At 37.5% G+C, this 72,089-nt stretch overlaps 1 pseudogene; it reads left to right on the top strand.

The window, feature by feature from the left end:
* Positions 1 to 40,248: 40,248 nt before the first annotated feature.
* On the top strand, positions 40,249 to 71,555 carry LOC109363777 (ATP-dependent (S)-NAD(P)H-hydrate dehydratase pseudogene; annotated as a pseudogene).
* Positions 71,556 to 72,089: the final 534 nt, after the last annotated feature.

Genomic DNA, 72,089 nt, shown 5'->3' with positions numbered 1-72,089 from the left:
CTGGGTCTCAAGCATGAGGAAGGAAGTGATGAGTAAGAAATATGTTTTTACTCAATAATGAGACTGAAAGACAGGTTTATATATCTTCTAATCCAAGCTGTGTAACCAGCTCCTTCTGTCACCTAGACCACTCAACTGCCTTGTCTCTCTACTGGGACAGTGGCTGCAGGATCATTAACATTTGCACAAGGCTTCTAAATGCAAATGTATATTTATATATAAATATATTCATAATGTATATATGTATACACACGCACACATATATATATACACAAGTAGTGAAAGTTTTGAGGGATTTGTTAGAAAAAAAGGAATTGGGTAGTAGCTGTGAAGGAAGGAAGTTACTCTTCTCTGACATCTGAGACTGGGTCCTCAACAAAGAAACAAATTATCTCAGAAGGCACATTTGAAGAAAAAGACCATTCATATTTTCTGAATCTCACAGAGTAGGAAGCCTATAACTATAACCTGACAAGGCAAGTGACTAGTAAAAAAATTCAGACCTAATGGACACACTTTGTGTTTTTTAAATGTCAGTGCTGTTGAAGATGCTGCAAAATCCCTTTTAGTAATAAAGAGTTAAGCTGAACAGCTGCTGAGTATCTTGTTGATTCTGAAATACTCTCCCTCCCTGTCGAACTCCCTCATTCCTTAGCTCAGCTTCTACTAGTTTCTTTTAGAAGGCATTTCTGAGCATCTTTCTAAATTCTTTATCAAAATATAGGCAATATGCTATTTTTGTAGTTCAGCATACTATTCAGTCTGCATTAAATTAATTAAAGAAATATTTAGTTTCTTTACTTGGAGCAAGAGAGTTTAAGAAAGCAGGAAATGATATTTACACATCAGTCTCTCCTAGGGAATAATTGAATGCCAAGACTGCTGACCAGGCTGTAGCTATAATGAGTTTTTATTAACTTTTCTACTAGTGTTTCCATTCTTTGTCTACCAAGATCTCCTCCCTACTCTGCATGGCAGCACTCCCAGGTGGATGACAGTGCAGTAAAAAGAGGATTCTGCTCATCTAGTAAGTGTGGAAATAAGAAAATGAGAATGTTTTCCCTAAAGCTTAGCAGCGTTGTCTGGTAATGTATCCTTTGTACATAGTAAATTCAAGTATCTGAGAACAATGCAGAATTCAAGTTTGTGTTACTCAAAGTTTAAGCATGTCTTAGAGATGCAGAAGGAGCTAGTCCATTACTATGGAATCACAGTTCACTATTAGTTTTGTTGCAGCACTGTTTGTCTTGGGTAACTGCATCCCCCTCTACATGTTGTGGGACTAATGGCTTAGTGAGATCTCATGCCAAAGTTACTCTGGTGCAATAATATTGCTAAACAGCTACTCCACATTTAGCTAGCAAAAACATAAGCATGACTGAACGAGGCCTCTAAGTATAACAACTTTCTCTTCCTCAATTTCCATGGAAAGTAATTCCACTGCTCTATATGATCTGAAAGGTTGAAGGCAGGAGATAAATTCTGTGGGGGTGAGGGTGGGGGTGGGGAAGAGCTGATTCATTCCTGAAAACATAATGAATATTATTTAAGGGTTATTCCAATCGAAGATATTTTGTCTTTTGTACAGCAAATTGCAGAGAAAAAATATGCACAAAAATCCTTGAATAGTACCTAGATATTCTCCCAGGAATAATTATGTAATCATACTTAATGAGAAGATAAGATGAACCAAAGGGGGTGTGCAGGCTACACAAGAGGAAGAGCACATGAAAATAGACGAGCCAGTTTAACTGAAAGAAGCTTTCCTTGTGAGATCTCAGCCACATCTCTGGCACTTTCTGAGCAGATAACCTAAGCTGACATTCACTTTGGCTGCGTTACAGAAGTAATATTTTCACCAGGACAAACTGTTATTGAACAACAGCCCCATTGAATTACTCATGCTTTCCTTTAACAGGAATGCATGTTTTCTTTTCCATAGCAGGATTTTATTTTTTTTTTTTTTCCCCTTCAGTGCATACTAAGAATTTACCAGTTCATTTCCACTTCTCCGAGTGGCTGGGTTTGCTTCCACAGAGTGTATGTGTGTCATCCTCTATCATTCTTTTCTGAAATCTGTTTTCAGGAATCAAAAATTGGCTTTGATAAATTTTGTAAAGCAGTTTTTAAGCATGTAGAAAGCATTTGCAGGGGAAGAGTTATTTCTCTTACTACCTTTGCTTTCTAATTTTTCAGCTTGTGTGAAAAATTGAGGCCTTCATGGCTGAAGATAGAACTCTGATGGACAAGATTCTGTCCATCATGGAAGACAAGAACCTAACAATAAAGAAGAACTACAGTTTTTTCGTACAGTGGGAACTTTACTTAGAATAGCATCAAAATGATTAAATTGGATAAACAATCATGCAGCTGCTCAGCTGTCTCTGGAAAAAAAGTTAAGTAGAAAGGGTGGGATGATTTACAGTAACACTTATCCTCCCAGGAAACTGTCAGTCAACTATATTTTTTCACTCTTCTCCTGAGAAACAGGATTTGTCAGACATCCTGAGACAGTGTTATTTAAAATATAAATCAATTAAAACCAAAAAACAATAGATGGTTTTTGTTTGTTTTTTTTTTCTTCAAAGGAGCTATTCATTTGTGCTTGGCTTTTCATAAGAACAAGTTTTTACAGAAAGACTAAGTACAAGCCTATCCTAAAAACACTTTTATGTAGGGGAACATCTTTTTTTTTTTTTTTTTTCCTTCTGGTCAACATTTATCTTTTTATTAGTGTGCTTCTCAGTAATGTTAATAACCAGAGATGTCTCGGCGGACTGGAGACTGGTAAATCTGATGCCCATCTTCAGAAAGAGCCAAAAAGATGATCCTGGTAGCTCAGACCTATCAGTCTTACCTTGGTGCAGGGGAAGGTTATGGAATGGATAATCTCAGGCGCCATCATGGACCAATTAAAGGTCAACCAAGGAATCAGGTCCAGTCAGCATGGGCTCATGAATGGTAGATCCTGTCTGACAAATCTGATTTCATTCTACAGCAAGGTGACCCACTTAGTGGATGAAGGCAAGTCTGTCCATGTGGTCTACCTGGACTTCAGTAAAGGCTTTGACTGTCCCCCACAACATTCTCATGGAGAAGCTGGCTGCCCACAATTTGGATGGGCATATGCTCCACTGGCTGAAACACTGGCTGGATGGCCGGGTCCAAAGAGTTGTGGTCAATGGAGTTAAATTCAGTTGGTGGCTGGTGAGCGGTGTTCCCCAGAGCTCGGTACTTGGACTGCTCCTATTCAACATCTTTATTAACAATCTTGATGAAGGGATTGAGTGCATTCTCAGTAAGTTTGCAGACAACATCAAGATGGAGGGTGTGTTGATCTGCCTGAGAGGAGAAAGGCACTAGAGAGGAACCTGGATAGACTGGATCGATGGGCCAAGGTTAACTGCATGCATTTCAATAGGGCTAAGTGTCAGGGCCTGCATTTTGGTCACAACAAGCCCAGGTAATCCTACAAGCTTGGGGAGGTGTGGCTGGAAAGCTGCCTGATGGAAAGGGACTTTGGTGTACTGATGGACAGTTGGCTGAATATGAGCCAGCAGTGTGCCCAGGTGGCCAAGAAGGCCAATGGCATCCTGGCTTGTATCAAGAATGGTGTGGTGAGCAGGACTAGGGAAGTCATCCTCCCCCTGTACTCAGCACTGGTGAAGCCTCACCTCGAGTACTATGTTCAGTTTTGGGGACCTAGATACAGAAAAGACATTGAGGAGCTGGAGCAGGTCCAAAGAAGAGCAACAAGGCTGGTGAAGGGCTTGGAGAATATGCCCTACGAGGAGAGACTGAAGGAACTGGGGTTGTTCAGTCTGGGGAAAAAAAGGCTGACAGGAGACCTTATTGCTCTCTTCACATTCCTGAAAGGTGATTGCAGCGAGAGCGGGGTTGGTCTCTTCTCACTGGTGACAAGACGAGGGGAAATGTCCTCAAGCTGCACCAGGGGAGGTTTAGGTTGGGTATCAGGAAAAACTTATTTACAGAAAGGGTTGTTAAAGCACTGGAATGGGCTCCCCAAGGAGGTGGATGAGTCACCATTCCTGAATGTGTTTAAAAACTGTTTGGATGTGGTTCTCAGGAACATGATTTAGCAAAATGTTGTTAGAGTTAGGGTAGTATGGTTGGACTGTGGTTGGACTTGATGATCTTTAAGGTGTTTTCCAACCTGAGCGATTCCATGATTCTATTCTATGATTCTAATCAGTAGAATAACATAAATCTGGCTACTTCATTGTACACTCTGTTTTCTGTGAGACTTTCTGCTTTTGATCAGCATCTTAACATAGGATTATCCTAAAACTGTGGGACCTACACGACTTGCTAAGATTTGTTCTATGTCAGTGCTGTCGGCTGCAGGCAAGCATTGGTTTAATAGTGAACGACTTATCTGAAACATCTTTCCCAAATACAACCATTTGATAAACAGAAACAGAATTGTAACAGTCTACACAGCTAATGAAGGGCAATACCAAGAAAGATATTGTTCTTGCAAACATAAGATTACGTTCACTTTCATCCCAAAAGAGCCCAGTTCTTGCAAACGTTGAAGAATAATGTAATACACTTCTATTTTCATGCATTAGGGATTATGTGATAGAGCATGTTCTAGGCTTTGTTTTGCTACTTCTGGTTTATGAGGTTACCTCTTGGTCATTTCAATGATAAATATCGATCATTCCTCCACTAGATCATAAATGTTAAAAAAAAAAAAAAAAAAAGAAAAGCCAAGAAACAAACTAGAGCTAGTCCATGCTTTTGGACCAATGCCTCGAATTTTCATACAGTTAGCAGAAAAAATCATAATATATTTTTCAGTTCTCTTCTTTCTAACAGGAAGCTTGAACCCTACCAATTTGCTGTATAGCTTCCGTTCCATGATGTGAGAGGCTGTTAACAGGGAGACAGACTGGTCTTGGTGTATTGCTCTGGGAACAGGGGAAATGTCCCCCTTGCTTCATATATCATGGACCCTGTCCCAGATGTATATTTGATCAGGGCTGTCTGTCTTGTCTTCCTACTGATTTCCGTTTCTAGACAAGGAGCTCTGTCTGTGTGTATGTGTGTGTCCCATTGTTGGCCATAGGAGTAGGACTGCTACTCACTGAAAGCATGTTGGGGTGCCAGTAACTGAAATGATGAGGGTGCCTATGTATTGTCTGGGTATGTATGTCAGTGTGTGCAATCACCAGAAAACTTCAAGCCAGAATAGTAGCAAGGAGGAAAAAGAATCTGAGTGCTACATATGGGAGTGGTCCTAAGTCTGGGCTAAACAATGTTGAGACCATAAGGTCTGAGAATTGGCTATTGTAGCAGCTGTAGGTCCAAAGCTGCTACTGCAGAGACTAAAGGTATGAGTTGGCTACGGGTAACTTCCATGCCTCTGGACCAGCTCCCAAATATTTGTTTGTATGTTTATGTGTGTAAAAGTTTGCACATGTAAAGGAACTGGGAAACAATGAAAAATATGTCTAACACCACATACCTGGGGGATACATACTGAACATATATACATGTGTTTTACACTAACTTTCTCCCTGATTAGCCAGAGAGAGAATAGGATGAGGGTATTGGTGCTGTCTGGGTTTACGTGCATGTCATTTCTTATGTCTGCATGGATCTATTCAGCTGGCTGTGTGTGCTTATATCCATATAGTGTCTCTACATCTCCATGTCTGCCTATTGGGTGATATACTCAGCCTTGGAACTTTATAGTCCTGAAGACATTAACCTACAGCAGCCTCATCACTGTTGGCCTGATGGAGTCAGCAGCAACAAGTATATGTAAATGAGACCTTCCATTGTTTAGAACAGTAACATCTGGACCTTGAAACATCATCCTTACTATCTTACCCTTACACTTGGGAAAGCTGAGTTACAGAAAAAAAGACACTACTGAATTTACTCAGAAGGCCAAAGACAGATCATCGGTGTTTTTTTTACCAGCTAGAAAAGTGAGGATCACTCCTCAAGGGCATTAAGCAAATCAGAGAAAAGGATAGGAACAAAAGCTCCCTAGTTCAAGTAGGAAAGTATCTGTGTCAGTGAAAAGTTGTCTCTCACACCTCACCTCAGCAGGCAGAGGTTATATCTTGAGAAATAATCGAAATGAAGACATTGCAAGTTTTATAATACTTGTCCTAAATCAAATCAAAGAAATAAAGAGAACTAGAATCATCATTTAAGGGAGTATCATATCTTAGACTGGAAGGTACACATGAAGTGTAGTAACTTCTAAAATAACATGTGCCTTATCATGCCTTGTTCTTTAAATAATTGTCACACTAGATAGTTTACAGTTCTGTTCTTTGTTTTGCTCCTAACCACACAGTAAGGAAAACATTTCTCACATTTAGCATTAAAGTCATTAAGACAGACCACAATGCAATTAAACTATTGTGCTGCTGGAGGTGCATAACATTTTGGCATGTGGTTTTCTTATGCTTCACACTTGGGTTGTGTCAAGTAACAGTGCCAAGCAACAACGTGTGAAGTCTGTAAATGGTGGCTAAATATATCTTACTGTGGCTAGTCAGCAGATCCCAACTTTTGCTTCAAGCACAGCAAAGAAAGCAGAGACAATGCAAAGGCAGGATGCCTGGCTTGGCTTCCTCTTGGCTGACAGTTCCAGAGAAATCTGCTCCCTGAGTTTCTTGTTGAAGGGAAAATTGTCAAGGCATTTTGAACGGGCACATATGGGGGGTCAACGGAAGAGAAAAAAGATGAAACCTGTAGTTGACCTCTTTGCTGTTAAAGAAAAATACTGGAAGTATTTGAAGAATACCCTGCTGGGCATGTCTGGATTGCTTTATTTTGTGTCAAAGCCACCTTGAAAATCTTCTTGATTCAGCTAGAGTATGAAAACAGCTTGCCAAAAGGTCAGCTCAAGCTCAGATAATTGGAGAACTCACTATTAAACTGCTACTGAGCTGAAGCATCTCTTAGAACCACAGATAAGTGAAGTGAATGTGTAAGGAACAGAAAGGCAGGGGAAGAAGATGCTGTCTTCCCTTCCTTTCATGTCAAAGAGGTAGTGTCATAACTTACAGTGTTGCAGCTCAGCATGTGTGTACTTGTATATACACAACAAGATTTCTTATATGTACATGTATATGACTACATACATAACAAAAGTGCATTCACCTACCTGCACACAAAGTTGTGTGTGTATGCTATTCATGTATCTGCATGAGAACTAGATCCTATGAACTGCTCAAAGTCCTTTTTGCAATTGCTTCCATTTTGGAATTGTTATGGCATTTAATCACAACAAAATGCTGTTTGATTTGTTTCTATCACCCATGCCTGCCTTAATTTGAGGGTACCAGCTGAAACAGGTATTCTCCGTGGAAGGAAATCTGGCCTATTCCATCTTATGTATCAATATCCAGTGATTTGAAGAAAGGACATTGATCTGATGGTAGCACACCAGTTTTCTAGTGGATATTTTTAATGATTAAATGGCCAAGGTCTCATTCTATATATTAGTGATGCCAAAACCAAGTCATCACTACAGGGAGAAAAAAGAAAAAAAAGCTGGACAAGGCCCTTAACTGGCAGTGCTGTATTGATCTTAAGTTTTTCTGGTGCTGGTTAGGCCGGTCTTTGACAAGCATCCAATAGCTTTCCCATGATTGTTTCAGAGCAAGTTAATTCTTCCTATCAGCCTATATTTCTTATTGCAGTTATTAAGATCTATGTGTGAAAGTATCTAGCATTCTCATAAAAGGCAGAGAAGTAATGATCTTCAACTATTAGCAAACAGAGTAAAAATTGTAATACTGAAAATATTACATCAAAAGGCTCTTCAGTATTTTGCGTTTATTTATGCATACATCTTTTTTTTTTTCCTTTTTTCTTTTAAGCTAGGAAAAAAAAAATGATAAAAAGAAATATGATTATGTTGACCTGGGCTATTTCTACCAGCTTATTTCATTTTAGAGTAATTTACTGTGATGTACTATATGCACATATAAATGCACATGCACACAGAGTAACTAATTCACTTAGGAAGCATATGCATTGCATTATAACTAAAATGAATTGCTTTCATATCACCTTAAAGTGTTAATCTACAACTTTATTAAAAAATGTGAAACATGGCATTTGAGAGATGGTCAATCAAGATTAATTTAGGATCTTTAAATAATAATGACAAGGAAAGAGTGTGAATTAAAAAGAACATCAGGTAAGGCGTGTAAGTAACAAATTGTATGAACTGTTTTTTGTTGTTGTTGTTGTTGTTTGTTTGTTTGTTTTGTTTTTGGGGAATTTGAGTCCAATTTCAAATTCCATCATAAACCCCATATAAGTTCTACTGCCTCTCTTAGAACTATTTGTACCTCCAATTCCAATGTTTGCATTGCCAACATCCTTGGGACATATAATTGCGTGAGTCTCTACCTGACTGAAGGGGAGTGAGCAAAAGGCAAGAAATGTCGTTCAGAAGCTGCTGGAATTATCAGAAAAACTGAGAGACAAGAAAGAGTTATACTGGCTGAAAAAGGGAGTGTTTCATCTACAGATGTTAAAGTTTTCTCTGCAATACCAACTACAGTAGTAGAGCAAACTTGGTAGTTCTTTTAGGACTTTATCTGTGGGTATATTTGAGATATGCACAAGAATAGGTAGGGTACTCCTTTGCCATGGGAAGAAGGAAATGAATTCTCTGTAGATGACTACCTTGAGAGATTTCTATAGTCTTGGATTCCTGTGCTGCCAAGAAATTTGTTAGAGTACCTGTTTTGTGGTACTTCAGGACCTCTGTTCTGAGGCTGGACCAGAGTGAAACTGTTCTTTGAATTTGCTCTAGAACAGGGAATTTGTAAGATGGAAGCAGCTGTGGCCATGCACCAGCTGGCTAATCCACAAATACTGTCAGTGGGAAAAACTACTAATGGCTTGCCTACTAGTAGGTCTTAGGGTATAAGAAACCAGAGTGAAGTTTTCCATGAATTGAGTTAAAACTCTTGATGATAACTGCATACAGAACAATGCAGATATGATGGACACTTTAAAGCATTCCTGTCCCACCGAGACTGCTATATACCATACTGTCTTCAGAAATAACCTTGAACCAGCTTCATGGTTCAGTGTTGTAGTAGGAAAGGAATCAGTGAGTCTTATTGACAACTTATAAAGCTCAATTGCTTACCAGAGGCCTTTTAATAAAAGTTGTTTTGTATATGCAACTGGCTCCTTTTTTCCTTGCTTCTCTTCTAACATCTGCTCAAAGAAGAATGATTTGTACATGCTCTGAATACAAACACTATCAAAATGCTGCAGGTCAGCATATTTACAAGCTTTGAAGTTCTGTTGCTGCATTATGAAGGAACAATTCTTATTTGGATAAAAATCCAAAAAACTAATAGAAAGGACAGTAACAAGCTTACTCAAAGTTTGCCATACATAGAAAATTAGATGTTGAAAATATTACTTCTTTTAAAGCAGGACAGTCATTGCACAATGAAGATACATTTTAAAAACAAAAACTGTTGCCAACGTTCAGGTAGCAGGTAGGGTATGATCATAGTAGCTTAGGAGACCGCTTGGGTTCAGCTATCATACAGTTTTGATACATAGAAGGGAATATGATCCTGCATTGGAAGCTTTAAATAAGAAGCAAATGTTTTCATTAAAGAAACCATGAAAACTGATTTATGGCACACTGTTTGCATCTCATACTGAAAAAGGAAACCCCATAAATGTAATTGCTTAGGGGGAGTACAATTTACATTCCAGCAGGCCATCTAAAAAGTTCTTTCTTTTAAAATAAATACTGAACAATAAAATATCTAGTCTAGTACTAGCTAGTCTAGTACTAGCTGCCATTCCATGTTTTAACTGTTTTGTGACTGTATTCCTTTAAGGTTCTCAGCGAACTTTCTGAAGATTCAAACCCACAAGAAAAGAACAGATCCTAAAAGTGATAGATCTATGAGGAAACACCTAGATGTACAAGGATTATTTGTATTCAAGTAATGCCTGAAGGCCTGTTCATCATGACTGAGATCCTGTTCTGTAATATTTAAACACTAAGAATATTTATCACAACCTTCTTAGGAAAAAAAAAAAAAAAAAAAAAAAAAGGAAAGGAAAGAAGGAAGAAAGGAAGGAAAAATTAAGAACATCAGTGAATCAGTGAATACACTGACATTGTCTTCACTGAGCAACACATCTACGTGGAAGAAAAAAGCTGCTACTATGCATAAATTACTTAAAATTCAGTTTTTATTACTGGTCTTTGTATAGATGTTATTGTATAATTATTATTGAATTATTTAGCTATCTTATAAGTAAATGTATTTAAAGATATCTGCTAAATGGCAGTGATTGGCAGAAGAAGTTGAAGTAGGAAAACCATTTATCATGTTCGTCTTTCAGGAAGAGGTCTATCATATTCAAAGACAGGCCATGATAAAGGAACAGATTATGTGTCTTTAGGGAAAGGTTTCTCTCACAAATAAACAAACAAAGTGAAATAGGTTTTACTTTACCTTTATATATTAAATTTGTAGAATTGTAGATTTGTAGAACCATAAAGTCATAGAACAATAAATTAATTGAATGGTTTGAGTTGGGTGGAACCCTAGAGCCCACTCATTTCCAACCCCCTTCCATGGGCAGGGGTGCCACCCATCAAATCAAGCTGCCCAGGGCCCCATCCACTATAGCCTTGAACACCTTCAGGGATGGGGCGTCCATAGCTTCTCAGAGCAGGCTGTCCCAGGGCCTCATCACGCTCTAAGTAAAACATTTACTCCTAATATCTGATCTAAGTTGAAGTTGATAATACAAATATTAAAGAATGAGAGAGTTGCTTGTGTCTATAAATCTGTCATTCAAAAATACAGATTAATTAGGCAAGGCCTGTAAACTGTGTTTTCACTTCCTGGGATAGAACAATCTGATATAAGCTCAGAAGCTTCCTTTAAATTGTAGATGAAGGAAGAGTGTTCAGTGAACAATGGACAGACGATTCCTTTTTTATCAAGGCAAACAATATGACATTAAACTTATAATTGTAAGGAAATCAAAACAATTTTCAAAGATTGCAATTTGAAAAGACATCATATGCAAAAACATGCTGCCAAATTCAGTGCATATCGAGGTATGCTTTATAAAGACAAAATAGTGGAACTGAAAAAAGTCTGTCATCTCAACAAATGTTTTTTTGAAAAGCTAAAACGCAGACTCTGCTATAAAAGCTACTTATGCAGTAGTAAATCTGATTGCAAAAAAAAATCAAAGCCGTTTACTGATGGTGAGTTTATTAAGCAATGTTTGGAAACCATGGCAGATAAAAATTGCCTTGATTAAAAAAAAAAAAAGGGGGGGGGGCTGTAAAATCATTTTTTTTCTCACCACACTGTAGCCAGGTGAACTGAAGAAACAGGAAGATCTCTTGAAAGAAATGTGGAGAGTAAAGCTGGTAATCTCAAACTTTATGCTTTGGCAGTAGATGAAAGTACTGAGGCTACAGATAGGTCTCAACTTGCCCTTTTTATTAGAGGTAGGGATAATGAATGTAATGTCACTGAAGACGTGGCTTCCTTTGGCGGTGCCATTAAAAGACGCAACTAAATCTCTTGATTTGTATGAAGCAGTAACAGTTACATGAAAGCAATGTTCTTTAACTCTTGTCAACATGTCTGGTATAGCTAGTGATGGTGCTGCGGTGACGGTTGGTTTAACAGAGGGACTTGCAAAATTAATCGAAGACGATGCAGTTGCCACCGGTGGCTCAAGTTTGATGACATATCACTGCATCGTACATCAAGAAAACTTACGTGCAAAAGCTTTAAAAATGGTTAATGTCATGCGACTCTTCATCAAAATGGTGAATTTCATAAAGTCCCATGGACTGAATCATCAGCATTTCCAGGAGTTCCTTCGAAGTATGGATGCTGACTGTGAGGATGACATTTATGCAACTGAAGGAATGTGCCTAAGTTGGGATAAAATGCTAAAAATATTTTATGATTTGTGAAACAAAATCAAGACATTAATAGAATCAGATGGAAAGCTTGTGCCAGACGATGAGGATGAGAAATGAAAAATGGCTCATAGATGTAATATTTTTGTTGGATTTGACCACCCATTTAAATGTATGTTACACATACATCTGTGAGGTGAAAATGAACTTGTGTACACTATGTTTGAGACTATAGCAACATTTGAAACAAAACTTAAGTTATGGCAAACTCAAGATATGGCAGATACTTTCATGCATTTTGATGTACTGACAGTACATTAGTGCATAGTGCACTGTAACCCATTCAGTTCGTTCTATGAACTGTGCCAGTTTATGTGCCAGTCACGTATTGTGTACAGCCCCAGAAAAATCTTCCAATGCATCTATAGAGAATCTGAATGCCGCAATGTCCATTTTAACCAAACAGCTTTAAAAGGTAAGCTATTGTCCTCTGGTTCCAATCCAGATATACTCACGATGTGATCTCTTCCTATCTTTACAAGCTCCGCAGCAGCATCTGTACTGGTGAGGACTGAGAAGTGTGGTTGCACAGACAGGAAAAGCCATTCCAAAAGAAAAAAATGCTGTGAATTATGGGACTTAGAGGGAGATAGGAATTTTGAAATCATACTCTGTTTTTCCTCATTTGTCAGTGGCATTCTGTGCGGGAGCCAATCAATTCCCTGTTCTCCCTCCCCCGTTTTCTTTTGCCACTGACAAATAAGGGCAAATGCATGCTGAGTTTGTACATACACAATTAAGGAGATGCCAAGATCCAAAGATCTCTGATAATTCACTGCCATGTGTATGTGGTTGCCAATTTCTTGTAATGCAATAACAGCTTCAGGTGTAAGGCTTATTCTTTGTTCTGCCTTGACCTCTGGCAACAGCTGGGTCAGAGGCTCCAGCTGTTCATTTGTAATACCCATCATAGGTCTAATCCACTGGACATGACCTATCAGTGTCTGAACATCCTTTACTGTCTCTATTTGATTCGGTATTTCCAGCTTCTGTAACTGGATTGTGGCATCTGACAGTTTCCATCCTAAATACAAATAGGGACTAACACATTTACCTTTTCTGGAGCTACCTTCAAATCATACAAGGAAAAATGAGTAGTGAAATTCTTTTCCCAATTTTGAGTAAATGGTTCCTTTTGACAGAATAAAATATCATCCACGTAATGATAAATAATTATGTTTGGCCATGCTTGATGTATTGGCCTTAACGCAGTTGCCACAAAAAGTTGGCACATCGTGGGTGAGTTTTTTATTTCCTGAGGCAACACCACCCATTCATATCTACTAGCTGGCTCAGCCTTGTTTATTGAGGGTACTGAAAAGGCAAAATGTTTACAATCCTGTTCAGCTATAGGAATAGTGAAAAAACAAGAGGTTGTAGTAGGACTTGATGATCCTTAAGGTCTCTTCCAAACTGAGCAATTTTATGATTCTATGATTCTATATTATATTTTATATATGGCCCAAGACAATTCCTCTTAACTCACTGTGGCCCAGGCAAGACAGCAGATTGGACACGCGTGTTGTAGATGATCTCCATATTTGAAGAATTTCAGAGACATTATACAAACTCCTCTGCTTTTTTCATCTTTATAACGGACTGAACCATAACATCAAGTGCAAACACTCCTGACTTCAATGTGAAGGAAAAATTGAATGTTCTCAGGGAATCAAATAGATATTTTTTGATGCAGCATTCCATAAAATACCATCTATGGCACATGTCCAGTTCCCAGTTAGTAACCACAGATCTAGCTTCAGCTGTTTATTGTGCCTGGTTGTACAGTTTGATAGTGTGTAATCATATTTGCATAAAGATAAAAATGAAGGTGTTATAGAATATAGTTTAGCCATGGTTTTACTATTATTAAATGTAATTTCAGAGTAATTAGGTGTAATTTTTCATAGAATTCTTCCCAGCTACTGATGAGTCTGATTTCATAATTACAGGACAAGGCCTACTCTGCCTTTCAAGGCAGAATAAAATATACTGTCCCACACTAGACAATATCTAATGATGCAATGAAAGACAGGTGTTTCATCAGATTTCAGCCACACACTTTCACACCTGTAGTTCATTAACCATAGCAGTGATGTTAATGAATACCAGGTGTTTCTTCCACACTCTGAAATGAGGAACTGGCATGTGTGCTATGTAGGAGTATCCCAATTATCTGTGCACACAGTCTGTGATGCCTACTAGAAAGTGTTCTTCAAAATTTTTGACACTGGAAGAAAGTGCAGTGGAGCAAACTGTCAGATAGAGCAAATACTGGATTTCCCCTTCTGAGCTTATGAGAAACAAACATGGTGACTATGCAAGAGGGATGCAAAAAACATGTAGGAAAAAAAAGATTACATGCTAAGAGTGTCTTGCCACATCTATAATTTTCAATTCAGGGTCCTGGGAAGAGGCTTAAGTGTTCAGAGAATAAGAACAAAATAGCTACAAAGGTGAGAAAGAAGATAATTACCAACAGCTGTCAGTTACAATGCAATCGAAGGGCTCTTATTCCTTTAAAATGTGAAAGTTTGCTGTTTAATCTGGAAATGAGTAATGGATATCTTGTTAGGGTTTCTTTTCAATAAAACACAGAAATTTTAATTGTGATTGAGCCTACACAGTCTACCTTAATGTTCTGTCATTGAATATTTAAAATTTTTAAAGAAGAGTTCGTCTTTATAGGGTAATCTTTCCACCTTCAGTTTGCATTTTCATGTGTTAGATTTGAGATTGTGCGCTCCCTGCAATTTACAGCAGTTAAGGAAAAATTAATAATGGCCCCATGACGTGGGGGAAAGAAACCTACTGAAAGGGAAACAAAGGGAAGAAGGTCTGCATTCTCAGCAGGCACCTAGAATTATCTCACCACTTCCCAGAGACTTCTGGCACATGACAGTACCTCAGTCAAACAATTAGCTTGTTCATGGTGATGGCTAAAACAGGAATATCAGAATGTGTGACCCATTAAAATTCTAATTATGTTAGAACATACCTACAACACTGCTGTTGAAAGGGTTTTTTTCTCTTTGCTTTTCAGTATGACATCCTTTAATAGAAAATATAAAGAGAGATGAGGTAGGAAAACTGTAGATAAGGTAGTATTTTAAAAGGCTAAATGGTGGTACAGCATAGGTAATGAAACCAATTATACTGTCCAGTTAATAAACCCTGCTGTCTTGAACCCCTGTACAGCAAATAAGTGGAATCACCTGATATGCTTTCTTTCTGTTACCTGGTTCACTCAGAGACTGGGATATCTTTGGAATCTTTTCAAAAAATTATTTGGACAACAATTCATTTCCACAATCTTAAGCCAAAATACCAATTTGTATAAATAATTTGGCCCTACTGCATAACTACCTGATTTCTATCTCATACAAACCTCATACAGAAGCTGTCCTCCCAACTGCAGAAAAAAAATGAATGCAAGATTAGATACTGGCCATGTAATTGAACTTACAGACAACAGAACTTCAGAATCTTAGGTCTACACAATGGTATGTCCATTTGCTTCAGTGGTTTCTCAGTCAAATAGTTTAGCCTTTGCAACACTTTAAGCACTCACCTGCATTGTAGCTAATTTCTGTGCAAGTAAAAAAGCAAATTATTAAAGTAATTAATATTAACATTTGTATTATTCACCAATATTTGTATCCCCTAGCTCATGTTCTCATAAAGTTATAGTTCAACTGCTGTCTTTTCTAAAAAAGAGTTTTCTTTTCAAGTCCATGAGTAAAATCGATGTTTTCAGAAGAGATTCAAGAACACACATATATCCTAACTTCTGTTTCTAAAAAAAATTACAACTTTGGGATGAGTCTGTCTTTCTGGAAAAACATGAAAGTGGCCAAGTACTGAAAATCAAATATTTGTCCATATTAACATTAAATAACTGGCATCAAGCTGATTATTGTAAGAAATAAATCAGACAATCACACTGACAAGAGTCTGCTTTATTCTATGGTATATATCAGTTACAAGAAGAGTGAGCTATATATCTACAAATGGGACAGCTTAGTGAAATCAGTTATGCTTTGCTGATGACTTCATCTTTTTCTGAATTTCCGAGGTATTTTATGATAACAAACTGAAATGTTGTGGTATAGACACTGTTTGGACACAATTTGAAATTAAGAAAATAGTTTATTAATGGGAAAATTGGGACGTAGAAATGTTTAAGACTATGTTTTTTCTTGATATTATGGTGTTTTTCTGAAATATCTCTGGTTGTCCTAACATTTATTATTGGCATTTACTTATCTTTAAGAACTGATCCATAAGTATCTACCCAGAAGATTACATGACAGACAAGTTCCTGATCTGGGAAGAAGACTGCATAACACTTCATGCAGTTTCTGCTCTCATGTTGCCCCTCAAACTGCCTGTTTGCACTGCTGCCTCAACAAAGTTCTTTCACAAATCTTTGCAGAAAGCATATGACTTAACTACAACGGTGATGACAGTGAAACAAGATCTATAAAGGTCCATCTTCCCTGTATCATAATTTCTAAGACCTTCAGTGGATGGCTTTCATTACAAGGCACAACATCATGGATCAATTTAATCAGTCTTTTCCTAATATCAACTGATCATTAGAGTTTTTCCTCAGTCAGAAAGTCTGCTTATTCCAGGTACTGACTGAGGGAGTGTCTTGCCAACACTTATTCAGTGTTTGGTGCCTGTGGGACATCTGTTTTATTCTCCACTGGCTGCTAACAGCCCCGGTTTTCTGTCCTGGAGAAGCAGTTTCTGTTACACACCTTTCTCCTTCAGCCAAAGCTTAACTCTCCAACATATATAAACAGCATAAAATGTGATTACAGATATTCATGCTGAGCCTAATAGTTGACTTTCATAAGAATCCCAGTTAGGCCTTGAGGTATCCTATGTAATTGCCTGGGTCTTCAAGGATTTCCTTCTAAAACTCAGGGTGCTGTTTTTAAGAATAAATTCCAGTTGTTCTGAGTGAATTGCATCTTGGAGCTATCTCTCCTTACTACATCATATATTTCTTAACTGCCTGTGATCTGTTTGGAAGAAGGGATATATGTGTGAAGACCCTTTACTTTTGGGTCTCTGGAATGAAGTGAAGAGGAATACAGCACATTGCATTGCATCTTTGTCTCTCAGTTTTAATCTCCTTGACTAACAGTGAAAATATTTCAGTTTGCAATTAGTACTACTCATAAAAGAGATGAGAATTATTATTTTTTTTTGTGATAGATTTTTTTTTCTTTGTGTAGCACTGAAATCTCTATGTATAACATTTATTCTATCTCCTGTGTTTTACTACAAGTTTGGTGACTACATCTAACAATCTAGTTAGCATTCCTTTCCTCACATTCTGTCTCTAACATGTGGTTTTCCTTTGATTACTAACGCCATTATTTTGCACTATTGGTTTTGTATGTCTATCCAGCTTAAATCAATGCACAGCATCTGCATTTTAAGTGACATTTCAAATGATAATTCCTACTACAGTTTCCATTACTCTTCTGAAAAAAATTATGTTAACTACTGGTGCTTTCATTAACTTGGTCTACTTTGGCAGTTCTCACAAAATTGTGTAAGGTTTTGCATTTCTTCCCACGTACTAGTTATGGTGTTAACTTGTTTCCAATAGTGTGTGAAGCTCTATTTCATTAATATGTGGAGTATATAATATCATATATATCCTATGATGTGGAGTTCCTAAAGCCATTCTCTCTTACAATATTGTTCATTTCCTAAGATGTATTCAGTGCCAGAACACTGTTGGCCTTTGCTGAGCTTTGGCCTCAGACAGCTGATTACTTGCAGGGGTTAACTCCAGCTATTCCAGGAGTTATTTCAGATCTACTTCTCCCCACAATGCACTATTTAATCCTTCAGCTTCATCTACTGCTGCCAAATAGGTTTTTCTCTTTATATCCTCTGGTTGACAGCATCTCTCAAAAACTTCGTATAATACTTCTGATATACTTATTTGTTAGTTTCAATGCTTTATCTTCTCGTGCTTAGTTCTAGCTAAGTCAAATAAAGTTGTAGGCAAAAAATCAGATTAAGAACCTCAAATATGTACATCAGCTCAAGTTAGCTCTGAATGGATATTGTCAGAAGAGAGATCATGTTGCAACCATTCTTCCTTTTACTGGGACTCTCATTTCAGATATAGACCGGAGTGCTATTTATGTTTATATAAACCTGGCAATTCTGGTCCCTTGTAGAATGAAGATAGAGCTTTTCTGATCTAGATCTTTTCTGAGATACTTGCATGTGATAAATTTTGTTCTGTGATTGACTTCAACTGTCTGTGAATAACAAAAAGTGCCTTGCAGTGCCTTGATTCTACTTTTTCTGTGAGAAACCTAATTGTTAGGCTGCATTGCCATTTTGGAAGAGATAAAAACAATTTCCAGTCAGAAAAAAAACTTTATGCAAGAGGGCTTAGCCTGTAAGATCAGAATCCTTGATGTGTGACAGGAACTGATTTAAACAGAGATTTGAGATGAATATGCTTAGATTATTTCCCATGTGAGAATAAAAGACTTTCAAAGTGAAAAAAAAAGTCAGATTTTATAAAAATAAACAGTAGGGCATTTAGCATTTGAAAGAGAAACACAAAATATCAGAATGAGACAGAATAGACTTTTTCTTAAGTAATGTTTATACATAGCTTTCCTACTTCCCACTGTGGCCTATTAGGCAGGACTCATTCTTGTTTTCAACTGGTTTCCATAACCTTCAGAGTTTTGGCGGCATTGCAGCCTCATCCAGGCGCCAAGACATTCTTTCTGTCACATCTGGCTTATGTGGCTGCTCACTCAGACTGTTGCAGGGCAGCTTCTTTCCTCCATAGCCCGCAGCTCTCTCCCTTCTCCCCATCTCTGGGAGAGCTCACCTTAATACTTTTGAAAGGAACATAATGCAAACCAAGAGCTAAGCAAAACCAACCTAATATCCACCAGAAGACCACTGCCTGTACTTGAGTGAGGAGAGGTGTGAAATCCACAGACACGGTAAATTCCAGCAATGTTTCATTGTGGAATGGCCATCTAGAAACCTGGTGTTGTTTAATCTGCTTTCTGCCTATGATACTATATTTTATAAATGATTCACTATAGATTTGGTGCGCCCTTCAAGCCACATGCTGGATTAAAATTGTTATCTTTCCCAGTGTACAACAGTTTTTAATTACCTTGCCAGTGAAGCTGAACAACTGACAGTCAGGACACATCCTCCAACACAGCCCATAAGTTTTATGAGTCACATTGCATAGCACAACAATGTGCAACCACCTCTCACAAAACAGCACACTGTAATTCATCCAGATACTACTTTTACATTAGGTTGTCCCAACTACTTGATATCTTTCATGCCTGTGCATATACCTTCAATATCTGGTACTCAAATTGTTGAGAACAAACTTACACTCCCGTTACCATGGCTTTGGCTTGAATTTCAAAGAGTTTCTGACGCTTTTTACCTTGAGCATACATGCACTGTGTCGTTCTGAATGACTTAACACTGTCCGTGAAAGCAGTAGTCCAATCAACAAACTGAGGAACTGAGGAAGCATCCCTTCCATCTGTCTTTACTCTGAAGGCAATACAGACTTAGGACCTCATATTTTGTTCTCAGTCCTGAGACAGATATTTCACTAGGATGAGTCTCCGAGGCTCTTGAAGTTCTCTTTCCTACACAAAATATTTTCTCCACTTATGTATTTCCATTTTGTCAGTTAAGTTCACAGGATTTGTTCAGCGCAAACAGCACAGGAGGCGTGTGCTTCCTTGGGTCCCCCAGGCATAATTGATAGTTGAGCTGTCCACAGAAATATATAACTCTCATGAGGAGTGTTTAACCACTACAGGCAAGAAGTGTTGCCAAAAGTCATTACTTTCCTATCCAGATTTCTGTTAGAAAAGTGGTTTTCAAAGTGTTTATCTGTTTTTCATGTAAGAATTTGTAATAGTGAAATTACTGTTCCATAGCAAACATCCAGCCAGTTAGATCTGGGGAGGAGGGGGAAAGAAATTTTCCAGTTCTGCTTACTTGAAAAAAAAAAGAAAAAAAAAAAAAAAGCAGAAAAGAGCAAAAAATGGAAAAGAAAGGAGTTTCATTTCCTGCTAATTCTCACAACAAGTCTGAATATTATTTAATAGTATGATGACAGTGTGCAGGGAGTCCACTGGGGGTCTGCTGCTGGGCCTGTCCAAAGAGTGCAACCATGGCAGTGCCACTGCCAGTCTTCTACGGGGCTCTAGTCTCTCAGTTTAGAAACCAGGCTGCTCTGAGCTCTAATTCAGCTGTCCTAGTTCATACCTTGAGGTGCTGGGAGTCAGCCGGAGTGCACAGCCGCGTCAAGGGGTGAATGATATCACATCAGCCTCAATCCCAGAGAGCTGGTAAAAATAAAAACAGCATTTCTATTCATGAAACTGATGGGGGAGAAAGGTGCAGAGCGTACAGGGAAGAGAGGTGCATTGAATTAATTTGCTTGTGGGAGCTTTGCCCAATGTTTATAGAAAAGGTAAGGAAGTTAGGGAAAACATGCTGTAGAGATCAGCTCAACAGTGAAATCCAGGGGAGTGTAAGTAGAAAGGAATAGGGAAGACAGTCTGAAGCCATTTTCCAAATCAGTAAATGCAGAGGGCAGCAGGATGCTGACCTTCTACTGTAACCAATGTCTGCAAGTTGTAACTTCATGCTATTAATTACAGCTGAGCATACTTCTGGAATGTTTTTGGTGTGCTTCGACTGTTGGCATTGAAATTCCCCTCTTTCCTCTCTCTGCTCCCCACCTCCTGAAACAAGATCAAGTTTCAAACTACACCCTGAGATTGAAAAAAAAAAAAAAAAAAAAGAAAGATAGAAAGAAAGAAAGAAGAAAGAAAGGGCCCTGTAAGGGAAAAAGTAGTTTGTACATTTTGTGGGTTTTAGGGCCTCTTAAGGAATTCCTAGTGCAGGCCGCCTCCAACTGCAAATACTTTATCTGTGAATGCAAACTTTGTAGTATCAGTACTCAGACTTTTTATGTCTTTGCAGAAAGCACTAAATCACTAATGAGTTGACAAAATACTGGACAATTCCTGCTTGAATAATTTGTACCTCAAAGCAGTAACGAGCCAAAAGACTTGGATACAATAAGAAGCAACCTGTAGTTTTAACATACTGAATCAAAACCAAAGTTCAGTCTGAGGTTTGGGTTAGAATTGTACCCAAACCACCTCCTTCATTATAAATAACTGCACATTTTAGAGATGTTTGATGTAGGTTTGGATCTGACTTTGGGGTTTGGACTCATTCCAGGTTTGGATATTTGTCACGTTAAACATGTTGGTTTGCTAGAAAAGTAGGGAACATTACTTCTGTGAGTGGGCAGGTTTACTTACACCTGCAAGTATATAAATTAGCAGCAGGCGTATTTTTTTCTCTGATTCATTCCCAGAGTCACACCGTTGTGATTCCGAGGAGGAGAGGAAGGACGTTTGATTGTATTAATGGGAGAACTTCAGAATAAATAACATTCACACATCAATATAGCATCTTCCAATTAACTCCTACATTCACTAGTTACTTTACAGGAATAGGATGTAAGTCAGTCTGTTCTACATCCTGCTGAAGTAAAGGAATTCTGAGTTTAATGAATGTGAAGACTACATATCTGTCAACATAGTTTTACAAGAAATAGGGGAATGTAAATTTGCATTAATGGAGAGCTAAATCATGGGGAACATACAGCCCTTCATTTTAATATTCAGGTAGAAGAAAAACCCAGGCTGGGGAGTCCTTTGCCATGTCATGTTTCCACCTCAGCTTTGATTCTTATTGATTCTGATACACTCAGTTGAAACATCAAATATCTTTTGATTTTGCACTTTTAGGCAGAAAATTAAGATCATTTTGTGAGGCTTGAAGATATAACTCTTTTAAAGTGCTTGGTCCTTGCATTTTTATTTGGTCTTACGCTCCTTAAGATAAGAGTCTGTCCCCATCTATCCTAAGGGGAGCACTCTCAGGACATGCCAATCTTTCAAACACTTTGTGTTAGAAGAAGTGCGTATTGTGGAGATGCATTTATTTATAAGGCATTTCCTCAGGTAGCTTGTTTTTTATTATAGGAAAAGAACCTCTTGAGACTAAAATCCACCACACAGTTTTGTATCTCTGTCTTTCTAGCCACAAGTTGCTACTGTAACAGCTAACAACACAAAAAGTGAAAAAAGTAATATACATATTTTTTGTCTTTGTGTGAGGCGACCCTAGGAACTGTTTGCACAATCTAAATGACAAGAGAACCCCACTAAGTGTAATATACCTTCTAAACACTTAACATCTGTTCATTCTGTTTGCTTATTCGTTTAAAAAAGAAAAACCAATCTCTTTTTGCATATAAAATATCTCTATCAGAAGCTAGCATATAGAAAAGCAGTAGCTTCTGAGCTCGCATAGCTGCTAGCAGCGCCTCAAAGCTGCTACTCCCACCAATAGCTGGACAAGCAAAATGCACACACTCTCTTTTTCCAATCCCATTCCTGCTGGCTGATTTAATATGGAAGATTTCTGGAGGGATGTTTTTAATGGCAGAATTTTACATTTTAAGAAAGCCATGCAGGAAACGAAATTTGGCATGTTGGCGTCTAGTGAACGCCTTCAGCCCATCTTGTTGTGTGAAAGTCTGAAATGACCACAACGATGCTGTCTCTTACAATTTTATCTTAGCAACTTAAACTTGTCTGTTATGAACGTTTCTAGGGATACAAATCTCTTTTCCATGCTCTAAACCAAAGCTGAAAGTGGCAACTGACAATGATGTAAGTGTTCATTTTAGGTAGATCACAGTCCCTCCTGACAACCTAAAATAGTTTCCTGTACTGAACATTTAAAAAAAAATTAAAGGAATTCCAGATCCCAAAACAAACTGTGAAGCTTCCTGCACATGCTTGAAATACTGTATTCAAACTTGTACTGCAAAGACCTGCTTACAAAAATGCTGCTTCAATTTTAATACATAGTTTATAATTACTGTGTAAATGTTATCAGCATCCTAGTTCATTATACGTATTATTCTGGGGAAATGTTTTCACTCATGACTACTTTGCATGCTAATATTTTTGCTCAACTTTTTAACTGATTTTTGCTTTTTGGGTCTCAAGCAATATCAACAGTGCACATTCAAAGGCAGCCACATATGCATCTTTTGTACTTAGATTGCAGTTAGACAGATTTCTGATCAGAAATAAATTCTTCTTTGCCAGTTCAGAAACACAAACTTGTATAACCTCTTTTCATTCATTCTATCTGTATTTTTATTGCCTGTTACTGCTGTTGATCTATAGGAGGATAACACACTTCATATAATGTTTCAGTTTTTTGCATACTGTTACAGAGCAATCTTGAAATTTCAAAACAGGCTTATTGACACGTCTCAAGATAATCACAGATAATGAACTTTAAATCTTCTTTCATTCTTCATGTTGCCATGTTCATTCTTGAAAGGATCTTAGTGTGATCAGCTTGTGTATAAAAGAAAAGCCTTTAAGAAAAGCCCCAAACCTGTTTTACTTTTCTCCATTTCTGAGGAGTGAAATTGGAAAGGCTGAAGCAAACAGGCTGTTTGCAATGCTTATCTGCTTGCTTATCTGCTGCTTTCTTCTCGACTGTGAAGTTACAATGTTGGTACACCACAGAAAGCAACAGAATTTCTGTACAGTTTCATGGATACGCTGCTGTATTCGGCTTTGCCAGCAAGCTGCTGTAAAGAGGGATATTTACATGGCTTACATAGTTTCTGTACTACACCCAAACTTGTAGAGGCCGTACAGATGTTGAATCGGGAAGTTACTTTAAAATCAGAAAACCTAAAGTAAGAAAGTAAAGAGTGTGTTAAGATCCAAGGAATATGCTGAGTTAAAGTATGAAAATGAGACTTTACTTCCATTTTTTTTTTCTGTGCTACATTTCACAAGTTATTAAACGATATTGCTTAAAAGCATTTAAAAAAATAAGCATGTCTGTGTTTACATGTGTTTTATTATTAGCAAAATATATAGCTAAGGCTCAGTTTGTACCAGAAAATTATTAGTAAATGCTCACTGCACATATCTATTCTATCCATATCAATAAATTCAAACGGATTAAGTTGCATTTGATCCATTTCCAAAGAGATTCATTTTGTGTATCCTTTTCACAATACTAGTAAGGTCGATCAATTAGATATGTTGCATGTAGCAATTCTACAATTGAAACAAAACAACATTTTTCCTTAATATCAGAAAATTTTCTTGTGATGGAAATTATTAGATTGTTTAGATTCTTAAGCAGCCTTAGCTTTTATACAGTATTACAACATCTTCAAATCAGGATTGGCTATACTGGAAAACAGATGTTTGGATGTTTCCAAACAGAGAAATTTTAATTTGCACTGTTTTTAAAATTATCAATTAATTTTGTTCTGATTTGGAATGTGAGTATATTTATGCATGTTGGAATTCTGAGTGGTGTGAAACTGCTTTTTTTTAATTTGTCCTAATGATGCAAATCTTGGATCAGGTCTACTGGCATCCTCTCACCTTCAGTAGTACTGTCACATCCCTTGGAATGCTTGAACAATCTACTCATACAAATAACCACTTGGATCTATCACACACTGGTGTCAGCTGTAATGCCAACCCACCCCAATCTCTGATTTGCTGAAGTGCCTTAGGGATATCATACTAGGATAACTCAGATGTATCCACTCACTTAAATACATATAAGTGGACAGTAATGCATAACCTTTGCTGCTGCCATTTTTATAATATGCTGTAGGCTAACTATATGTAAATGACAAAATCACTTTTGATAGTTGGTGTTGAAGATCTTCAGATATCTATAGGAGTACTGCTAACTTTCTGATGACTCTGCTTCCAACTAAACCGAGTGCTTTGACCATCCTCTGCCTCCTAGGAGGTAGGAATGCTGAAATAAGATGAATCTTTTCTTGAATAGTAGCATGTCTGATAAGTTCAATGCTCTGCTGCATTTCCTTGAAGGGGGTTTCTGTGATATCCAATTAACTGGTTTATTGATGTGTGTCACGTTAGTGGGTTAACAAGAAAGAAACCCCAAACAGCCTAAGAATCAACTGTGATGGTAAGCATTCACTATATGGATAACCCGGACTTTTGGCATGCAGACCTAACTTCAACTGACACCTCAAGTTGCAGATATTCCTAAAGAAAGCCCTATTTGTAATACCACAACTCTACTGTTAGTTCTGTTCATCTATCTTGGCATGAGGATACTGCCCTTTTTCTAAGATTTCTCTCTATACTTCTGGCAGTTCCTTCTGGAAGAGTTACAGAAAACGACCTAGATAATCATCACCATTTGATTACAGTCATCAATCAACATTTCCTAGCAAAGAAAAGCTTGGAATCTAACCTCCACATCCATATAAGTTACATAGTTCATAGTAACAAATCTTCAGATAGGAGTCTGAGTGTTTTATATGTAACTGAAATAGTGATAGGTAACAACCCAATTCAGTCTTTGTCACTCATAAGTGAAGAGAATTGCCAAAAAGATAAATCAAGGGTTATAAGTCCTATTACTTTCCAGAGCCATGCTTGCTATTCTTAAGTGGTGTTTACTGACACAGACCTTTCAAACACGTAAATCAATTTGGATAACTGCTACAGCACCTGAGTCAGCCACAATTTGGCTTAGATTTGGGATTTCACCCCACTGTTAAATTCTTAGGTTGTAAGAAATATTCTGATTGCCTACAGCATGGGGTCAGAGAAGAGCTATGGCAGATGTTGAGGTGCAGAAAATTTGTCTGAGAAAATATCCTCTCGGAAAAGAGAAGCAGGAACTGAACTGGAATGCAGTGCAGAAATCAGTGATCCTGGAGGACAATGTAAATGTAACCTTTTGCAGCACAGTGCAAAGCAAGGAAGATATAACAATTGTGCATGGAAACTGAGAAGCCATATTTGCGTGATGCTACTTCAAGCTACAGCAGTTTTTAAGTTTCTAATGTGATTAAAGTGGTTAAATGTATTTGAGGCAGTGAATATAAGTCTACTTGAATGTTTTGAGTGAGAACTGAATCACTCACAGAGTTGCCAGAAGGCTTTCCCATCTCTTGAGTGAATATAGGTTAACTTCAGTAACTGGGCAGTACTGAACAGCTGGTTGCAGATAGTTGTATGAGCTCATTTGATGGGATAATTGAATGTTGCATATTGCTGGGTTTTTTTTGTTTGTTTGTTTTTTCTTAAAAATTGCCCATTATAAATGAAAATAAAATTACATAGTTAATAATCCTAGAAGAATGTTTTGGTTAAACACTACAATAATTTCTCCTAGAAGAAAGAAGTTAAGTTGAAATATTTATCTGTGGGATTTAGCTTGTTCTACTATAAAGTGGGAAACTGAACTTCAAATTTTTCATTTGCTATTAATTAATTAGCTATAAGATAATTGTGTTGGGTAGTCATTTCTTCTACTAATTCTTTGGATGTTGATACAAAATATATCAAGTTTTTCTTGGATTTTCTTTCTGTTTTCTAGGAACCGTCAATACAACGTAAGCTTTATTTCTCTTCTAGTTCTGTACTACTGTCTAGGAATGGATAATAAATCTTCTTTCTTATGCTTGTTTTTGCAAATTTACTTCTGAATTGCATGACTATATGATCTGGGGGGACTCTCATTTCAGTGGCCTATGTCATTAAATTGTAAATGTAAAAACATTGATATAAGCTTGATCACATTTTCATTTTCACCCCTCCTATCCTCATTTCAAATGGAAACACAGTATCAAACTGAAATAAGGACAACATGGTTTACATCTTTCTTGTTTTCACAGGCAGTTATTGAGTTGTGTAGTTCTGGAGTGTCATGCTAGCACATGACAACTTACAGATATCTTCCTGCTTAAAAAGACATCACTGACCAGTCTGCCATTTCTTCTTCATGGATGGACTTTTTGGGCAACCTCAAAGGTTGTCAGAAAAAAGGCTTGGTTTCTTCTATCCTTTCTACTGGTCTTTCTCTTTTCAGTTCCCACTCTGTCTAAACAGTAAATCCCCCAGATTCAACTCGCGTTTTATTTTTGTGATAAATCTTTCTGATTCATTTTTATTGCAAAAGATGGAAATAGAAACCCACTTTCCAGAGAGTGCCACACAGTCTCACCTTGCATTTATATAATGCCTTTTATTCAGAAAGACTTATACTGCTTTTTACATTCCAGTCCTCCTTTGGGCCAAAGCCTGTGCCTCTTAAGCCTCCTCGATCCCTTGGAGAAGGACTTTTTATAATGGCAAATAGTGACAAGAAGGCGGAAATAGCTTTAAACTGGAAGAGGCTAAATTCTAGGAAGAATTTCTTTGCTGTGAGGGTGGTGAGACACTGGAACAGGTTGCCCAGAGAGGCTGTGGATGCTCCCTTCCTGGAGGCATTCAAGGCCAGGCTGGATGGGGCTTTGAGCAACCTGGTCTAGACGGAGGTGTCTCTGCCTATAGAGGGGGGGTTGGAACTAGGTGATCTTAAAGGTCCCTTCCAACCCTAACCATTTGATGATTCTACAATTCTCATGAACTCAGTACTTAACCACCATTAAAACGCAGCCACCATCAGGATGGAATTTCATTGCATCGACCACGCTGGAGGAAGGGTGATTTCACAGAATCACAGAATAACAGAATTGTAGGGGTTGGAAGGGACCTCTAGAGATCATCGAGACCAACCCCCCTGCCAAAGCAGGTTCCCTACACCAGGTCGCACAGGTAGGCGTCCAGGCGAGACTTGAATATCTCCAGAGAAGGAGACTCCACAACCTCCCTGGGCAGCCTGTTCCAGTGCTCCGTCACCCTCACCGTGAAGAAGTTCTTACGCACATTCGTGCGAAACTTCCAAATGCACAGTCTGTTAGTCTTCCACAAAGCGATGCCAGGTTTTAAATTCATGTGGAAGAAGGTGTATCTCTTGCTTTATTTAACTATCCATAGAAGGATAATATAAGCTTTTCTAGAACTCATCTAATTTATCTTGAATTTAAGATATAATGAGACATTATAGTAATGTACTAATATCAATGAAGGTGTGAAACTATATAGCCTTCAGCATAAACTGTCAGTGAAGGTTCATGGTCACTGGAATATCAGACAGTAAGATAATGCTGACATTTGTGCATTTGTTTTTCTGTGCTCCTGCTAATATGCTAAATATCCATATGTAGATACAGTCATCTTTCTTTTGCAGTCTAGGCATCTCCTATAGAGCATAAGATTAAGTTGATTGCTCAGTTTCACTCAGGGATGAAGAGTTGAGGGCCATTAGTACAGTTTTGTTGAAGAGAAGCTGTTCTAACCATTTGCAAGCTCAGTTTGTTTTGATACTGTTGCACTGTATATTATACAAGAAATAATTATGGAATTCATACAGATCTAAGCTTCTTTAAGCGAAGAAGCAACTTTTGCTAAGCATTGTGCATCAAGTTTCAGGGAGCTTGGTATTTACTGATATATCGCCTCCACAAAATTAAAACAGCTTTAACCATCAATTTGTCTTTTTTTGATTATTGCGCAGTTCTCACCTTTCCATGCAAATCCTATGATTGTGATACATAAACAGACAATCTTGTCATTCTTCAGTCTCAGAGATTTTGCAAATTGCAATTGTAACTTGCTTGTAATACACTTGTAAATTGCAATGAGTGTACTTCTAGTCATACAAGAAATCTCTTTGGGTTCTTTGAATAACTGAATTGAAGACTAAACAGATTTTCATGATTTATGCTAGTCCTCTTCACTTATGGAGCAAAGGGGGCATAACATATATTTTTTTTTCCCTCATGAGCTGTTAAACACAACAGTTAATGCTGAACTATATTACCATATGTAGCTGAAATCCACATAATCAGTGTGAATATAATTAAAGAAATTCCTCATCACTGAGGCTTCTTAGTGAGTTGGTTTCATTTTACTGACTTATAAGGGTTGTCATATTTGATCTAATATCAAAAGCAAGAAGAGGGAAAGCAAAAAGCAAACCAAAACTCTCTTTTGCTTTTTTCAAGTTGAGTAGGAAAGTGTTAAGTTACGTGAGACAAAACAATTATGTCTTTTCACATTATACTCATTGAGATGTGGAAGTGTTTTATTCTTGGGGGATTTTGAACAAACAGCTGCCACCATTGAGTTTGATTGCTTCAATGGGTGGCCCAATTCAATGCAAAGCACATAGCCTATAGGTAAAACTGCAAGGAGAAGAAACATTTACTGATTTATCTTAATTACAAGATACATCCGTTTTCCCTGCTTGGCTGTGTTTAACAGTTATTTCTAAGTACAGTAAATAGTACATCTAAACATATCTTTGGGAGGCTGTAAAAAGATGTTAGGAGTTCTCCCTCTTTACATACACAAAAACGAGAACACTTATTAGCTTTTTTTTTTTTTTTGGTCACTTTTAAATTGCGGTTAGGGATGAATGTTTGGGGGATAATAACCATTTAAAATATATGGGCCAGATTTTCTCATGGTAGCACTTTGCATTAATTTATCTCAGTACAGGATCTGACTATTATGCTATTAAATTAATTGAAGGTAGAGGAAGTATCTAGCCTGATCAGCTCTGCCAGCTCAAGAGTTTGCACAGTAATTCTTCTGAAAAGAAAGCAAAATACACAAACAGAAGAAGCAAAGAAAATTTTATTACTACCTTGAGGTAGATGATCTATCTACATGTAAAACTGCGTTGAAAAAAGAAGGTGATTTTAACACAAGACTGGAAAGAAGGGATTCCTAATCTTGGCTGCTGTCTCCTTGCTTAAATGTAATAACTTCTTTTTATAATGGTAGAGCCTATGGATTAAAACAAAAAGAGCTTGTCATAGAATTGCTCTGAAGTGTCTGTTGCAGAGATGAGGAACAACAAGACAGTGAGAGAACTCAAATGCAGTGAGCAATGCAACATGAATCTATACCATATTTCTCTAATGAGTACAGGGAGGGAAAATTTGAGAAGTTGAAGATTAGTTGAAGTAAATGGCATGAAGAAAAGGAAGAATGAAACAGTGAGTCTAAACTAAGGAAAATAAGGAAAGAATAGAGGCACAAGTGTAGTTACGGTGGAGAGAATAGGGGAGCTGTGTCAAGCAGGTCACTTTCTTTTTATTACTGAAGGATCTTGCTTTGGCTGCATTTGCAGTCAGTATTCTTAGTTTTTCCCCAGTGGGTTCCACAAGAACAAAGAAAACTCTACAAGATATAAAGGCTTCTGGGGATTGAAGTCAAATCTTGCCTTAACTACCTCCCATTTAATCTTCTTTCCTCCCTTATTTGGCCGTTGCTCCTTGTAACTTGGCAGTTTATCTAATCATGAGTCTCAGTTTCTCCAGGTGTGAAAGTACCTATCAACTGAAGATGAAAAGTGCTATAAAAATTCTCAGTTGTTCTTGTTCATGTCAGGGTTTGCAATGAGACCAGTTTCTAGCTTGTCACCTGTCTGTGCTTGCTTTCCATAATCTTTCTTAATGAATCTGTTATCATCAACCTGCTCTGAGATGAGCTCAGGAATATATATCAATTTTACAGAACTGAATAGGATCACTGTGCAGATGGAATGTTCTTAACATCTGTTATTTTTGTGAGGAGCTATTATGGCTACTAATGTGTGAACTAACCACTATGTAGATACTGCCCTGCCATCTAAGCTTATCTGAAACTGCACTGCTATTAATCTCAAGAAGGAACTTAGCAATTTTGAGACTGATGCACAGTTCCAAAGACTTTGTAAAGTTTTTAGTTAAGTGCTTGTAGTTAAAATAACCTTTGGTCTTCTAATGTGAAAATAAAATGAGAAATCTTTTTTTTTTTTTTTTTTTTTTTTTAAGGTAAAAACTTGTGGCAAAAATGTAAATTAGCATTTGACCTCTACGCTGAATATGCCTATGATGAATTTCTAAGCTGACACTTGAAAACTACTGAAGCATGGTGCATCATTAGCTTTAAGCAAATCTGCATTTCAAGGCTTTTACCTTGGAAATGTTTGGCAAACACTCCATTCCCATTGCAGGATGGTGTGAAACCAAGGTCCTTATTAATGAGGTTAAATTTAAAAACAATGAAGTAATAGTGATGGGGGAGCCATTTTGACTGCTATGGTTGTTGAAATTCTCTTATTCCTTGAGTATATTTTTCCTTCATGAAAATAAATATCACTGCTTAAAAATCAGCATAAGATTTGACTGTGCTTGCCAGCACATTTTATTGGTGATTCCTTTCAATTTTATTCTGTATCATCACTTAATTTAGCTCTTCTCTATTTTACTTATCAATTTTCAAGTAGTGAAAGTCAAGTTTTATCTGCCAGAGGGAAACTTCTGGAAAAGCAGCTCTCCCGATTATTTACAAAAGATTCAATATCTTGCAATTTATCAACAATGCACTTCAATATCATTTTAGAAGGATCCCATATAAGCTCAGTTTCACTGTCCTTTTGATCCCTTGCTGCCCTAGAAAGATTATTGGCTAAGCTAGTTATCAATGAAATATTTTAGTATGATGTATTAGGAACTGAAGGCACCAGACATTACAAACTGAGGGGATCCTCCACAAAGAGCAATCAGTTGCATGAACTGTGTATACACACCCCTCCTTTTCACCACAAATGTCTTGTGCTGGCTACACCCCATTACTATCAAAAGATATGAATGAACACTAATACTAAACAGCAAAGGCAAAATGTTCAATGGAACTAGGCTGAAAGCAGCCTGGGACATGTTAATATGTACATGGATTCTGAGGATCCTGCACATCTCACAGAAGTTATATACGCATATAAATACTTATGTAAACATATATGAATTTCATATTAATATTGGGTATTATTAAAATCCCAGAATTGCTGAAACAAAAAATGGCTGAGTTTGGAAGGGACTTCTGGAAGCTGTCTGGCCAAAACTATCCTTAAGTAGGACTACCAGTCCTGCTCAGTTTACATCATTCCATTAAAAGTCAATTTACCTAATTCCCTTGTCCTCTCCTTTTCTTTTCTTAAGATATTTTGGTTAAATTTAGTAGTTTTCTAATATCTAGTTTGCATCAGAGTTTAGTAGTCTGAGTAGTCCCAGACCTTTTCCCCATGTGTATTTTTCACATTCTAAACCAACTCATAGCAGTCGTTATGAGAGAAAAAAAATTAATACATGAAAAACTTGAAACTTCTATTATGTTTTATCAATTATGTCCATTTACTCATCATAAACACACACTCAGCTGACTAATCCTTAAACTGTGGATGCTTATTCAGCATAACTATTTCTTCTGATATGGAAACTAGTGATGCTTTAATAGGAAATGCTTCGGTGACTTAGAAAAGAGACTGCATTATTCAGTTTATTAGAGATAGCGCCAATAATCTTCAATTTTCGGGATAGTGAGGCACATTTATCATCCTCAATCTTCAATGCACAGTCAACAGCTCAGAAATTCAGCAAGTTTAACAGGTAACACTTTCAGATGTGCCTTCTAGCTGGACCTGTAATATTGTCCAATTCAGGTCACTGACTCTGAAGCAGCATGAATAGTTTTCTGACACAGTTGTTGGTGCAGACAATATTCAAGCTGAAAGAATTGTGTGACAAATAGGAGCTGCTATAATTAGCAACTCTCCCTCTTCTCCTTTCCATCTTTTTCTGTGCTGGCTGTCTTACTTAGGTGATATAATCCATGCTTTTGAATAAAATACATCATTTTGACTTTTGTAGCACATTTCATATTGAGTGGATTTGTATGACTAGCTTAGTGTTTCACTTCTGCTGTTATTTGAACAGTAGGTCATTCTCTGCTTAAAAAGAAGCAAGGAAAACATGACAAACTGCACTCTCTTCACTCTCTTCTAGATAATGCTCATCACCATGTCCTCCAGCCACTTTGCTTTCATTAAACAATGAAATGTGATAGAGAATGAGCACTGGCAGTACGGTGAAATGCTGGAAGCAGAGCAAGACTGGTCCAGGTTTCGAGCACTGTCCCAGCATCCAAGCATGACTTATCATGCTTAGAGCCCTGGAGTGATTTATTGCAGACAGAGAAAGAAATAACAGCATATTTGATTACCTCTAAATGTATTGTTTTTCAATTTGAACAAAGTTCATGAGCTAAGTCCTAAGGAGGTTTTTTTTTATATATATATATTTTTAAATTACTACAGTATATATAGTTGCCACGTGGAGAAGCAGGTCCATCCGTTACTGTACAAACATATAGAGAACTTCTGAGTTAAGATCTTGCTATGAACTTCAAATATGCAGCTTGCCTCTCTTTAGTTTAGAATTTCTCAAGGTAGAAGTGGCGATCCAGGACTGACCTGAAGACTATTTTTGTTTTGTACATGTTGTAAATACTCTCACTGATCTGTATTTAATGGACAGACTGTTTTGTATTTCAAACTGCTCTGGCTTGTATTGCTGTTGAATATATTGCTGTTACATGTGTCAAAATCTCAGTATCCAGCAACATGATTTCAGCCTAGCAAACTAAAAAGAATCAAAATAACTTTTTAATAGCAGCATTGTGTCCCTTTCTCCTCAGAAAACAGCTGGAATCTCGGGGACCATGACTGAGCAGCCTCATACAGATCCAGAGACTTAAAGGTACCAGACAGGAAAGTCACAAGATCAAAAATCCATGAAATTATAGAATCATAGAATCACCAAGATTGGAAAAGACCTCCAAGATCATCCAGCCCAACTGTCCACTTATCGCCAAGATTTCCCCACTAAACCACGTCCCTTAGAACAACTACTAAAAGTTTATTCTACACCTACAGAGATGTTGACTTCACCATCTCCCTGGGTGGCCCATTACAGAGCCTGTCCACTCTATTGGAGAAGAAATTTTTCCTAGTATCCAATCTGAAACTCCCCTGGTGCAATTTGAGGCCATTCCCTCTAGTCCTATCACTAGTTACATAGGAGAAGAGGCTGCTCCCCACCTCACCACAACCTCCTTTCAGGTAGTTATAGAAACCTCCCCTCCAGACTAAACACTCCCAATTCTCTCAGCTGGTCCTCAAAGGACTACTCTCCAAACCCTTCACCATTCTCTGGATGTGCCCCTCACTATTATACTGAGGGGTCCAAAACGAACTCAGTACTTGAAATGTGCCCTTACTAATACAGGAGGATATTCACCTCCCTGTTCCTGCTGGCAACACTATTTCTGATACAAGCCAAAATGCCATTGGCCTTGTTGGCTAACTGAGCACATTGCTGGCTCATGTTCTGACAAGCATTAACCAGCACTCCCATGTCCGTTTCTTCTGTAGTTTTCCAGCTGCTCTGCCCCAAGCCTGCAGCAATGCATGGAGTTGTGACCAAAATGCAGGACCCAGCTCTTGGTCTGGTTGAACTTTGTCCCTCTGGCCTCAGTGCAGTGATCCAGTCTGTCCAGGTCCCTCAGGCATATCAACACTTCCTCTCACCGTGGTATCATCTGCAAACTTACTGAGGGTGCACTCAATCCCCACATCCAGATCACCAGTAAAGATACTGAACAGTACAGGCCCCAATACCAAGCCATTGGAAACATCTCTTGTGATCTCTCACCAGCTAGATTTAAATCCATTCACTAACACTCTCTGGGCTCAGTCTTCCAGCCAGTTCTTTACCCAGCAGAGTGTATCTGTCCAAGCCATGGACTGCTAGCTTTCCCAGGAGAATACCATGGGTGTCAAAGGCTTTGCTGAAGCCTACGTAGACTACATCAACAGACTTTCCCTCACCCACCAGGCAAATCCCTTGATTGTAAAAAGAGATCAAATTGGTCAAGTAGGACCTGCCTTTTGTGAACCCATGCTGGCTGGGCCTGATCCCTGGGTTGTTCTGCACATGCCACATGATCTTACTCAATGTGATCTGTTCCATATTCTTTCCTGGCACTGAGGTCAGGCTCACAGGCCTGTAGTTCCCCAGATCCTTCTTACTAACCTTCTCATAGACACAAGTCATGCTGGCAAGCCTCCAATCCTCTGGGACTTCTCTAGTTGACCAGGAATATTAATAGATGATGGAAAGTAGCTTGACTATCACCTTCACCTGCTCTCTGAGCACCCTCAGGTAGATCCCATTTGGCCCCATGGATTGTGGCAGTCCAAGTGGAGTAGTAAGTCACTAACTGTTTCCACCTGAATTGAGGGGAGTTTATTCCACTCCTCATCCCAGATTTCCATATCAGGGTGTAGAGTACCCTGAGAATAACTGGTCTGACTTTTAAAGACAGACATAAAAAAGACATTGAGAAGACTTTTCCTTACCCTAAATGCTCACTTTTTCATCTATTAAAGGGTGGAGATTCTCCTTAGCCTTCCTCTAACTGTTAATATATTGGTAAAGAAGTTTTTTTCTCTTTTACCACAGTAGCCGGGTTAAATTCAAGATGGGCTTTTGCCTTTCTAATTTTCTCCCTGTTTATCCTAACAACTTCTTTGTATTCTCCTCAAACTGCCTGTCCTTTCTTACACAGTTGCTAGACTCTCTTTTTCTGCTGTATCCTCAGAAACAGTTTCCTGTTTATCCATGCTGGTCTTCTTTCCTGCCAGCTCATGGCGTAGGGTGATAGCCTACTCCTGTGCCTTTAAGATTTCCTTCTTGAAGAGCATCTAGTGTTCCTGGACTCCTTTGACCCCTAGGACTAAATCCCAAAGGACCCCCCTTACCAGTGTCTTGAATAGTTCAATGTCTATCCTCCAGAAATCTAAATTAGGATTTCTGCTGACACTACCCTCCTGCCCCCCGTCTTCAATAATCGAGAATTCTACCATTTCGTGGTCACTCTATCCAAGACAGCTCCCAACCCTCACGTCTCCCACCCAGTTTTTATCTGTTTATGAACAGCAGATCTAGTAGGGCACCTGCCCTGATAGGCTCTCTTACCAGCTGCATCAGGAATTTATCTTATTGATAATTCAGAAACCTCCTAGACTGCTTCTTCTGCACTGTATTATATTTCCAGTATATATCAGGGAAGATGAAGTTCCCCATGAAGACAAGGGCTGGCAATCACACAACTTCTGTTACCTGCTCATACCTTGTCTTTCTCTTCATTAGGACCCTCACCATGATGTCTGCCTTGTTGCCCCCCCTCGATCCTTACCCATAACGTTCAACCTTATTATTCCCAGCCCTAAGCTCAGCAACATTGAAATACTGTCTGACATAGAGACGTATGCCATTGCTCCTCCTTCCTTGCCTATCCTTTCTGAGCCATCCACAGCAGCATTTCAGCTATGGGAGTGATCCCACCATGCTTCAGTAATGGCAACTAAGTTATAGTTTGCCTGCAGCATGATGGCTTCCAACTCCCCTTTTTTGTTTCCCATGCTTTAAAAAACTTTTAAAAAAGTTACCCTAGATAAAGTCAAGCTCTACTCCTATCAAATTGATCATGGAAAAACTACAGACTGAACCATAGTAAATATACTGTATACTCACATTTTACATTTTCCTGACTATTACACTGAGGTTAAACTTAATGAAAATCTGAAGAAAGAAATTAAACATTAATGCCTGCTTAGTGTCAGGTTTATTTTCTCGTGTTCCCCGTTTTCCCCTTTTTACCAGTTAGTACTTAACTATTAGACTGATTTTCCAGTCCAGGGAGAGTTTTGTGCCATTTTTTAGACCAAGGATATTGACTTTATACAGAAAGCTTGCATAAGTTTGCTCAAGTAAGTTTGCATCTATTTAAACAGCCAAGTTTCTCATCAATATATGATGTATCGTATCATCCAGCCATTAATGCTGAGCCAAAATATATTTACTTTAAAAAATCCCTTTAAAAATAGCTGTAACACTTAGCTGCAGCAGTTCTGCAGCAGAACTTTTGAAAGCTGTGTGTTTCCACATATGAATAAAACTTAATGACCACAGTTCGATTCACTGAGGGTTATTTATACCTCAGAACTTACTGTCCTAAAAGTGCCTGTCCCACTGGAAATATGATTCAGATGCCCTGAACTGAAGAAATATTTTCCATTTTCCTGTATAAAATATGAAACAAAAGACAACTGAGAAACACCTCATTAAAACAGTTCCATTGTCCTTCTCTGACAAAGTATATTGCAAAGAAGTATGGCAATTTCCCTATGTAGGTGGTCTATTTTATGTACTCACCTCACAGTGACCTTGGAAATACTTTGAAAGATACTTGATGAGTTCTGTAGAAAATCTACATGTTGTGCAATAAAAGATTTCAGGCTTTCAGTCTGTTAGAGGCTAAATTTCCAAATGGAAATATTACTTGTCTTTGGTCAGTTCCATTTATATCCAGTCTTGGTAAATGTTTTAGCCTGGATGACTCCTTATTAGATGAGGCTTCTCTACCTGGCTAAGTTCCATAATCCTCTATGGGAGGTGCAAATAGATTTTCACAGTCACCTGCAGGGAATTGAGCTCATCAATATGTGCATGCATGACCTTTAATTATACTCCCAGGGTGACTACCACTGGTACTTCTTCTCACATTTAGTAGACCTATTGCAGTTTACCATTCTTTTCTAATTTACTGAATATCTGTGAAGATACAGAGACATTGAGGAAAAATGGTTAGTGTGGGCTTCATTCACTGCTGGAATAAATAACATCTGCTCTGCTGAAGCCACTAGAGACATACCAGCTTACTTCACCAGAGGAAAGAGCCATGTGTTCTTTGTGACTTTCTTTTTTAGAAGTGCCTTTATAGAGTTGCAAATGTGTTTCATATCCTTGGTCTTGGAGGAGAGCAAGCCAACACTTGAGTACGCTGCAATATTTAAAATGCAGTAATTTAATGATGCCTGTTAATCAGTCAGCTAACTCTGCATGGAAAGTCTTTACAAACGAGAAAATACAACTTTCAGTTGTTACTGTTAAACTGAAATTCATTTTTTTTTTTTTTCCCCAATAAATGCAATTGGTCTTATTTTTTTCAATGCCAAGTAAAAGCAGAGGCATTTGCCTCTCTTTAAATCTTCCAAACTGTCACTACTCACAGTCTGAGACAGTTGTGGGAGAGGAGCTGAACTGCTTCAGGGTTTAATGCCATCTCTGTGAAGGGCTGGGTTTGTCATTCCTCGGTGATGTAATTTCATCAGTTTGTAACAAAATGGTTGGGCAGGGACAGCTTGTTTGTAGACTCTTTATATACCTATTACTTGTATAAGGAACTAATATTTAACAGCAAATAGAATGGAAATGTTCTCGTTTGAGCTGGTGACTACATCAGTCCATTATGGGGTGAGCCGGTGATAGAAACTCCAAAGGCTGTCAATAGTCTGGTATACTTATTGGTGCACAGAAATACTGCCAAATTAGCAATAAAAGGGAGAAAAAAATATCCCTGTGTACTTACAAAATTTGTTTTCCTGAGTCTTACTTAATAGGCCAGGGAGGATGAGTAGGTCATCCCGGCTCACCTTCTGAACATCACAGGCCAATGTCATTTCTGTATATGTAGCCCCAAAACTGTCAACTGGATTGGGTACCTCTGTAATCAGAAAGCAACTAAGATGTTCAGAGAAGGACCAGGAAAAACCATGCCACTATCAACCTGAGCTCTAAAGTTTGCATTGTACTGTGTATGTAAACTTTGTCCAGATGATTACAGATAAACCAAACTCTCTACTATAAATTAGGGTTTAAAAATCCAAGCGAAAATAGAACTGTCTGTCTTTGTGAATCAAGCATTACAAGAGCTGACAGTTGTGATGAAGCTATGGGTATGATTGAAGATGTTCTAACTGGGTGCCTGAAGGAAAGGACCATATATTATTGATTTTTCATTTATACCAGGAAAAGATTGGACTTTTACAATGCACCTGTAATGAAACGTGATCATCACTATCTCTTTGACAAGAATTAATATAATCTTCATAGTATGTAATGAAAAGATCTAGAATATCCCACCCAAATGATGCTCCAGAGACTGCAGTGGTTCAAGTTCTGCTGAGGGAGTGATAGATGTTCTGATTTGCACTGAGGAGTGCAGTGAGGTTACATGTCTCCGTTGTCTCAGTCTTTACTAACATACTCTTCTCATTGATACATTATGTTTTTACTTGCCTTCTTTCCCTTTCCTTTCTTCTCTCTGATTTTACAGCAGGTCGGACTGTTTCCATCAAGCAACAAGTCATTTGTTTGGGGAAAAAATACTGGAACAGTGTGGGAGAGATTAGTTCAGGCATGACCAATACCTGGTCCATGGGTCACGTGCAGCTGGCACAGCTCGCACTGCAGCCACCTCCTGCCCCGTGCCATCATGGGGGACTCTCCCTCAGGTTCATACTATCACTCAGCAGCAATCAAACCATCCATGTGCCATCAGCAGTGCCTGGGCTGGAAACAGGGGGATGGTTGGGCACAGCACAGTGCTGACTCTTGACTCTAACATCTGTCACACACACTCAATTGCATCAAGCCCCACGTGTACTGCATGTGGCTTGTGCGTGCCCACTTGCTGAGAATAGTGCAGTAATTGCCAATACTAATGTTTCAGCCTACCTCATCATAACGTGGATGAAGAAAGAGCGTTCAACAAAAAATGGGGAAATGAGTACCTTTTTTTATCAAGACAAGTAATATGGCACTTATAAGCTTATAATTGTAAGGAAATCAAGACAATTTTCAAAGATTACAATTTGAAAAGACATCATGTGCAAAAACATGCTGCCAAATTCAGTGCATATCGAGGTATGCTTTATAAAGACAAAATAGTGGAACTGAAAAAAGTTTGTCATCTCAACAAATGTTTTTTTGAAAAGCTAAAACGCAGACTCTGCTATAAAAGCTACTTATGCAGTAGTAAATCTGATTGCAAAAAAAAAATCAAAGCCGTTTACTGATGGTGAGTTTATTAAGCAATGTTTGGAAACCATGGCAGATAAAAATTGCCTTGATTAAAAAAAAAAAAGGGGGGGGGGGCTGTAAAATCATTTTTTTTCTCACCACACTGTAGCCAGGTGAACTGAAGAAACAGGAAGATCTCTTGAAAGAAATGTGGAGAGTAAAGCTGGTAATCTCAAACTTTATGCTTTGGCAGTAGATGAAAGTACTGAGGCTACAGATAGGTCTCAACTTGCCCTTTTTATTAGAGGTAGGGATAATGAATGTAATGTCACTGAAGACGTGGCTTCCTTTGGCGGTGCCATTAAAAGACACAACTAAATCTCTTGATTTGTATGAAGCAGTAACAGTTACATGAAAGCAATGTTCTTTAACTCTTGTCAACATGTCTGGTATAGCTAGTGATGGTGCTGCGGTGATGGTTGGTTTAACAGAGGGACTTGCAAAATTAATAGAAGACGATGCAGTTGCCACCGGTGGCTCAAGTTTGATGACATATCACTGCATCGTACATCAAGAAAACTTACGTGCAAAAGCTTTAAAAATGGTTAATGTCATGCGACTCTTCATCAAAATGGTGAATTTCATAAAGTCCCATGGACTGAATCATCAGCATTTCCAGGAGTTCCTTCAAAGTATGGATGCTGACTATGAGGATGACATTTATGTAACTGAAGGAATGTGCCTAAGTTGGGGTAAAATGCTAAAAATATTTTATGATTTGTGAAACAAAATCAAGACATTAATAGAATCAGATGGAAAGCTTGTGCCAGGCGATGAGGATGAGAAATGAAAAATGGCTCATAGATGTAATATTTTTGTTGGATTTGACCACCCATTTAAATGTATGTTACACATACATCTGTGAGGTGAAAATGAACTTGTGTATACTATGTTTGAGACTATAGCAACATTTGAAACGAAACTTAAGTTATGGCAAACTCAAGATATGGCAGATACTTTCATGCATTTTGATGTGCTGACTAAACACAGCGAGAAATATGAAGCCTTTCAGTTTTGAGAAAGGAATTAGAGAATAGTTTCCAAGATTTCTGAAAAAATCATATTTTCTTTTTTTTTTTTGTATATTTACAACTCCATTTTCAGTTGATGTGTACATTACCTGCACATTGTCAAATGAATATATAGCATTATGAACGTGCATTTCATTCAAAGAAAAATGTGATCATGTCTCCATACTAGACTTCTATAAGATAATACAGAAATACATCTTTTGCTTCATCATGTCTTCTTCATGCCATCACTTATTGGATGTATGAACATTTGTGAACCACTGTTTTCAAAGATGAATCACAGGACGTGTAATATTTCATCAACAGTATCTGACAAACAGATATGGATTAAGAATTGCAACTACTTCCATTGAACGAGTCAAAAATGAGATGAAATATCCCATTTGTTTTATGTTTTTGTAACTGTTCTTTACATTTAAAAAAAATTAAAAATAAGTTTTGTTACTTATATATGTACATATATATCTATACACACACACGCACATTTATATATTGTTATTTTATATGTGGAACAAGATAATTCCTCATAACTCAGTGTGACCTTGGCAGCCAAGTGTTGCACACCCATGCATTAATTACAGATATGAATATAACAGAAAAGAAAATCAAAAAGAAAAAAAAAAAAAAAAAAAAGGAGGAATCCCATACTTTTTCACTTTTAATTACACATGCCTACATTGCTGGATTTGAAAATGGTTGTGTCCTCTGGAAATATAAACAAGTCCTCTGTGTATGATGGTATAATAAAATAATGATCACTGCATAAAGTGTTACTATGACATCTTAGACTGCTAAAAGATAGCAGGGAAAACATTGAATATAGCATGGCAAGGTAGAAAGCTGTCCAGGATAAAGAAGAGCTCATATGTGATTATCAATCAGTGAACTAAGTGATTCTTATTTGAGAACTTCTTTTTTCAGGCAGCAGTGACTGAGTAGCTGCTCCATAGCTGCTCTACACTCCTTTCACGGATGTGGGATCAGACTGCCTTGCTTCCTGTTCTACTGGTCACATAACCACACTTACGATGATGCTTGTAGCACCCTACACATGTGCTCTGCAGAATCAAGTCTACAGCATTAAATTTTGGAATACCAGATGTTGCTTTCAAGATGCTTCACTATTTCATGTCATCTAAATTGGAGCTTTTGCTTGTTAAATGTTTTCCCATATCAAAAGTTAAAAAAAGAAGGAGAAAAAAAAAATGTGTTCGTACTATTCCGTGGAATGGAAATGTTACAGCTGTTATGCTAGGCCCAATATGATTCTTCATTCTCTGAAATGGCCAGTAGGCAGTATTTTTGTTCTCAAAAGAGCATAAAATGTGAATTAATTAAGATGGCTATTTCTCATAATGCAAATAACTAAATATTATTAAAATATCTCTAATGAGGATAAAACAGATGCATAACATTCAAAGCCATGACAGCATTGTATAAGATTAATGAATAAATGCCAACCGATTACAAAGGACATAATTATAGAGGGTTAACAGCCATGCAATTAATAATGCTTGTTAATCTTTAGGTAAGGTTTAATAATCACTTGATAATTATTTAGCTTACAGTAACACTCCATATTAAATCTAAATGAAGGGTTATGTTCCCAATTTGATATTAGTGGCTTTAACCATGCTACTGGGAGTTGGGCAGCTAAAGCCTTGTTCTTCAGACTATATGATATGAATAGGAACCTAATTAAGTGTTACCAAATATATTTTACTTGGCAGTGTAAGGAGAAAGACAAAGTCTTGGATCTGAAAGAAGCCTCGGATTTATTGGCAAGTGGATGTGTGTGTGCAGGGGGAGGAAGGGCTATTATCCATGCTTCATTTGTATTGTTGGAATGAGGTACAGCAGCTAAGATTAGCTATCTGTAACTTGGGCCAGGTTTTTAAGAAGTTAGGGGATGAGGTAGGGAGGAAGAAACAGAAAGGGGGAGAATGGGAGAGAGAAATGTTAGCAGTTGACTTAAGTGTGATTTTCTTGCCTCTATCTTGCTCCTTAACCATTTATTATGGCTGTGAGTGGTTTCTGGTTGCACATGGGGTTTCTTTTTTCCACCTATTGAAATACTAAATTCTCAGCAGTGCTATTAACAGGGTTAATGAACAAATGATGTTCATTTTCTATTAAAGAGTGGATAGAATTTAAAGAAAGAATATTAAGTCTAACATCTAATCTAAATATCCTTCTGGTTGGGTATCTTGTTTTCTTGCTTTCCTTACATATACCATCTTCAGTTTTGGTATAACCAGAAAACAATGGGGTCACAATTCAATGCAATGAAAGTTCTCCTTTACAGTGCCAGAATATTTGAGTACTCCTTTCTTTATCTTAGCACTTCAAGTCCTGCTGCGGTCAAGAGCAGAGTATGGAAATAGGAATTGGATTCTCTACTGCTACTTGCCTCATCAGTTTGCCAGCTCATCTCAATCTGACAGTAGAAGAGGTATTTCAAAGTGCAGAACACAAAGTTTGACCTTCTAATCTCATAAATTCTGTGGAGAGGGAAGTTTGTAATTTGCAGATAAATACAACACAACTGAAAAGAATGGGTTCCAGCAACCGTAGCACACACGTATATTTTAAAGACTCATTCTCACATTGCATACATTGCAAAAGGCAAACTATAGGTTCTAATATATTATTGTATTATTCTACTATTGTTTTGCATTAAAAATATAAGATCCTAAAGTAAACAAGTGTATCCTTGAATGGGAGTTAATAGCAAAACAAGTATGTGTTCTTTATCAGGTAAAGGATATCTTTTCTTACTTGTAGGTCTTCCATACCAACAAAAAAACCAACTCAATGAAATTACACAGTGATTAATTTCTGAAGCATTGTTTATCAAAAAGAGAGTTGTGAGAACACATGAAAAGTAGCAAAAGCTTTTTATGCAAAGTGAAAAAGTTGTCATGGCATGAAATTACAGAATAGAATAAAGAATATATGTTCTGTGATTCTTTAGGCCAGCATGGAATGAAAAAACTACAATACAGAAGAAGACATTTTATTAATTTCTTTTTGATTATCAAAAATCCACTCAAAACATCCCCAACTAATTTCTGCCTTAGATTTCTGTTAAGTATTAAAAACCAAAACCTATCAAAACTATTGTCTTGCATAGAAGAAGATATGCCAAAAGCAGAAATGTGAAAAACAACTGAAATTAGTGAGCAGTTTTAGTAATTAAGAAAAAGTAATAGAAATACCCTACAGTAAATTGTTAAATTATTCTAGGCTAATAAGAAAGGCACACCCTTTTAATTTCATTTCAAAAAAACTCAACATTAATGCCATTAAAATTCTTACAGAATTTCATTTGGAAGCCCAGTCACTAAATTTGGAGTATTATATATAGGATAAAAATTTCTTAGAAATATCTCTTTAAATAATATAATTGTTCTTTTAAATAAATCTTTAATTGTAAAAACAGACAAACATGTTTTGCTATTATGATTATTTTTTTTTTTAACTGGCCTTTACAAAAGCATACATTTATAGTATCTCTCCAGAACTTCTGGTCTGAAAATCTTGAAACATTTTGCAGACTAGTTGGATCAAACTTCACAGTGCTGTAAAACAGTGCACAGATACCATTAAACTACTTTATAGATAAGGAAAGTCATTTAGCTGGGATTGCAGTTTGCACAAGGCAGCTCTGTGTTAAAACTACAGCCATTTTTTAGGCTTTGACCACTTGACAACATTGTTCTTAATATCATCATAATGATTCTGATAGGTAAGGTAACAAGCAAATATAGAAAAAGACTGAGAATTTTCCATGTGGAGTCAGTGATAAGAACTGTGGTATGGGGTAAAGAATGTGATAATTGGGTCAAGAAACATTATTTTCAAACTTTGAAAAGAGCAGATAAAAAAGCTATCTGCAGAATTGTATTTAATAATGTTCTTAAGATTAGGGTGATTCATGGTAAACCTTTACTCCTTCAGCCTTAGCCATGCATGTCTTCCCCCAGGAGCAATCCCAAGAGGAAAGGAAGAGGCGTTCTTCTTCTCTTGGTCTTGCTATAAGCTCTGGGAGTTCATGTGCAAGAGATGTTCTTCCTGTTCTGGCCTGCTTATGAGCTGATATTAATAATAATGCCAGAAAAACAAGGATGATATTATTAGTATCATTAAATTAATGTGATTTGTAAAGAAAAGGTTGTCAGCTTTCACATGACAAAAAGAACAGGAAGTATGCAGAATAATTTTAGGACATGTCTGAACTTTTCTAGGCTGCACTGTCATCTCACTCATCAGGTGGGAAACAAAAAATTAAAGAACATCCTTTGTTTCCAAATTCCAGTCTGGTAGCTTGGCTTTTAGACATGTTTCAATCTCCAGCTGTCTGGAAGTAATTTTTTTCCCCCCATTTTATTTTATAATTTTCCATAGCAATGTAAGTAAATGTTTTGTATGCTCAATGTATACTTCAAATTTTAACTCTAGTGAGGTATTTAAAAAAAAAAAGAACAGAAATCCCTGGCTGAAGGAAAAGAAAAAGCTTGAAGTTCACCTTATAATTATAAGCAGCCATTTCTCTCCCTTAACTCTCTCTCCCTCTTTCTTTCTCTATTTTTTTTTTTAATTTGTTCAAGAGGTCAAAATTAAATATCCTCTTTTTCTATTTCTCTGGATGAGTTGTAATTTCTTAATATGATGGTTTTATCCAGAGCTAACAACTTTGGTTTGGCATAGAACAATATAATCTTAGAAAATATAAAGTAATAGTTTAAAAGCTCAGACTATGAAAGAAAGGAATACTGCAGCTTAGTAAAAGCATATGTTGCTTGTGAGGACCTCACAACCACATTCAAATTCATCTCTTGCCAAATCACGTTACATTGCTAGAGCTCCTTCTTTAGATTTCCCCAGTGAGGCTCGTATGGCAGGATCTGTGTTCCTGCTATACGGTATTAAGGAGGCTGACGGGTCTCTCTTTATCTTTTTTCCTTTCTTACTTTTATAAAATAATTATGCTGTGTAGAAAAATCACAAGTTGAATTTTCTTGCCTATTTTTTTGTTTTTTTTCTTTGACAGCATGATTCTTGACTATGCAGTTTTTGAAAGACATAAAAACATGGCAAACTGTGTCTCATACACAGATAATTTTCACTTGAAACAACTCTGCTTTGCTCTGGGAACTGATGATTTTGTTTTATAGTGAGGTACATGTGGTGTGTGCAAAGAATATTTAACTGCAATGTAGTTTGAAATCTGAGTATGGCTGCCATGAGAGTTATAGCTGTGCAAAAGTACCTAAGCTTAGTTCGGAAAGCATTTGTAAGTTTTGCAAAATATCTACTTAATGATTGTTCTGTGGATATTTTTCCACCTTTTTTTTCTTTTTTTTTTCTTTTTTTTTTTTTTTTTTTTTTGTGGATACCAACCAGCTTATTTAAAAACTTAAGGGAAAAGAATTATGAACTATGTCATTATTATTCTATTAGGGAAAACCTGCAAAAAGTATAGAAATCCTTGCTTTTTTCAAGGAGCCACAAACTATTGTGAAAAATTTTGTCAGGGATGATATTATATACAGGGTTTATTTTTCCCACATTAACAGTAGGGGACATTTCAAACAAAATTAACTAACACCTCGGAGACCAAATTCTTTAGTAGAATAATGCTGAAGGGTCATAAAAGCAGACTTAGACTAGAGATACATTTGGCTCCATATCTGTTCTTTTTAGACATGGACTGGCATGGCAGAAGTAAAATAAAATGCACAGTGATCATTCCACATGATGAAAGTGAGGTAATTTCAGAGCATGAACCTTTAAAACATTTAATGCAGCTTAAGTTCTTTTGTTCTTGGACTTCCACCTCAAATCAGTGTTACATGCAACAAAACGTCATGCCAGCATGTGAACTCTCCTGAAGACCATTCCTGCAATATTTTATAAAATTTGGTAAAATATTGACGAAAGATCTACCTTAGGTCACAATTTCTGCATATCTGTTTCATCAAGTGATATCTAATGTGCTTTCAGTTGAAGAGCAGATGCATGTTCATGCATTTTCTCCCTCACTGGACAGCAGATTAGAAATACTGAAAATGCAAAACTAAATGTTTTCTGCAAACACATACTGTAAATGCTTCTATTCTTTTTATGAAAAACTAAGAGGGGAAAAACAGACTTTCTGGGCTCATGTTCCAGAGAAGGAATTTAATTTGGTCAAACTAGGAGAAGTCCAAAGTCTTCAAGCTCCATAAAGCTGACAACTTGTAAGTGTCCTTGATTTGCTGAGGTAAAAACTATTTTCAAGTTGAAAGTTTCAATTGATCCTATCTGTTGTCTTTCTCTTTATTTGGAAATGCAGATGAACATGTGAAGTCATCATTGTGAAATTTGTCAACTTAAAATGTCTTTTTTACAAAGATGTAACAGAAGTGTTGACATTTTATTTTGTGTCTCAGTATCCTGGTAAAACATAGAATGAGGAAGAGCAGTGTTCTTGGGAAACAATCAAAAAGAAGGCACATTTGGAATAGTGGGAGATTCACTGGATCATGGGACTGGTGATGCATAGGGGAAATTATCTTCAAAATTTACTAAACTCTGGCTGTTGCTAAATGTGAACAGTACTGTGGGACATTAGGCACAGGGCAGGAGCGGGGAAAGCTTTCCCTGTTTAAATTCTCTAACACCACAAATGACACCCATGCCTTTTTTTTTTTTTTTTGTGTGTGTGTGTGTGTGCGTGTGTTGGCACTTTTGTACATTTTAAATTTCTGCAAGTTGAGTTATGATAGTAGTATGAAATAAATATTTATATAAGAATTAAATTCACTCCCTGAATTAGATTGAGATAGTTAGAATTTCAGACTTTAAAGTGCTACTTTATATAGATTATCTTAAAATTTAATCCAATTTCATTCATAAAGTCAGTATATATCATAGTTTCACTTCTAAGGTCTTCATTCTTCTGGAGTTCCTGTTTTTGCAGCACTTGCCATCTTAAATAAGGTTTTAAAGATCTCATATTTCTAAATTGAAATGAAAGATCATCTCTTACATACAGCTTTGTAATTCATAAGTAAGTTTCATGATCCTTGAACTCATAAGGAAATAGAAATACATAAAAGGTCAAGTGCTAGGAAAATGTCTAGTTATCAGACAAATTTGTCATATATTTGTGGGATTAACTTCCGACATTTTAGATTTTCACCAAATGTGAATCAGTAGCAGTGCAAAGCACCTCTGAAGATTCACAGAGACTTGAGCTCAATGATGTGTGTTTTTTAAGAGAAGATACCAGATACGCTAAAAATACATACGCATGCACTATATATTAAGCAAGAATGGAAATGGTGAATTTCTAATGAAAGAAAGTTTCCTAGCAAGCCTAATATCAACTATACTCTATTAAAAAAGAAATACGATACTACAAAACAAATTCCCAAATTCTATATTTTGCCCTTTAATTTAATTCTCTGGAAACTCAACCAGGATTCTGAAAGCTAAGCTTTTCTAGTTTACTCTTATATCCCCAGATACCAACTGGTCTGCTGCTTAGCTTAAGTCTAAACACTTTGTTACTGATGTTTTCACTAGAATAAGGTTAATTCTCTCAAATCTGGAAGTGAGACATAGGTCACAGAAGTACAAAAAAATGAAAAGCTGGTATCATTTTATAGTGATAAGAAAATGGATGAATATGATGTCATATTGTCTTCTAGGCAAAGATCTGTTGAATTACAGTCTGTTGTTTAAAGTAGCTGCTATTTTAACCATATAGTATTTCAACAAGTACTGTATGTGGTTTAAAGAAATAATCAAATGACACTTATGTTCATACTGAGAATGTAATTAATATCAAAGATAGGTGCAATATGAGAGCAGAATGGTGCACTGCTCCTCATTCAGTGAAGGTGTTCTGGCTGACCTTGAGTCCAAGGAAAGTATTTATCAGAAAATATGAGGTCTATGCAGATGCTTTTTCTCTACACATACAAAACAAAACAAACCACAAACCAGACAGAAAAACATAGTTAAAAAGATTGTGTAACAAGGTAAACATCGCTAAGTCTGCTATAATGCATTGAGCTACAATTGCTTAGTAAAGAGTAAAACATAATGTAAATAAATATTTTTTGCTTTGGACATTTTCAACTGACTTCCAAGTGATTACAGAAATATTCCAAATATGACTTGCTATCAGTAGAGATGCATTTGTAGAATCATAGACCCACAGAATCATAGAATCACCAAATCACAGAATGGCTCAGATTGGAAAAGACCTTAAAGATCATCTAGTTCCAGCCTCCCTGCATTGCATAGGTTTGCCACCCCATAGATCAGGCTGCACAAGGGCTCATCCAAACTGACCTTGAAATGCCTCCAAGAATGGGGCATCCACAACTTCTCTGGGTAACATGTTCCAGCACCTCACCACTCCCAGAGGAAATAATTTCTTCCTAACATCTAATCTAAATCTTCCCTCTTTTAGTATAAAGCTGTTCCCCCTTGTCCCATCACTATGTAAAAAAGTTGATCCCTCTTCTGCTTGTAAGCTCCCTTCAAGTACACAGCCTATGTTTTCTACTTGATGACAACATAAAATTCTCATTAATTTTTAAGCTAGTAGGCTGTTTAAAACTGCGATATTTTTATCAGTTGCTAACAGAATTTCTTTTAATATGTGCCTGTTGCTAAAAATAAAAATAATAGAATTTGAGAAATTGAAAGGGATTTCAAAGGAGATTCAGATCTCACTTGTGATGTCTGATGCAATTGATGTCTGAGACTTGTTAGAGACTCTGTCAGCTTCATAACACTATGAGGAGTAAAGAAGAATGTATTTTTTAATATTCTAGAGACTAAATACTGTTGGAGCATCAGCACACTGTGTGGAAAATTACCCCATAGTGGATTGGTTCTTCTTATTAAAAATCTGTCTAACCGTGTTGTAAAATGATTATAACAGTGAGTGACTGTCTTTGCTGGGTGGCAAAGCTGATAGCATGAATTCACAGCAAATGTCCAAAAGATACTCCTAGTGCTTTGACTTTCTCAGTGACTATTTTTCCAAGAAAAATTGCAGTGCTCTCTACTGAGCTCTTGAAGTTACTGACCACAATGGACTTGGCACTAAGCATCTGCTTAACTTTGAGAGCAGCTCCAAACCACTACTACTCCAACATACCTTCTGTCTAAGGGATTGGTTGCAGTTCATCTACAATTGTTACGACAGGAGTTGGTTGATGAAGAAATAAGGCAGGATCTGGAACAAAGCCATGGTGACTCTGGATGTTATGACTGATAAGCCATGTACTGGCATCTTCCAACTGGCATTCAGTTGTAGAACAAACCAGCTACTCTACACTTGTAGTTATTAACTGCTGCTGTTTAAACACTGCATATTGATGTACATAGAGAAATAGAAATGATTCAGTGGATGTCTGCAAATATGGATGAGTATGAATATGAATATGTGAACAACTTGCAAAGATCAGAGGCATGTGCGTACTCAGTTGTAGTAAAAAGGATAGGAAAATCTTACAGCTTGCTTTTATATTTTAGCCAGCTACTACAAAAACTACAGCACATAGGAACATAGTGACCCTTATCTTTCTTAATGGGGTGTCTGCTCTTCACTGGGATCTGTTAGGCATGCAGCCATGGAGTTCTACATTAAAACTGGCTAGTACAAATACACTGAATTTTTCAAGCTCAGTCTACTGCAAAGAGACAGATTTGGCACTTCACAAGCAATCATCAGAGTAAGCTTTTTAATCTTCAGTACTTAGAAAGATTAATTGAGAGCTAAAACTTCATACTAAAACTATGGAGAATCTTTAAGGCCAGTTTCACTTGACTCTAAGGAGATCAATGAACTCTAGTGCTTCAAAGAATTGTTATTTTAATTTACAACTAATTTTCTTTTCTGAAATTGGTCTTATTTCACATACATTAATGTCAAAGCTGTTAACTTAACTCCTTAATGACCATAGCTTCATCACTCTTCCTGAGTGTTCTGCAAGAAATTAACTTTCTACTAAGAAAATTGTGTGTTGAGTCTCAGTAAGGTACAGTGTATTTCCATGTGCACCATAGGAACTGAAATAAGCTGAATATTCACTAATTAATTGGTTTAGTGAAAAAAGACTTATTTTTCAGGAATTAGTAGAGAATTCTCTCTCAGACAGGGAGAAGGGCAAGAAGTAGAAGCAAAGACCTCAACCAATGTTACCTATGTCTATGTCCCTGATGGTAAGAGCATAAAACTTCTGGTAGGTCTGGCTATGAAAGTCTAAATAGCGCTCCCAGAAGTCCATAATCAAAACTCACAGCAAAAGACCCCTCCCAGAAAAATCCTACTCTGTTCCAGTTTTCAGATGCTGAAGACTTCATATAGCACAAGCACTGTGTTTCTAAAATATCCATTTTGCTTTATGTTTTAGTTCAAGTGTATTGAAATGCTAATATTCACACAGATTTTTAATAGGCAAAATTGCTTGTAGCTCTTCCAGAACAGCTCACAGTGCAATTAACTTTGTCCAATTAATCAATTCTGAAATCTGGTCACTTATGCAGCCCGTATGATATTTAAGTGTATTTGAAGTGAAAGAGTGCACATAAAGGTATATAAGATCATGCAAAAATTATTCTTGGTATTACTTGTATCAAAATTTTGTTCTTACACAAGAACATTTGAATTTCTTTGAGAGAACAGAAATTTATGTCACAGAAATTGCACTGAACAGAAAATGAAGAGCATGCTGGAGACTGCAGGTAATTTTTCATTTGGAAATTACACGGTGGGCAGTTTATGTCTACTGCAGATTGCAGAAGGTAAGAATTTTCAGCTGGAAAAGTTCAGTAGTATTTGAATTGCATACTTTTAATTTGTGAAACTTTACAGTTTCAGTGCAGTGGTTGTTACTTGTTAGCAACTGATATTATCTGCTAGTTTTGCATAGATTTCCCTCTGTTTTCTGCCACAAGCCACGGATGTCTACCCTCTGAACCACACCTGCAGAACTTAAAACAGATCTTTTAAGAGAAGTGGAAGATGTGTTGAAACATGAACATGTAATAGGAAAGCTTAAAAAATATTCCTTTTCTTCTTTTAAGGTTTTGGAAAGTCTTTTTTCATCATCACAGCTGACAAGATACATATTTTAGTAGTCTTTTCATTATGTTATATTGTTAAGAATTCTCACCTGAGCAAGTGTGTATATAAATACTTCGATTACTTGGCTGTACGCTGTAAATACTACATTTGTGTATATGTGTTTATCTATATATATAATGGGCTGAAAATAAAAAATAAAAAGGCTGAATGCATCTTGTCTATAGTTTCACTAGTACCCTACTCAGCACAGGGCACAATTGTCCCAGATAATGGACAACAGTAGAATTGAAATGAAAAACCCTTCACACCATCGTGTGTAAAATTAAGTGCTGCCAAAAAGTACCAGTCTATACCAGGAGTATATAACTGAAGCATTTTTGAACCCAAATCAATATTTCTGTCCTCATCTGAACTTAATAAAAAAGAAACGAGCCATTTTAACTTAGAAATGACAACATACATCATCTTTTTTTTTTTTTTTTCTTCTTTTTAAAACAAAGTAAAAATATTTACCTTTAGGGTAGCCATGGGGGATTTTGAGATATGGATTTCATTGGTAATAAATATGATTAGGTGTGTCTGGTAGCAGAAATTGGCTTAAGGATACCACAGCCTGAATATTTCACCCACTCCCTCTCTTCATCTTGATCATATCATGAAGCAACCTCTATGGATAAAGGTGTCCACCCATGATATGTGGCACACTTCTTAAACTGTCCTGAATACAGATGCTGTATTCAATTGTATTTTAGGAATAACAAATAACAACTCCCTGCCTTGCAGGATTGTCTCTCACTTTCATGATGCTTAATTCGAAGATGTATAGGTTATCTCAAACAAGTAATATGATACAATGGATAGAAAACTGAAATTTTCCTGTAAAGAAGTATAGCTGAGGTTTGTAAATTTTAAGTGGAGAAGTACGTCTAAGTTAATGCAAAGCTATTTACTCTAATGTAAACTCTGCTAACTGATTATGTTTGGATTTACATTATGACTTTGAAAAAATTTTTGACAATTAAGTTGATACTTGTAGTCCAGAATGTGGAGCTCTCATTACCACAGGGATAAAGTTATGAGTGTAAAAACTCAAAAACAAAGTCTCCAAAGTTCAAGTCTTTTTGGTAGCATTAATGCTGCCAAGTTACGAATATCTGTATTAAATTCTTCTTTCTCCAGAAATATGTGATACATAAGTGAGAACTGATAATGCCTAAAATGCATACATTAGGTTAGGCTTGCTAAAATATTTATATCGAGGTTTCACTTTAAATTTAATCCTAGGAATGACATTTTCTGGCCATTTTTCTCAACCTGTGTTAGGAACTATTGTAATGCATTTTATGCTGCAGGAATTTAAAATAAATTTATAATAAATAATTAATATAAATTAAAAATATAAATTAATTAAAATTAATAAATTAAATAATTTATTTCAAATAAAATAAAGTATTGCTACCTGTAAGTTAATTAAACAAGATCTAGATTAGTGAGCAATAATTCTGGTGTGCTCCTCAGCACAAAGCTGAAGGCCAAATTGTGTCACAGTATCTGTGCTTATATTGACTATGCTGCAATTCCAGTCACAAACTGTCTCGTTACAGGGATTTTTAGACAACATAGATGAAATCTTTAAACTATAATATGCATCGTTTTGCTTTGAAAAGTATCTCAGTGTAAAATCAAATTAGCACTGAAATGAAAACATGATTTTATTTGAGTTATCCATATCAGTGTTCTTTATTCAGACTGATGAATTTTGAGACTTGAAGGGCAAAAGCCCACTTTGTGAAGAGCCTTGGTTGGTTGTTGCTAGCATGAGGAAAAGCTGCTATTATGCAAGATACCCATGTGTCTAGACAAAGTTCTTATATTCTTATATTTTTTTCCTAGAATCTTAGAATTTGGTATTAGGATCTAAAAGAAAACTTAAAAAGAATAAACCTCTCCTGTTATGTTTAAGGAAAACATCTTGAATCCTTGGATAAGAACTGCTTATGGATTGTTTGAGTTGATTAGCGACTTCTATGATTTCAGCAATTCAATAAAACTTTCTGAGTAACTGATGCTTAGATATACCTTCTTTTTAAAATAAGATGTACTGATACATTTCAAAGGCAGTTTAAAACCGTGCAACATTTTGATGAATAGTCATTTGTATATGAAGAAACAAGAGACTAGTGAAACAGTCTTGTTTTGTTGTAGCTTGCACATAAATAAGGTTGGTCAGATTTTCTTCAGTCTCTGCAGAAAAGTTGTGCTTTTCTTTCAGAGTACACCTGTCAGCTTCAACATCAAGCCAATTTGTTAATCACTGCAATAAAATTACTAACAGCAGGATTTATAATTGAAGATTATAGTGAGCTTAAAGGGGAGTAACTTTGACTTCTGCTATCAGTTCTTTTTCTTTAACCTGCAGCTCAGCCTGCAATCACATGAGCAATTCACAAACCTGAGAGAAATGAAACCTTGAGAGTTTGCTGGGAAAACTCCAGAATTCATAAAGTTAAACCGTGCCTCCCTCAATATGACTAACATATGGTCTTAACAAATTCCACCAAACCTGTATAAAGGGAACAGCTCCAGAAAATAATTCTGCAGTTTTTGCAGTTCCTCTGTTGACTTTCAGCATGGCACTGACTACTAGGATTTAGTTCTATCTGAATTACTGGCATAATGTTTGCAATTATTATTTCTACAAAAAAAGATCTTCTTGATGCATTACTTTATATTTGCAGCACTGTTTTCCCAAAATTAGCCTTGCAGCTCTTTTTAGTGATGATAGGAAATGAAGTTTGCTCTCTGTTGCAAGGAGTTACAATATAATATTGGCTTTATTTTTCTTTTAAAAACACATTTTGTAGTCATAAATACTATATCAACATTCACTGACAAGGACTAAAATTCTATTTCACCCTAAACTCTACACAGTTCCAAAAGCTCTAACGTACCCTGGCTAAACCATTTTTGTTTGTTTAGAGAGTTACAGTTCTTACAAAAATGAGTCTGAAATGTTGTTACACAATTTCTAGATTAAGTTGTTAAATACGGCAGGATCTATTCTCTTGCAGTATCGTGAAAAAAACAGAATTACATCTTTAACTTTACATACCAGTAGTTCATAAAAGCACTTTTGTTCATTAACTTAAATCCTTGCAGACAGCCTCTGGTTTTAAAAGCCATCTGGTGGCTGATAAGAATATAAATTCTTATCTCCTTTCCTAAGGCAAGTGGATCACAGCCAAATGGAGGATGAAAGCTCCAAAAATGCCACCATCTTGGCTGTAATCTGCAGTTCTATGAGGTCACTAGATCTGAGATTAACAGTGCATTGAGCATGTGGGGGATGGAGATGAGAGAGGAAATGACCAATCATATTTTTAACGCAACTTTTTTCCTTTGCCTCTGTTCAGGACATCATTTAAACCATTTGCTGTACTACTGGATAAAGGTTAATTATATCTTCAGAATGAATGCAAAGTGTAACAACTTGAGAATTAAACTGTCAGTTACTACAGATGTATTTTCTAACACTGGATTGAAAAATAAGCATAGTTACAGAACCTTCTATCAAAGATTTTCTGCTGCTACTGCCTTGTGATATCAGAATATGTCCTGTTTGTTTTCTTGCATCTGTACATATATTGTCACTACTATCAGTGCACATGATACTAGCTGGTGTATCTGAAAGAAGAGATTTCTGAAAACATTTTATTCAGCTGATCTGAGGAAGCCACAGAGCCAGGGCATAAGATCGTCTTCAATCATATACTGTTCTGGAATAAATCTAAACAACAAAAATTGCTTTGCGGAGTAGTGGTAAAACTTGAAATGAAAATGAAAACTGCTTTAGGAAAATAACATGCTGGTTTTGTCTTACCAATAGGTCTAATAACTAACTGGAACAAAATAATAACCTTTGAAAAAATGAAACTGTCAATGAAAAAGAACACAGCCACTACAGTGTGCTGGTATTTACAAAGTCCCTAAGAATAATAACCTTTCTATATTCTTTGGGCTTGAAAGAAAAGCCCAAGGTGTAGATGCATCCAAATATTTTTATGAACTCTGTATATAAATCCCAGATGTTAACATAATTTCTGGGAAGCCTATGACTCAGTGCTGGAGAAAAGTGTCTATATGGAACAAACTGATTTTTTTAATTTTTTTCTTTTTCTTCAGAAATCTAGTTTTCAGATTGGTATTGAGCATGTAGCATTCCTTTAGAATTTCAATTCTCAGAAATCCCAGTTAAGCCTTAAGCCTTTTTTTCCTCCTTTTTTTTTTAATTTTTATTATTATTACTTTTTTCCCCCTGAAGTTTTTACCTGCAGCCTGTTTAATATTAGCTTGTTCCAGGGTCACTGGAAAGGGATAGGAGACTTCTCGCTTTGGTACCACTTACTATGGGAGGGGTCTTTGGATCAGATCCTGTGCTGTATATCTTCTCTGTTTACATCAACCACATCTGTCGCAGCTCCTAAGTCTCCTCTTACAATGTCTTTCCCTCATTTCCATCTTCCCCTGTAATTTTGAATCCCTACCCTTTGATTTCAGCATAAAAGTTTTGGGAGTTTTATGTTGTGGGTTTCTCAACTCTGTGCTTTGTTACATCCAGTTCCATTTCTAATCAAATTGAATCCAGTTGGTAAGTCACATGTAAAAACTGACTGCTGTCTGGTGCACTTCAGTGTTGGCTTACATAATGAAAAAAAAGTTTATAATTCAGTAGTATGAGGTCTAGCCTCTGTTTCTCACAAGACTCTGTGCTAACCTGATGCAAGTAAAGAAGAGGAAAAAAAAACAACTGTGTTTTACTCAACTTCAGTGAAGGAGAATTTATGTTTTGAATGCAGTAATCCCTCATTCTTCAAACAGCTCCAGTCAGACAGGTTACATGAAACAAATGCAGTCTAATAATAGAAACAGACATTCCTCACATTAATTGCTTTGGCCACTTGCGTAAACAATTTCTACCAGCAGTATTTTTACATACATTCTTCCACAAAATTGACACAAATAATTGGAGATCAAGATAGAGCAGAAAGTGTTTTAATCTTTTCAGTATTTTGGGCACCACTGTCTTTAGAAAAACAACAGCTCATGCCACATCATCTTGTCCTTCTTCAAGACACAAAGTTCAGAGCCCAGCTGTGATTCCTACGTTCCCTTGTCAGTGCCAGTGCTGCTGCTGGGCACCCACAAGCCACCCTTCTCCCAGCCTCCCCTCACATGGCAAGGCCTCCAGCCCCACCACTCTGGTGCTTCCCCACTGCTCCTGCCAGCTCTTTCTATATCTGAATATCATGTGATTGTTAAAAACAGAGAGGTTTGGATGTGGTGATGATGAGGGACATATGATAGCTAGGAGAGGAATCTGCAAGACATTCAAGTAGAAGCAATGTCACAGTTATCACATTCTTCATAGTCTCTTAGTCCACGAAAGCTTGTTCAATTGTACTGTATAGAGAAAGAGAGAAAGAGGATACATTTCTCCTAAAATCTATTCAGATAGATTTTTTTATTTGGCATTTGATAAGACTTTCTTCCTTCTTGTATCAATACTTTTCTTCAAAGTGGCCTAAGTATAAATAAAAATGTTTACAAAAAGAAAGGAATAACAATGCTGGAGATGAAAGTTTATTTTTTTCGTAACTGGTTCTTATTAGTATGCTTTTTAATTGATCTTGCATGACAACTAATTCCTTATGGTGAACCACTGACATATCAGCACTCAAAAGGATAGAAGACTAGGGCAGCATATGCAGCACACAGGTACAACACAAACTTTATTTCAGGAGCTTAACTTGAACTTAATGAGTTTGTAGACATACTAGTGGCCCTCAACATTTTGGCTAATCTGTTCCTTGGTGCACAGGCAGACTCACAAGCCTCTTTGAAGACCTTCCTCAGCTGCTTCTCTCTACCTGTCCCACTGTAAAAATTCTTCCAAACCAACTAACAGCCCCTAGCCCTTCCCCTTCTCTTCCACCCATGGACATAATTAACATTAAGACAGGGTTGAGGAGAGATTTGTTTGTGCTGTGTGCTTCTCATTAGAAAGAGGAAACACTTTGCCATCTGGGTTTGGGCTCTGCAGTTAGGGTCTGGAGCTTTTCAGTGCTGGAGATGAATGGTGAAGTGTAATTCATGTTGGATCTTGCAGCTAAAATGCAAACATTTTTCAGCTACATTTTGAGGAATTTGAGTCCAACCACAGACCCAGAGCACAACAGTGACGAAATTCTTTTCAGCTGTACTACTGTATGCAGTAACTCAACTGTACGGAGCTTTGATGGCCCTGTGACTCTTGTTTTCAATCTTGTGCTGGTGCTGGATGCTTGCCACTGGAAATAAAAATACAACTTTATCACTTAACTCTAGGAAAATTCTTCCCTATGCCATAGGGGGAAAACATCCAGGACCAGTTGGGAAAATCCTCTTTTTAAGGCAAGAAAATGCCTTGATACAGCATGAAGCGGGTGAAGAACAGATACTGCAATGGGATAAGCAGCAAGAAAATAAGCACAAAGTGGAAGTGTAACATTATTTCTGAACACAGTGAAGGGAGATAGAAGAAAAAGAGAATGATATGAAATTAATAGGCATTCTGAAATGTCCAGGTATAAGTTATCTGACATTAGTTTCTAGAAAGTTTTCTATTTCAAGAATAGAAAGGAATTACAGGAAGAAAATAGAAAATCTCAGTAATAGACCTGTAGAAACTGCAGGTTGCAGACACTGTAGATATTCCCCAGCCTACTATTCTAAGCAGTGGAATAGTTCTTTTTTTTTTTCAGTCATTCCTTGCAGAAGTGAAGGTGAAAAGTGGATTTGACCCACCCATCCCTTTTTCCTTTGCCCTTTCTAAAATCAGGAGGGTAATACATCTGGAGAGTCCTCAGGAACAGTGGCATGATTCCACCTCATGTTGCTTTTTGTTAAATTTAACAGGGGGTCTTAGGAGCTGTTAATAGATAAATTTGTTCTGGATCTCCTTGCCTCGAGGAGCACTATTATACTTCCACAGTGTTATGCAGAAATAAAGAGGTGGAAAAGGAGAGGAGCTCTGGAGTAAGGTTAGGGTTTAAGTCCTTCAGGAATACATAATCTCTGAAATGTGGTGATATAGCAGGCTATTCGGGTGCTATATTCTTTGACTCCTTTCTCTCTGCTCCCAATTTTCCACATTCTTCAAAGTATTCCTTCTGTGCTTGAATACTCCTGCCAGCTGTTTTCATCATCTGCCTCTTATTTGGCTTCCTATGATGAGGCAGATGTTAGCTCCTCTGTGGTTAGCCTCAGCTGGTCCCAGACACACCAAAGCTGAAAGCAGAGGATGCTGGTGCCCATCTCTAGGAAGTGTAGCCCCATGACTATTCATGAGGCTGCAAAGTAGAAAGAACATCTTAAATGTGGCCTCATTAACAGCAACAGACCATGGCTGACATTTTGAATAAAGGAAAATTAGGACATACAAAGTCAATAATTATAGTATCATATCAAACATTAATTAAGATACTGCAATGTTCATAATAAACCTGTGGGAGGCAAGGCAAGGTTGGTAGGATTAATTCTACCAGCAGCTTATATCCTTCTCAACATAGTAGTTCATTGCAAATGAACAGGACACATTGGCTTCTGAAGCACTGAGGCTGTGGCTACTAGATTGCAGAGGAATTTTCTGAGCCTGGAAGCCTTTCTATGTGTGGGCATTCCACACAAACTCATTCCAGTCTGGCTTCAGAAGCAGCTTCAGTGTTCAGCCTTGAATACTATATTGCAAGGTTGCAGCTATTAGTTTGCAGGGAACATCAGAACTTTATTCTGAAGACTTTGTTCACCTTTTAGCATAAACCTTGTCTCAGAACTCGATAGTTACCTCTACTTCTGCTTTAATAATAGTACCAAGTTGTAAACCAGGGCATGGCTTATTTTTAGGCTGTCGTTTATTCAAAGTGAACTAGCTGTTCAATAGTCAAGAAATTCTCTAGGTTCACTTTTAGTCAAAATATATTCAATCAGGTCTCAGTTTATATAGAAACAGTTGTACTTAGTCAAACTGAGTTCTGAATTTACATAATAGACTTGATAGGCTTGTAGGTGCATTTAGCAAGTCAAAGAACAAAATCAGCTTTTGCAGAGCTTCCTAACAAATTTAACTGATGAGCTTGAGTTGAACTGCAGGCAAAAAAAAATCTTTCTGTAAACTCCTTATCCTTCTTTCTCTCCTCTTACATTTGTAGGTACATATATCTGGTTAAAAACTGCTCAACTGATCTAAGGATTTTTAAGAACTCCATGGTCAAACACTAGATCAAGGAGTTGGTTTGTCTCATTCAGCTTTTATTTTTATTTTGTCCATTGGTTTTAGGAGAAATACTCCTGTTTTACAACAGCTCGAAAGACTGGTAATTCAAACACCTGAATGCTAATTTCCATAGGTTTCGGTTTTTTAGTTTCTTCAGGCTCCATTCAGCAGATATTTTTCAGCAAGTTCGAAGTGCTTCACACACAAAAAGATTAAAAAATATTGGTGCGTTTGCACTGGTGATCATAATGGGTCATGCTTATAGATTTTCACCTATCAGCATGCAAGAGTATTTGCTTGTATAAACAGGAGATTATTCCTAATACAAAGTTTCTGGAATTCACAGTAGCTACTAAAAAAAATCAGCCTGCCTAAAGGAAGTTGAGTAGACACAATTAATGTGAAGGGAAAAAAAAAAAATCAAGATAATATTGAGCAGAAGTGAATTAGAGGCTTACTTACGCAAGTGCACACAATCTAGAGGATGAAACTTTTGTAATTTTTGAGTTTATTTAATCTGAAAGGACCACATACTGAGTTACATTGCTAGAATTAACATCTGCAGTTTGGTTGGTATATGCCCTTGGTGCTGGCATTAGCCCTGTGACCACATTGGCTTCTATTGCTCAGCTATTTTAGCGGCTTGGCAACTTTCATATTCCCTCAGGCTGTATGGTAGAGTGAGCGGACACCCACACTGGATGCCAGGAGAGTCATCTTAATGAATGACATGTTACGAGCCTTGTGAAAGTAATTTGCTTTACTCCATGGTGTAGTTGGCTAAATTCCTATTACTAAGAGTTCAGGATAAATACAGCACTAAAACTATGCAGATTCTTGCCTCTTGGGCAACATATCACAGAAATCGGCCTTATTCAAAGTAATTCCTGCCTTTGTTTGTCTTCTGAAAGGAAACTTAAATGTTACACTGACCTAGGGAACGCTTATCTGCTATCCCATTTTAAGGGTAATGAATTAACATCCAAAGTCTTGGCATTTTTACAGCAAGTTATACCTAATGTAAAACATACAAGAAAGATGATGATAAAATCTCATTTTCTGGACTGTGGTTTGATGAGCACAACTATTAGCTGTTGGATGCCAAAATTAAAAAGTTGAGAACACAGGGAAAAGAAAGGAAGGGAAGGGAAAGGAAATTGGAAGGAAGGAAAAAAACAAGTCAAAGGAAAGGGAAAGGAAAGGGAATTTTTTTCTTCCTCAAAACTCTGCCTATTGCCTTTGCTCCCCAGACTCTGGTTCTTCTGAAAAGAAGACTCATCAAAAGAGATTGCTGTATGTGGGTTGGGGAAATTACATTTTTCTGCCGCATGAAAACAGTTTCAGTGGAAGGGACAGTGGAGGCTTGAAAAGAAAAATGGTCTTTGATTTGACTGAACTCGGAAGCTCTAAGAATAGCATCTAGCACTGCTGTTTGTACAGATAGTTCCCAGTCAGCTCATACTGTGCGCATGTGGAGAGTGCTGGATTGTGTGTACATGTGAAGCTAATTTAGCTGGATAGTGAAAGTGTGAAGAAGTTCTGTGAGGTGAAGCCAGGTCCTTCATCTTGTTCATTCCCAAGGGCATGGTGTGAAAGACTGCTGCACTCTTCAGGCAAAATTATGCTCAGGTTATGACTTAAAGGCATGATTCAAAATACAGTCTTTTTCCTTTACTTTGGAGTAAACTGATTGTCAAACATAGCATTGCTATCCCACTACTGCTGTCACAGCAGTTATTGCAAGATTGTTGAAGATCATGTACAGTTAAAATTTATTTCCATGGTTGGGAAGATTTTTCAGAGGCACACTTCCCTCTTCCCTGTCCCACAGTAGACTTTCTGAAGCATGTTTATTCAAAATTATGCCAAATAACATGTTAACTCTCTGGAATCCAACTTAATGGGAAAAAGATTTATCCTTGAACTTCTGAGCAGAAGTGTACAGAATGAGGAGCAAGAAAAGCATAGATTTATCAGCACCCATGAAATAGTATGGGGACACCGCATTTCTGCCACTGGAGGAAGTACAGAAGTATGAGTGATGTTGACTGCAAGCTGGACAAAATGATCCTGCCATAGTGCTGTGAGTAAGAATTTGTTTCTGAAGAAGAGAAGTTAGCTAGTTTTCAGGAACAATAGGAAGTGACAGTGACTGTGCCATGACTTTGGTTGCCTGCAAGAATTTCAGTACATGAAGTACTATAGAAAGGCATTATATACACTATAGTAAGATAATTTAATAAAATAACTTTTGTAATCACTGAAGAACCCACAAATGGATATCAGCAGGTACAAAATTTATGAACAAGTGCAGGACAGCGAAAGATAGATACTGCTTTTCATGCATTTCAAGAAGTTTATTTTTCTAGGGGTCTGGTTCAGCTTTGACCCATTTTTGAATATAGACACAATAACATCATAAGGGGTTATAAAATCAAAACAAAGAAAATATTAGCGTTTTGTCCTCAGAGCTGCCTGTAGTTTAGCTGTATCACTGATATACAAGGGTCTGAATGGGGACATATGGTCACCATCAGCTTGGATATTTAATTTTGAGATGACACTTCTATTAATCCATCTGTAAAGAAGGAAGCTACCATGTAACTGGTTACAATTAGCGAACCACAATTTTCTCTAACCACTTCACTCTAAACCAAAAGCCAAAATGGCTTTTTTGAATTACAATATCACTCCCAGATTTGCATGTACTGACGAATTCCCAAGGTTAAGATTCAACTCATACTGTAAAACCAACCCTCAATTATAAGTTTTTAGAGAGGAAGATTGGTGGCAGTTGGTGCCTGCTATAAAAGCCTCATTAAAGCACCTTCTGTTTGAATATCATGAAAGGGAATCACCAGATGGAGGCACAGATCCATGTGGTAGCCCTACCTTAAATATAAGTTTTACCTGACACTTTGAGGGCAGTAGAGTTGTTTTCTATTTTTTTTTCTTTTCCTCCCTCCAACTAACAAGTTACTGAGGTTCAAGAGAGGAGATATTAGGTTTAATTGCTCCTGACCACTAATGCATTGTAATGCCATATGCTAAATATGTTGCTCATTGTTAAGCATAGAGACAGGTTAGGCCCCTCTGGTAATGTAAACCGTTCCCATTTTCCATGGAGCTAATCTAATTTCACCTCCTTACAGACCTCAGATTCCAGTAAAGATGCTTAACTCTTCCTGCTTTGTATCCTGATGCATTTCTGAATGGTAGCAAATCTGATATAGAAGCTAATGATGCTGAAACCTGCTGACTAATTGGTAAATTATTTTTTCTGGTGCTGCTTGCTAAAATGAGTAAAATATTGCAGGAGTACTTACTGTATCATGTGCTCAGCCTATTGGTTCAAAGAGACAGCTCTTTCCTCATCAGCCACAAAGTTTAACTTTTCACACCTCCTCCCCCTGCTAGTCCCAAAGCACATTTGAAGAATATGTGATTTACTAGATGAGAGCTACTGACAGGCCAAACCATGTGAGTAAAGTTTATGTTTTTAGAGGAGGCGTTGTCACCTTGTGCAGCGTTTGGAGTGGGAGGATTTTTTCATGGCGTGGCTTTGGGATGGATCCAAACCATTAAGTGCCAAACACTGTAACCAGAGCACTTTTTATAGTTATGTTGTGTGTGTTGTGCTAAGCTACTTTAAAAACTGCCACCCACCAAGTCTGTTTCTTAAATCAAAAAGGTCATTCTTACTTAATACAAAATGTGTGCATTTGTGAGAGACAGGAGGAATCAGATAGATGCATTTTATGAAGTTAAGAGTGAGTATTGAATTGAAACATTTTTTACAAAGTGAAATGTAGCATCTTCCCTCATAGCAGCAAAAAAAAAAAACTTAATGGGAAATTGTAATAACTATTCAGAGCCAAAATAAGTTTTTATACTAATATAATTCAGCAGATGGTCTACTCAAATTAAGAGTATGAATTGAGTCAGGATATTGATGTATAACATCATGTTTTGGTCTACCTTCTTAAGACTACTTTATAATTAGAAAATCAATTCTAGTTCAGAAAGGACTCCAGATGTCATGCTAGCTGAATGCACTTAAAGATCCATTCTACCAGCACTGGGATGCACCATCTCTGAGGTGGAACTCAGTAACTCCTCTACTCCAGGAAAAACAAAACACTGTTTTTAGTAGGAGGAAGTGAAAAGTAACAGCTCCAACTGCAGTTCCAAGGGAAATTATGTTGGCACACTATAATTAAATGTGTTGAAAGCTGGCCAGGACACTGTAGCTAACATTCTTCATTCCTGGAAAGGTGCTAGAGGATTTTAGCAATCATAGGTGCTCAAAACCTCAAATTTGTGTTGAGTTCAAAAGTTACAGGATGATGGGTGTGACAAAATATCTTCTCTATTTTAAACAGAACACAAAGTCTTTCTGGTCTTTTGGGCATTATTTATACTATTGTGGTGGTTTCACCCAATATGCAGCTAAACACCACCACACTGTTCTCTTGCTCCTCCTCAAAGAAACATGGGGATAATACAGTGAAAATGGACTCAAAAACTGAGATAAGGATGAAGAGCTCACCTACCATTTATCATCATGGGCAAAATAGACTCAGTATAAAGGAGTTAAAATAATTTATTGACTGTTACTAACAGACTAGAGCAATGAGAACAAAGAGCAAACTAAAAATACCTTCCTCCCATTCGCCTTCCATCTCCTTCCCCCACATCAAATGAAGGAACATGGAATGGGGGCTGTGGTTAGTCCATAATGCTTCATCTCTACCCCATACCCATAGTTACTCTGCCCCTGCTCCATGTGGGGTTCCTCTCACAGGATGCCATCCTTCACAAACTGATCCTGCATGGGCTTCTCTGAGGCTGCAGCTCTCCAAGAGCTGCTCCAGCATGGCTCCATATCACAGGGTCCATCCTTCAGACACTGCTCCACAGGGTCCACATGGGCAGCAGCTCCCTCAGTCCTCCAGCCCAACAGCAGACTGCTCCTCATGGGTTGCAGCTCTGGCCTGGTGTGCTCCTTGCAGGGATTCTTCATGGGCTGTACCTCCTTTACACATTGCCCACAGATGCACTGTGGGCTTCTCCAAGGATACACATGGAGATCTGCTCCACATGATGCCCATGGGCTGCAGGGTGACAGCCTGCTCCTCCATGATCCTCTTCTTGGCTGCAGGGAGCTCCTGCTCTGCAACTGGAATACCTCCTGCCTCCTCCTGAACTGACCTTGGGGTCTGCAGTTTCTTACTCCTTTCTCCCAGCTGCTGTTTTACAGCATATTTTCTTTGTCTTAAAGCTGCCTTTCACATAGGTGCAATTACTGTCTCATTTTTTTTGCTTTGGCCAGCAGCAGGTTCCACTTGGAGCCTGCTGGAGATGATTCTGATCTGACATGTAGTAAATGTGCTGTGTTCACTGAGGCCACTCCTGCCCTCCATCACTGCCTCTCATCTCCCTCTTCTTCCAAACATTGCTACATAAACCCAACATAAGCAACACAGTGCAAGGCCAGGTGATGAACCCTTGTTCCTATCAATGCAAAGTCACCGATAAGAATAATACCACTATTACTAGCTGAGAAGCATCACCAATAAGACAAATGAGACCAAGCCCATCTAGTCTGCTTCCAACATCTTACACATTTAATGTTAATGTGGCTTCCTTGTATATCAGGATTGTTTCTCCAAAACAGTGCAAAATTGTAATTGCAATTCACATAGTGTCTCCTAAAGAAATCTATTCTGTGATTCTGTGATTCTAAAGGAATCCCTTCCAGTCAATTTCACGTGAGCTAATTTGTGTTAACCAAACCTGGTTAAAGAAAATTGGGTTGAGTGCTGCTTTTGTGCTTCAGTTTGTACTTTCTGGTCTTCATTGTGTGCTGAGACTATCTTCTCCAGAACCCTATGTGATAAATATCTTTTTTGATATGCTTTCTCTCTAAGCAGAGCTACTTATTATCCTACTCCAGGTGTAGTAACATCTTGTCCCAGGCATTTTTTTAAACTCTGTTTCTGAAGGCTAAGCTCTATCATGATGAGAGACAGGCACTAACTGAAAGTTCAGAAGGGCCAGTGAAGGTCAAAGAGAAAGTTCTGTCTCCAGGATCAGTCAAGAAGAAGAGAAGTCACTAGGGAGACCTCACTGCAGCTTCCAGTACTTGAGGGAAGCTTATAAACTGGAGAGAAATCAACATTCTACGTGGTCTGATAGTGTTAGGAGAAGAAGGAATGGCTTTAAACTAAGCCAGGGGTGATTTCAGTTGATGTGGGTAGAAATTCTTTTCTCAGAGGGTGGTGAGACACTTTCATATGTTGCCCAGATAAGTTGTGGATGTCCCATCTCTGGAGGCATTCAAGTCCAAGTTGAATGGCAATCGCGATCTAGTGAGTAGCAGCGCTGCCTGTGACAGGGAGGTTGGCTCCTTCCAGCTCAAGCCATTCTATGATTCTATTATTTTATAATTTTCTGCACATCTGCATCATTCAGGAGTTCTGATCATGCATCAGATGCTTCACAACAAGAAAACATCATTTTTTCTATTCACTGACTTTTTGCTCTAAGTTTCTTTTATTGAAGACTATGGATCACAATGTAGGAATAAGGAAAGAAAAAAAAAAATATGGTGACTGGAAGAGGAGTTATGTAAAGTGCATTAGTCACATATTCTCAGTTGTTTTCCATCCTGCCTGGGCTTGGTCTCAGCAATTGTGTATGCTGTGAATTAACAGTAAGCTAGTTCGTGTTCTATACTATGATTAATGCACACATACGTGTCTTGATAAGATGTGAGTGCCATTATATCCATCCATCCAGATAGATGGTTTTTTGTGATTAGACATTACTGGATCTGGCAGAATTGTAACAAATGATCTCCACAACTAAAACCAGAACAAAAATTTTTTCATGAATAAAAGTGCTGAGTTCAGTTTATTCTAGTTAGGTGAGGCATGCTATTGAAGGGAGTAGAGACTATCCTAACTAATTTCTTCATTCCTTCCTCCAATATAATAGTGTCTTCTGCTAACATGTCCAAATGGGATATGACTTACCTTTGATATCTACAGGGCTGCACAGCATTTTACTTCACAGAATCACAGAATCACAGAATTGTAGGGGTTGGAAGGGACCCACAGAGATCATCGAGACCAACCCCCCTGCCAAAGCAGGTTCCCTACACCAGGTCGCACAGGTAGGCGTCCAGGAGAGACTTGAATATCTCCAGAGGAGACTCCACAACCCCCCTGGGCAGCCTGTTCCAGTGCTCCGTCACCCTCACTGTGAAGAAGTTCTTACGCACATTCGTGCGAAACTTCCTGTGCTGCAGCTTATGTCCGTTTCCCCTCGTCCTGTCTCCACGTACCACTGAAAAGAGACTGGCCTCACCACTATGGCCACCATACCTCAGATATTTATAAACCTGGATGAGGTCCCCTCTCAGTCGTCTTTTCTCAAGGCTAAACAGACCCAGTTCACTCAGCCTTTCTTCATAGGGGAGATGCTCCAGGCTCTTCACCATCTTTGTGGCCCTCTGCTGGACTCTTTCCAAGAGATCCCTGTCTTTTTTGTAATGGGGAGCCCAGAACTGGATACAGTACTCCAGATGAGGCCTTACCAGGGCAGAGTAGAGGGGGAGGATAAAATCAGGATTTTATTCAGTGTACTTGCACTACATCTGAATAAAAGCTCTAATGTCTAGTGAGTCTCAGCCTTTTAGATAGGGTTTTTGGACAAGTGTCCAAAAAAGCTATGTAAGGCTGTACAAAAAATGTCATCTTCCATTTCCAGTCTTCACCCATTCTTTTATATAGACATATTTTGGGATGATTGAAGCACTGCTTATAGCATCTTTATGGCAGTCTTTGAAAACTCTCTTTGTTTTTTATATTTTCAGTGATTGTGTGAAAGATACAGCTTTTTTTGCAATACTACCACCAGTAGAATATTCTGTGTCCCTAAATAATGATGAATTCATTAGCATACTTGAAGTTACTGATGTGTGTTTCCCAGTAAAATACGGTTCTGAAGCCATTTCCTGAGTGTGGATCGGCTACCATGTCACTTTCTTGCAGAATTTAATTCTATTGTGCTCAATCTGATTGCTGTTTGCTTTTTTTTTTTCTTTTTCTTTTTCTTTTTTTTTTTTTCTGCAGTGCTCCCTTTGTCATAGAGATTCACACTGTCTGTTCTCTCAGTTTACTCATTAGAGTACAAGTCATTCTTCACAGTTCAAAGAACCACCACATCACACAATGGCTGAGGTTGAAAGAGAGCTCGGGCAGTCATCTGGACCAAGCTCCCATGTTCAAGCCAGGATACCTACAGTTACTTGCCCAGGACTTTGTCCAAATGGCTTTTGAATAATTCCAAGCAGGGAGATTCCACAATCTCTTTGAGCAACCTAGTGTCAGTTCTCAGTCACCTGCAGATTACGGATGTTCAGATGGGACATCCTGTGCTTCAGTTTGTGCCTATTACCTCTTGCCTAGACATAACTGAAACAAAAACGTGTCTCTTGCCTTTTTACACAGATACTGACAACAAGATTTTAAGCCTTTTCTTACTTAGATTGAAGAGTCTTGGTTCTCTGTCTTTTCTCATAGGAAAGGTGTCTCAGTACTTTAATAATCTTTGTGACACTTTTTGGACTGTCTCCAGTGTGTCTGTGTCTCTCTTGTCCTGAAAAGCCCTGAAAAATAGTAGTGGCCTCACAAGAGCAAAGAGGGAGGGTATTACCTCCTTTGACCTGCTGACAATCTTTTGCCTAATACCCTGGATACTATTTATCTTCTTTGCTGCAAGGGCACATTGCTAGCTTATGTTCAACTTACTGTCCACCAAGACTCTAAGCTTACTTCCTACCTGTTACCTTTCCACCTCGGTAGTCCCTGTGTAAGGCTATTTCTGATCAAGCACAGATCTTTGCACTTCCTGTTGCTGAACTTCATCAGCCCATTTTTATTCAGATTGTTGTTGTTCCCCTGCATAGCAACATGACTCTCTGGCATTTCAGTAACTCCTCCCATTTCTTTATCATCTACAAATTTGTGTAGGATGAACTCTACCCCATCATCCAGACCGATATTAAACTGGACTGGAGCCAGCATTGACCTTTGGAATACAAAGCTAGTTTCTAGCCTCAAGCTAGACCTTCTGCCACTAACCAGTAAGTGGTTATGCTCTGCAGTAAAAGCTAGGGGAGAAAGAAGGCAGGGCTAGGGATGGGTTATTCAGAGTAATGGCATTTATCTTTCCAAGAAACTGTTACAAATAAGCTCTACTGTCCTGGAAATGGTTGAAAATCTGCCTGCTGATGAGAAGCAAAGAACGAATTCCTTGTTTTGCTTTCTTCCATTTGCAGCTTGTGCTTTCCCTATTAAACTGTCTTTATCTGAACCCATATTTTTTCACATTTTTACTCTTCAAGTTCTCTTCCTTATCCTACTCAGAGAAAGCAAGCAAACTTCTTGTGGTACTTAACTGTCTACTATGATTAAATCACAAAAAGAGGGAATTTCTTGTGCTTCAGTGTGTGCCCTCTGCCTCTTGTCCTGGCACTTGACACCACTGAAAAGAGCTTGATTCCATCTTGTTTGCAACTCCCATCAGGTATTTATACACATTGATAAGATCCCCCTTGGAGACTTATGCATGCTAAACAGTCTCAGCTGTTCCAGCGTTTCCCCATATGAGAGTTTCTCCATCATCTTCATGGCATTTTGCTGGATTCATTCCAGCGTGTTCATGACTCTTTTGTCTTGGAGAGAACTAGAACTAGACATAACACTTCAGATGCATCCTCACCAATGCTGAGTAGAGAAGAATTGCCTCTTTTGACTTGCTGATAATTCCTTATCTAATGCAGTCCAGGATACCATTAACTTTCTTTGTCAACAAGGCACACTGACTTGTGTTCAAGCTGGTGTCCACCAGGATCCCAGAATCCTCTTCTGCCAAAGCGCTTTCCATCTGGGTGGCCTCCAACTTGAATTGGTACCTAGGGCTGTCCCTAGCAGGGGAAGGAAATCTTCAACATAGAAGACTATCAAATAGGTCAAGCAACGTCAGAATTCATGCCAGACTACCTTACATGTAAATGCTAAGAGAATAAATCACTCAAAGAGATAAATTTACTTCACATTTTTGCAGGGAAAAAAACAACAACTCAAGTTGAGGTGGCAATACTCTTTGACCTTCTCCCAGTACCAGTAAGAAAAGTTCTGTGTCATTATTTTAGATCAGCCATGAGAGTGAAATAAATAAATACACATAAACACATAGTGACAGCCAGTTCATTTGGTTGACACTTTCTCTGAAAGGGTATGGGGACAAGATGCTGTCACTGTTGGCATGTTGGCTGAGATGGCCTTGGATGCAGCTATAGCCTTCTGGCCGTGGTCTGAGTCATTGCACTTAGTGTGCTTTCTAAAGAGTATGGGGAATATTTTTCAACTAGGATGAAACATTATCTCTCCTCCAACCAGAAAATAGCATAAAGGTGAAGATAGATATATAGACTTGGTTAGAGGATGTCAAGAATACCCTAGAGCACTGTATTTTGCTGCAATTACAGCTCACAAAGTGGATACAAATTTAGCCTATGTATGTTGTATCAAAGATGCAGCAACCATATTCAGATCATATTGTTCAGAGCTGATTATTCATCCAGTTCTTTACAGTGCCACCCATGTCCATAAAGTGTATAAGTGGTTACCATGACCACACTCAACTGTCATAGGACCTATCTTAGGCAGAGATAAAATTCTTCCTAAGAATGACAAGGATTGACTGTGGCTTATTTCCCTGCAGCTTTCTCTTATTCAAGGCTACCAGTCTGCTATTCTTATCCCAAACTATATGGAGTTTAGTAGACTATATGAGACCATACTTAAAGACCCTATATACAGTAGTGATTGTCATAGATGTGTTTTAAGACTCAGCCAAGCCATAGAGAATTTGACAGCTATTCAAAAGAGAGAATGAAATCTTATTTCAGATGGAAAGAAAGTACTTGTATGCAGTCACTGTGGAAGTAACCAGAGATATGGGGGCCTCTCTTCCTCTTGAAGTCCTAGTGCACTGGGAATTTCTGAATGGAGTAGAAAGAAAAAAATGGTCAAAATCCCTTTGTAGAGGCTGCATTTTGAACATGATCTCTCACAAGGCAGTGTAACAAAAAAGTCTTTCAAAAATTTGGACATTCAATGACTACCTCTGATATAGATTCAGAAATTGGAACAGCTTTTAGCACATGTTTTGAAAACTGAAGACAAAGTAGCAAAGAAAAGGAAGAGCAGTGACTGCATTCACAATAGAATTTAAGTAAGTAATGCATCTTTTTAAGTGCTGTAGCAGTACTGGTAAGATAGGCAATTTTTTAATTTTTATTTTTAAGAATAGCAAAATCAATTAATGTAGATATTTTTCATGAGCTTGGAATAGAAAAAATATTTTGGCTGAGATAACCTGCAATTGTAGATCTGTTTTAATATAATAAAACTAACTGAAAGTTAGTTATTAGTTTTGTTTTGTTTTGTTTTGTTTTATAGATATTGAACAATAACTGAAGTATGAACAGCCAAAAAAATGCATTTGATAATTATGAGTAAAACTCTTCCACCAGCTCAAATGAATTTCCTGTGTTTCCAATATTATCCTGATTTCATCCTTAAACTCTCTGTCTAGAGTTAACTATTGCACCTCATGTTTTGCCATGAAGTATATGCACTTTTAGAAGCAAAAAATATGCCCCTTTGGAAAGGGAATGCATGAGCATTGCCTTAGATTTTGAATATAACTAT

The sequence above is a fragment of the Meleagris gallopavo genome, chromosome Z (assembly GCF_905368555.1).
Source record: "Meleagris gallopavo chromosome Z, MGAL_WU_HG_1.1, whole genome shotgun sequence".
NCBI classification, from domain to species: Eukaryota; Metazoa; Chordata; class Aves; order Galliformes; family Phasianidae; genus Meleagris; species Meleagris gallopavo.
This window is presented reverse-complemented; position numbering and strand designations above follow the sequence as displayed.